Source organism: Taudactylus pleione, unplaced genomic scaffold (assembly GCF_031769625.1).
Source record: "Taudactylus pleione unplaced genomic scaffold, aTauple2 ptg000093l, whole genome shotgun sequence".
Lineage (NCBI taxonomy): Eukaryota > Metazoa > Chordata > Amphibia > Anura > Myobatrachidae > Taudactylus > Taudactylus pleione.
The window spans coordinates 3,668,327-3,729,274 of NW_028284495.1; the positions used below are offsets into that span (position 1 = coordinate 3,668,327).

The 60,948-nt window shown below is 44.4% G+C and overlaps 1 protein-coding gene across 1 annotated transcript; it reads right to left on the bottom strand.

Annotated features, from left to right (window-relative positions):
- Positions 1 to 38,887: 38,887 nt before the first annotated feature.
- MRPL15 (mitochondrial ribosomal protein L15) lies at positions 38,888 to 53,981 on the bottom strand. The gene is made up of 5 exons (XM_088469751.1): positions 53,815 to 53,981; positions 50,381 to 50,538; positions 49,405 to 49,570; positions 46,924 to 47,047; positions 38,888 to 39,422 (listed from the first exon to the last, which is right to left on the bottom strand). Exons 1-5 carry the CDS (start codon positions 53,917 to 53,919, stop codon positions 39,085 to 39,087), a joined length of 891 nt encoding a protein of 296 aa, XP_088325877.1. The 5' UTR covers positions 53,920 to 53,981; the 3' UTR covers positions 38,888 to 39,084.
- Between the last annotated feature and the right edge of the window lie 6,967 nt (positions 53,982 to 60,948).

Sequence of the window (60,948 nt, forward strand, 5' to 3'; positions counted from 1 at the left end):
AGAGCCATTGGAGCTGCTCGCAGCCCTTGAGTAGACCCAACCCCGCCGCAAGCACTGTAGGCTGAAATACAACCAGGTGACGTGTACTATGACGCTGCCATGTTAATTATGCACGCCCAAAGAACGGCGTTTTGACGCTCAGACATGCCTGCGTTCACACATCCACACCGCCATTTTCAAGGACCTTCCCTTAGTGCCGTTTGTGAGTGGTAACATCTGTCACTCAAAGTAGTGCTCCGTCTGCGGGCTATGAGCGATCACTTCTCAATCGCACAGACTGGCTCACACACGCACACTAGAACGCATATGCATGTGCAGACGGGCGACAATCGCCCATAGTGAGTGATCGCAGCTTAGCGAGCGGGTCTGAATCAGACCCTTAGTGTCATCAAATGTTGCACAGATAAAAGTTAAAAAAACATTCCTGACAACAATGGTGTAACTTGGTTTGCAGAGAGTCCAACTACCACCCACATCTTTACCCATCACCCAGCCCACAATCCCATAATTGGGATTTCTCAATCAGCCTCCTCCTATCACAACTACACGCACTTCCTACTGCCCCAAGATAGGGACTACATACCCAGACACCTTTCTAGCCTCCTGTGGGAAACACACATCCAGCCCTCATTTCTCCTCCCACCACACAAAACCATCCTGTCCCTCATAATGAGGACTGCCCACCCAGTCTGTATATCACCAAAACCACCACACACACCCAACCTTCAACCTCTTGCACCCCTTATGAACAAGACCACATACCCAGTCATACTTTCACCACATCCCCTATGATGATGATCACACATCCAGCCACCCTGATATGAGGGACCACAAACCAAGTTCAAAATCCACACCTTAAAATGGGGAACCTTACCTTTACGGAACCATCCACTATTCTAAAAAAGTCAAATATCCATGAAATGAGTTATGGGAGATGGGACTGAGACTGTAGGGCCATTTTATCTGCACACAAGATCACAATCACAGGCAGAGACATGCCCTGAGTACAGTTGCAACACGTCTGCTTTTTTGTTGCCACACCCAGTTGCCGTCCACAAATGGTCCCTTTCTGTCAAGCACTTTGTGAATAAGTCCAGACTGTGAGCTACGATGGTAATGGTAATGGAAATTGACGCATATTAATTGCAACTCAGATGCATGCGCAGACCTCCCATAATCACCCATAATCAGTGGCGTAACTAGGGCAGGGCGAGCAGGTTGCGTGCCCTGGGCGCCATGGGACCGGTGGCGCGGGGGGGGCGCCGCCGGCCACGGTACCGGCCCGCCCTAGTTAGCCAGTGTAGCGCCGACTGCAGTGAGTGCGGTCAGCGCTACACATTTACACAGGACCGGCGCTAGGCTTCCAGCACCGGTCCTGTGCTGCACAGCTGAGCCCGTTCCCTCCCCGAGCGCTTGCCCAATAGCACCAGGAGGCGGGCTCAGGCTGTGCATAACACACGCATCGCCGCCAGTACTGGCGGTGATGCGTGTGTTAAACAGCAGCCAATAAGAGTCAGATAGACTCTCATTGACTGCTGCAACACCCACTGCAAGAGCCGGGCTTCCGTCAGGCTCCTGCAGTGGGTAATGGGACAGACGTCATGACATCATGACGTCTCTCCCATAATGCTGAGCGCGCCAGCCCGGGAGGGCTGGCAGGCGGCGGCAGGAGCAGTGTCGCGGTCCGGAGCAGCAGCGTGGATTCAGGTAAGTATATTTGTATATATTTTTTTTTTAAACCTGTCTGCACTACTGGGGGCACAACAGGGGAGGGGGGTGGCTACTACTGGGGGGACCTCTACTGGGGGTGGCTACTACTGGGGGCACCAATACTGGGAGGACCTCTACTGGGGGGGCTACTATTGGGGGCACTTAATCGGGAGGGGGAACCTCTATTGGGGACTACTACTTGGGGGGGGAACTACCACTGGGGGCATTATAAAAGGGGCCTACTACTACGGGCACTGCACTGGGGGGACCACTACTGGGGGCAATAATAGGAAGGACCACTACAGGGGGCACTGGATAGGGAGATCATTACTGGGGGCCTGCATCAGGGGGACCACTACATGGGGGGTGGGAGACTACTGCTGGGGGAACTATGTAAGGGGCTTACTGCTAGGGGCACTGCACTGGGGGGACCACAACAGGGGGCACTAGATAGGGGGGGATCACTACTGGGTGCCTGCATAAGGGGACCACTACTGGGAAAACTGCATGGGGGGACTACTGCTGGGGGCACTATATAAAGGGCACTGCATAAGGGGATACCACTACTGGGCGCACTGCATTGTGGGGACTGCTACTGGGGGCACTGCATAAGGGGGAAAACTACATGGGGCACTGCATTTTGGGGGACCACTAGTGGGGGCACTGAATAAGGGGAACTAATTGGGGGCTGTATAAGGGGGACCACTACTGGGGATAATGTATAAGGGGCACCACTATAGGCCTGCATAAGAGGGACCACAACTGCATACTGGGGGTACTGTATAAGGGGCACTACTGGGGTTAAGGTGCATATGGATAGGAATGTTCAGCGTGAAAATAAAGGGGTGTGTCATGTTGACCACGCACATTTTTTCTCCGCGCACGCACATATCGGTGTGGGGGGGGCTCCCTTTTCAAATTTGGCCTGGGCTCCAAATGCCCATAATTAACTGCATTAACTTCGGCATTGCATGCATCTCTGAATCAGGCCCTATGTGCAGAAGCTTTTTTATTTTAAATAAAACTCGGTGGGTGGCGCACGCCATCCAAGTTAGGTCTGACACTGCATGGGTGAATTCCAATGTACATAGTATAATAATAAAGGGCCCGATTCAGACCTGGACGCTAAGCCGCAGACGCATGCTATGGGCGATTGTCGCCCGTCTGCGCATGCATATGCATCGCAGTGCACGTGCGCGAACCAGTCACTGCGATTGGGAATTGTGCGCTCATAGCCCAAAGATTGAGCGCTACTTTGAGTGACAGATAGTGCCGTTTGTGGGTGGTAACAGGGGAAGGTGCTTGTGAACGGGGGAGAGGTGCTGTGAACGCAGGCGTGTCTGGGCATCAAAACTGAGTTTTATGGGTGTGCATAATTAGCATGGAGGCGTCATTGTCAGCCTGCAGTGATCGCAGTGCTTGAAGTGGGGTAGGGTCGACCTCAAGGGTTGCGAGCAGCTCCGATGGCTCTCGATGGTTCTGATCAATCATACACTTCCTGGAGATGACATGTGCTAAGAAAGAAAAGTGAGCGTCTTTATACCGGTGTGCGCTCACTCTGCCGTCGCTCTATAAGACATAGAGGGCGTCCTTACACCAGACAGTGTGATTGCGGAATTTGCATACCCGGCCCGTTTTGGATGCGTGTGATTGCGGCTTAGCATCCGGGTCTCAATCAACCCCAAAGTCCCTGGTAGGCGTCTGTGTGTTCGGGCTAATCTCGAGAACCACTGGATGGATTTTGATGCAGTTTTCATTGTTTTATAAAGCAAAAAGGGAACCGTGCAGTGATGATTTTTGTGAAGAATGTCAATGAAAATATGCATGTCCGAGCGATTTCTTGGCTTAAGCTGCCTAAACTGTTAAAGATACAGTATATCACAATGAGAATGATACATATTATTCGGTTTCTGCAGTAAAACTGTGTAAAAAGTCGCTTGTGGTGACACGCCCACATTTGACCAGCCCCCTGTTACCTCACAGAAACGCCCACTGAAACTGCCTCTCTCTGCGTCTAAATTTGTTCTGGACTCCTGATGATGGTAATTCTGCCCACGGGCCACATGCTGATCTGAAGACTCGGGTGGAGGAAAGGTGAATGGAGTATTTTCTTGGTCTTACATCACCCACCTTAATACAGCAGGAAAGAAGGGGTGCCACAAGTATATGCATTTTATATATTTGTATATTCCAAACACTCAAACAACTTTTTGTGTGTGAATTTAATGTATTACATGTTTCATGGTAAAAACATGCTGGACAACAAGAGACAGACATTCATTTAATGACACTAAATTTCTAGACACAAAGTAATTTTTTACCTTTAAAAGTACATGCACACTTCTTGTTGAATTTGAGTGAAAAACACAAAGGATTTTTTTCTCTAAATTAAATTCTAAAGGTGCATACACAGGTAACGATTTTTTGAACGCTTTAACTATAACGACGTCGTTATCGTTCAATCGTTGAAAAATCGTTCAGTTTCAAAGCAATCGCAATGCATGCACAATAAATACACTGCGTATAATCACCTATATGCAAAATTGTATGAGTCTTAAAATGGGACCACCCTTATGTGTATGTCTGATTTCTATTAATCATTGTTCCCACTTTCCTAAGATTGCTAGCCCTGGGCTGACCAGTTTGGGGCTGGTTTACATTACGGCAAGGGGACCCTACGCTGGGTGGCGCCCTGCTGTAGTGTAAGTCTCGCGACTGGATCAGCTCGGCGCTGGTTAAAGGAAAATATGGGGTACCCCACGTCTGCTTTTCCCTCAATTTTCCTTTGCCAGACTCAGAGGTCCAGGGCTGGGTATGCTTTTGGGGGGGCACCCCATTCCGTTCTTTTTTAATTTAACTTATATTACATTATAACACACAGAAGCAGGCACAGATCACATTGATCTGTGCAGTGCTTCTGTAGAACACACTGCCAGGGAGCAGGGGGGGGGGTGTCTATTTCAAACTTCTATTTTGGCCCGAGTTTGCTCCATTTACGGTCGTGTTAGCATGGAAAGTACTTACGATTTTGGCCGATGGTGTATTGAGGTGTATTTGTGACTGCAGGTGTGTTTTGCAGATAGATTCATGATTTTATACCTTTGTTTGCCTCAGGGTAAACTCTCACAATAATACTAACTCGGGCAGACACGATTCTTATTAAATATACCCCTAGGTGTCGGAAGTTCTCACACTATGGCCCTCATTCAGAGCCGCTCGTTAGCGGCAGTACGCTCGTTCCGAGCGATGTTTGCACATCTGCGCATGCATACGGTTTTTAGTACGCATGCGCGAACCAGTCAGTGCGGCCAAAAATCGTTTGTACGCTATATAGCGAGTGCCTGCTATTTTGAGTGACAGAATGAGGCGTATGTGGGTGGTAACAGGGGAAGGGGCTTGAAAATGGGGAGTGGAGATCCGAACGCAGGCGTGCTTAAAGGTCAAAACGGGCGTATTATGGGTGTGCATAATTAATACAGCAGCGTCATTGACCACGTCACTGGGTTATTTTCTAGCCAGAACTGCTCGCAAATTTGTGGTAGCAAACACCAACCACAAGAATAGCGAGCAGTTCATACGCTGGTCGATGTACTCGATTAATCTAATAAATAGCGGACATGACGTATGGTGCGAGCGGCCAGGGGGCGTTTTTAACAAATAAACGAGCGTATGTTTTGCACGCTCGTTCAGACTTAGAGGCGTGAACAGACTGCAATTTGCGAACGGATCATTTGAATAGCCACCCCTTGTTTTTGAACGAACGACCGCAAATAGCGAACGGCTCTGAATCAGGCCCTATGTCTTTAATTTAAGGATCTCTGACTTTAGGTCTCTGTCTTGTTAAACCTTCTTTAGACCCTTGTTACATATGTAACACTCCTCCTTGCCTCTCACAGCTGATCTTAAAGATGTCTTCTCCATCTGCTTCTACTCATTAGTGCAGATCATTCTATCGCTACACTCACTCCCTATCTCCCCCTTTATGGGTAAATTCCCAGTTGTCTCATAACGGCCTCCTCTTGCTGCTGGTAACTGCCTGGTTTTTTACAGCTGCTGCTGGTACCTGACTGTTCTCACAACCGGTACAGGTCCTTCTGCCTTTGTTGCTCGGCTGCTGATCCTCACACTTGAGTAGGTAGACAGTGGGTCTCTCTGTTCCCAGTAGCGCTGCTCTCTCTGATAGCACTGCTGAAGTTGATGTCATACAAGAAGTGGCTACCATAGTCATACTACTAATTATTAGTCATTGAGCCAAGGGATGCATAAAATACATACATTTGTTTTGCTGAATTTTAGTTGAAAACAGAATGGATTTTTAATTATTCACTTTTATTCCTCCCCCTAAATCACTGTAGCAGGGCCTGTCATTCCGTCAGCTATGCAAAATGACAGCAGAGGGGGGTGAAGTAATAGGTACCAAGATGAAGGAACTACAATGATTTCGGTTAGTTTGAAGATAAATTTAACGTTGCATTCAGTTACTGTATATGGCAACACAACCCTACAGTATAACTGATTGCCTATTTGAAGTTAGTGACAAACTCGGCAAAATCATGCCGGTTCCTTCATCTTGGAAACTATTACATAACCCACTTAATCTCCCATGCCTCAGACTGATGAAAGGATAAATAACTAATGAAGGAAGCAAACCTTAAATAAATTAGTAAATATACATACAGAGGTGTCCATATGCATCTATCCTCTGTGCGCTACAAGTCGTGTTACACACAACACATGAGCACCGTGCAACTTGGAAGCACCAATTACCTTTTCGTGCGACTTTTCCCTTACAGTGCGTCTTATTTGCAAAGCGATGCGAATAGGGCGCGCAAGCAGCTTTTGCTGATTAAAATGATATGCCTATATTCTGTGTGCAAATGCGGTTATATCTGCATGCAAAATGCTACATTACAGGTCCAAACATTCAAAAGCCATGCTGGTTTCCTGTGGCTACCCGTTTTCCCTCAATAAGCTATAATAGTAAGGGTACTAAAAAAGTTGAAAAAGAAAAAACAAGAGTCATTCTGGTAGCCCCAGATTGGCCTCACAGGTTGTGGTACTCCAGTCTCCTGGATCTGCTGATCACTCCTCTCTGGCATCTACCACTGATACCAGATCTCTCCCAAGACCAATGTCATCATCTTGACCTGCCATGTTTGCCTTTAATCCAAACATAGCAGTCCTTTGGATAAAACCATTCTTTCATCCTAAAGTGGTTTCATGTTTTCCCTTAAATCAAGAAATTGTGGTTCCACTGTTACCTCAAGAATCTTGTGAGTCTGATGAAGATTACCTTCACACTCTGGATGTAGTTAGAGCACTATCTTCAGATAATTAGAGAGGTGAAATGTACAGGTGACCTCTTTGTACTATATGATTTAAAAATAAAAGGGGCTGGCCAACCTCTAAACTAGGTGTGAGCGGGTTCGGATTTCTGAAATCCGAACCCCCCCGAGCCCCCCCGATCCGAGGCCGATCCGAGTCAGGCTCGACTTTTCCCGCCTGACTCGGATCTGAAATCAAGGCAAAACGTCATCATCCCGCCTTCCGGGTCTCGCGGGTTTTGGATCCTATATAAGGTACCCGCGTCGGCGCCATTTTCTCACTCGGCTGTGGACAGTGAAGAGGGAGGGTGGGAGTTAGGGCTGGATGGGCTGTGTAGTGTAGTGTAGTGCAGTGTAGTGTTGTGCTGTGCTGAGCTGTGCTGCTGTTGTCCATAGGGGCTGTGTCCACTCCTCCAAAGTCCATAGGGGTTGGCTGTGTTGTGCTGTGCTGCTGTTGTCCATAAGGGCTGTGTCCACTCCTCCAAAGTCCATAGGGGCTGGCTGTGTTGTGCTGCTGTTGTCCATAGGAGCTGTGTCCACTCCTCCAAAGTCCATAGGGGCTAGCTGGACTGTGTTGTGCAGTCAGTTGTCCATAGGGGCTGTGTCCACACCAAAGTCCTGTGCAGAGTCCCAGTCCTAAAGGGGTGCTGTAGTGTTGTCCAGGGGGTGCTCTGTCCATCAGGGGTGCTCCCTCCAAGTGCAAAAAAAAAAAAATATATATTTTCTGTGTTTGTGAATTGTGTGCGCAGTAGCCGCACGTGCATCAACAAAGTAGTGCCAAGCGTGCGCCTGTGTCATAAGTAAAGGGCCGGCTGGCTTGACCGTTAAAGGGTGCTGTAACCCCCAAAGTACACTCCAAACAAAATAAAAAAATATTTTCTGTGTTTGTGAATTGTGTGCGCAGTAGCCGCACGTGCATCAACAAAGTAGTGCCAAGCGTGCGCCTGTGTCCCATAAATAAAGGGCCGGCTGGATTGACCGCTAAAGGATGCTGTAACCCCCAAAGGGCACTCCAAACAAAATAAAAAAATATATTTTTTTGTGTTTGTGAATTGTGTGCACAGTAGCCGCACGAGCATCAACAAAGTAGTGCCAAGCGTGCGCCTGTGTCCCATAAATAAAGGGCCGGCTGGATTGACCGCTAAAGGGTGCTGTAACCCCCAAAGGGCACTCCAAACAAAATAAAAAAATATATTTTTTTGTGTTTGTGAATTGTGTGCGCAGTAGCCGCACGTGCATCAACAAAGTAGTGCCAAGCGTGCGCCTGTGTCCCATAAATAAAGGGCCGGCTGGATTGACCACTAAAGGGTGCTGTAACCCCCAAAGGGCACTCCAAACAAAATAAAAAAAAATATTTTTTTGTGTTTGTGAATTGTGTGCACAGTAGCTGCACGTGCATCAACAAAGTAGTGCCAAGCGTGCGCCTGTGTCCCATAAATAAAGGGCCGGCTGGATTGACCGCTAAAGGGTGCTGTAACCCCCAAAGGACACTCCAAACAAAATAAAAAAATATTTTCTGCGTTTATGAATTGTGTGGGCTGTAGCTGCACGTGCATCAACAAAGGAGCTGCGCCAAGCGTGCGCCTGTATCCCATAAGTAAAGGGCCGGCTGGCTCATTTCTTAAAGGGTGGTGTAACCCACAAAGTGCACTACTCTCCAGCAAAAATAAAAAAATATTTTCTGTGTTTGTGTGCGCCTTAGCCGCACGTATATATCAATATAACATAAATGGAGGACCAAACTTTCTCCGATGAAAATAAAATAGGGAAAGATCAAGAACCACTTCCTCCTAGTGCTGTTGCTGCTGCTTGGAGTTATTCATCATCTCAGAGAGGAAGTAGGAACACCACTACTTTTACTAAACAATTGACCCTCCAACAGTCTCTAGCGAGGAGGATGAAGTACGACAGCAGTCATCCTAAAGCAAAACGTATAACTGAGGCCTTGACTGCTATGTTGGTGTTAGACGTGCGTCCGGTATCCGCCATTAGTGCAGTGGGATTTAGACAATTGATGGAGGTAGTGTGTCCCCGGTTCCAAATCCCGTCTAGATTCCACCTGCATCCTCAAAGCAGCAGCGACAAGCGTGCGTCTGTCTGTTAACGGGTGGTGTAACCCTCAAATTGCGCTCCACAAACAATAAAAAAATTCTTCTTCTTTCTGTCTTGGTGAATTGTGTGGGCTGTAGCCGCACCTGCATCCTCATAGCAGCAGCGACAAGCGTGCGTCTGTCTGTTAAAGGGTGGTGTAACCCTCAAAGTGTGCTCCACAAACAATAAAAAAATATTTTTTTTTTCTGCATTTGTGAAATGTGTGGGCTGTAGCCGCACCTGCATCCTCAAAGCAGCAGCGACAAGCGTGCGTCTGTCTGTTAAAGGGTGGTGTAACCCTCAAATTGCGCTCCACAAACAATAAAAAAATTCTTCTTTTTTTTCTGCATTTGTGAAATGTGTGGGCTGTAGCCATACCTGCATCCTCAAAGCAGCAGCGACAAGCATGCGTCTGTCTGTTCAAGGGTGGTGTAACCCTCAAAGTGCTCCAAAAAATAAAAAACTATTTTTTTCTGTCTTTGTGACTTGTGTGCGATGTAGCCGCACGTGCATCAACACAGCAGCAGCGCCAAGCGTGCGCCTGTGTCATAAGTCATGGGCCAGTTTGGACATCTGGTCCGGACTGAAGGACGTGCCAACAATTTCTGACAAGTCTACTGTCACTGCATATGATACTGTCCTCAAAGCAGCAGCGACAAGCGTGCGTCTGTCTGTTAAAGGGTGGTGTAACCCTCAAAGTGTGCTCCACAAACAATAAAAAAATATTTTTTTTTTCTGCATTTGTGAAATGTGTGGGCTGTAGCCGCACCTGCATCCTCAAAGCAGCAGCGACAAGCGTGCGTCTGTCTGTTAAAGGGTGGTGTAACCCTCAAATTGCGCTCCACAAACAATAAAAAAATTCTTCTTTTTTTTCTGCATTTGTGAAATGTGTGGGCTGTAGCCATACCTGCATCCTCAAAGCAGCAGCGACAAGCATGCGTCTGTCTGTTCAAGGGTGGTGTAACCCTCAAAGTGCTCCAAAAAATAAAAAACTATTTTTTTCTGTCTTTGTGACTTGTGTGCGATGTAGCCGCACGTGCATCAACACAGCAGCAGCGCCAAGCGTGCGCCTGTGTCATAAGTCATGGGCCAGTTTGGACATCTGGTCCGGACTGAAGGACGTGCCAACAATTTCTGACAAGTCTACTGTCACTGCATATGATACTGTCCTCAAAGCAGCAGCGACAAGCATGCGTCTGTCTGTTAAAGGGTGGTTTAACCCTCAAAGTGCGCTCCACAAACAATAAAAAAATTCTTCTTTTTTATTCTGTCTTTGTGAAATGTGTGGGCTGTAGCCGCACCTGCATCCTCAAAGCAGCAGCGACAAGCATGCATCTGTCTGTTAAAGGGTGGTGTTACCCCCAAAGTGCGCTCCAACAAAATAAAATAATCTTTTTTTTTTCTGTTTGTGTGTGAAATGTATGCGCAGTAGCCGCACCTGCATCCTCAAAGCAGCAGCGACAAGCGTGCGTCTGTCTGTTAAAGGGTGGTGTAACCCTCAAAGTGCGCTCCACAAAAAATAAAAAATTCTTCTTTTTGTTCTGTCTTTGTGAATTGTGTGGGCTGTAGCCGCACCTGCATCCTCAAAGCAGCAGCGACAAGCATGCGTCTGTCTGTTAAAGGATTACATCGGTGACAGCATCCAAGTAGGCATGTCAGACAGGCAGTACCTGTACTGGCAGGAAAAAGAGGCAATTTGGAGGTCCCTGTACAAACTGGCTCTATTTTACCTGAGTTGCCCCCCCTCCAGTGTGTACTCCGAAAGAGTGTTTAGTGCAGCTGGGAAGCTTGTCAGCAAAAGGCGTAGGAGGTTGCTTCCACAAAATGTGGAGAAGATGATGTTCATAAAATGAATTATCAACTCTTCCAGGGAGACCAGCCTCCAGAACGTACAGAGGGACCTGTGGTTGTGGATTCCAGCGGGGACGAATTAATACTCTGTGAGGATGAGGATGTACACAACACTGAAGAGGGTGAGGAATCGGTGGATGAGGATGAGGACGACATCTTGCCTCCGTAGAGCCAGTTTGTGCAGGGACAGATTAATTGCCAGCTTGTTTTGTGGGGGCCCAAACGAACCAATCATTTCAGCCACAGTCGTGTGGCAGACCCTGGCGCTGAAATGTTTGGTTTGTTAAAGTGTGCATGTCCTGTTTATACAACATAAGGGTGGGTGGGAGGGCCCAAGGACAATTCCATCTTGCACCTCTTTTTTTTCTTTGAATTATGTACTGTTTGGGGCCTAGTTTTTCAAACTGCCATCCTGTCTTCAACTGCAGTGTCACTCCTAGATGGGTCACGTGTTTGTGCCGCCCACTCGTATCTCTTAGCATAGTCATCCAGCTACCTCGGTGCAACCTTTTGGACATAAAAACATTATTGTGAGGTGTTCAGAATAGACTGGAAGTGAGTGGAAATTAAGGTTATTGAGGTTAATAATAGCATAGGAGCAGAAAAACACACAAATTCTGTGTTTAACTGTTTTTATGCTTTTTTAAAAAAAAATACAGATCCAAAACACAAAACCCAGAACCCAAAACACGGAAGGGTGGTTTTGGCAAAACCAATCCAGATCCAAAACACGAAGAAAGATCCAGATCCAAAACACAAAAAGTGGCCGGTGCACACCCCTACTCTAAACACACTGTGGCTAGATGTATTTCATCTGCTGTCCGACAGGCTTATGTGGATTATGGTACTCCCATTCTACTGGATATCAGCTAGGTCAGTGGGGTTTTGTGGGCTTAGGGACTTCCCCAATGTCTCCCCATGCTATGAAAAAAGTAAATGGGATTTTTACACTTATCGTTACATCCATTCCTCTGCATTTCATGGGGGACACTAGACGCTCTCCCTTGTGTTTTATGTTCTGAGTGTTTGTTGTGAACTCTCTTATTTGGTTGTTTGTGAGAGTGTAGTCCTGCTTTTCTTTCAAGTACACCACCTCTAGGATTGGTTAAATAAGCAACTGAGGTTCAGAGTGCCATTCAGAGTACAGAGTGGAAAAAGCCTCAACTGCCATTTTTCATTATTGTTCCTAAGTGCCAACCTCCTCGTGACACCTACTATACCCCAAGTCACCAGTGCCTCCCATGGAATTCAGGGAAACGGATTTAGTGGTATGAGTAAATATCTAATTTTTCATTCCTACTTTGTTTTCATTTGGAGCTGCCTTTCTTACACTTTATTCCCACATGATTACCTTTTTCACTTGCAGAAGTTGAAAAAGTAGTATTAATGCCATTACTACAGTAGTACTGGGATGCTCCTGGTCCATAAAGCAATCATAATTGACAGCACGCATACACCCTGGCCCAGTCCTCCCCTGCTTGAAGGTCCCTAGAATCGTGAGGCCCAGGGCAGCTTCCCAGTGTGCCCATATGTTAAGATGGCCCTTACTCTCTGGTACATCTCCCACATGAGGAGCAGCCTCATCAAGCCTAAAGGTGCATACACACTAGACGATATGCTCCCTGAGCGATATCGTCTAGTGTGTCCCCGGCAGGCTGTGCTCAATGTCGTTCATGACATTGAGCACAGCCGCTGAACGATATCATTAGCGATATCGTTCAGCGCCGGGCTCTCTCACCCATTCCCTGACATGCAGCAACCTGACGAGGTCGTCAGGTTGGCCTGCATGTCAGCGCGATGAACGATGATGACGAACGACCCGCGGGAACGCGCGTCGTCGTCATCGTTCATCTTTTTTGTGTTAAAAATGGACGATAAAGTGGACAACTGAACGATAATGATATCGTCGTCCACTTTAATCGCCCAGTGTGTACGCACCATTAGAGTTTTTACACACTCCCAATACCCAAGCTGACCCTCCAGTTCCTGATCCGAGTTCATAAAACCCTAGAGACCTGACAACCTCAAGGGAGCACAGAATTAACCTGCTCAAAATATTCACAAACTCGTTAAAAATGAATAACAAATCTTTTCAGTGTTGTACAATGAGCATACATGCAATGTAAATAAAGCTGCCTATGTCGTAAATGAATTTATTGATATAATAGTCTGACCAGTGACTGCAGTATATATATGCAAATCATCTGCTCTTCCTTGATCCTGGTGCATATCACAACAAATGCCTTTTATGGTCATAAAGCATCAAGACTATAGACTTTTACCACTCAGACTTAAGGTGCCCATACACTGGACGATTTTAGTCAGGATTTGCACAAAAATGATGCATCGGAATGATACATCGTTTAAAAACGTGCAAATCGTGCAGCTTCCAGGAATGATAATGATCCAATGTGCAGTCCCGCGGGTCATTTGTCATATCTTCAGATCTTACCTACTGCACGGAAGATCAGGCAATCTCCTTAACCATGCACTGGAAATCATTAAGGACGCATGATAGGTCATTAGTCACATTGCACAGATTACCCTTGAACTGTGCCTCACTACTTCAGTATCACTGTGTACTGGCTTATCTGTGCTTGAATTAACGTGGTACTGTGTTACTCTGCTGTGCGGCTCCACTATGTCCCGGCTTGTCAGTGCTTAGATCAACCTGCTGCAGTGTTATGGTGCATACACACGGTCAGATATGTCAGATGAACGATGATCGATGAACGATTTTACAAACAATTTGAAGCTTGTGCCTGTTTGATTTTCACTGCACTCCACAGAGCAGCTCTGCAGTCCTCAACAGTGCCACCTGCTGCTGGCCTAAGGAATCTACACCCATATCACATGAATAAAGGTACTTCACTTACTTGTGACTGATATGTGAAACCTTCCATATAATTATTTCATAATTCAATAACCATAAACAAAACTAAAATCACTAAAACATATCAGTATCATACAAAAACTCAAGTCAAACAGTCATATAATGTTTTACTTTTTAAATATTGTTCATTATTCATCTTATTTCCACTATTTGTAATCCAGTTCTCCTTCATTTTATGACACATCGAGTCTGTTATCAGGAAACAAAAACGTTTACAGACATACTTGTCATGACCTGCTCAATGGGGTAAAGATTAGTATTTGGTGATATGTGAATGTAATACAATTTGGAGACCTTTGAGTCTGTTATGATTTTACGGTTATTTAGCAGTAAATGACAAAATTATTGATATTTAAAAAAAAACAAGTAGCCTACCAGATAACACAGTGCAGATGCCATGCGTGTTGCTGATCGTGTACATACAAGGAGGTAAAGATAAATAAATATCCCTGATATAAAACCCTAGAATACCTGTTTGTACTGTGAAACTCCCAGTATTCTTCAGGTGTAAGATGGCGGCTATGTAAAAAGTCACTCTTCTAATATTTTGTGTCTTTGAGTTACATCACTAGTGCTTAAAGGTAAAGGAATCCTTTAGGTGTTTTGTGTTACGACAAGTGAGAAATGACACACTAGTTTTTCCCACTTGTGTACAAATTCAGCATTCTGCATATGTTTATCTTGTTTCTTTCTCATAATATATCAACTAGGAGATCCACATCTAGAAGATCTGCACACTGTATAATCTGGTAACGAGTGATTCTCACAGTAAGCACATCCTGTCTCCATTATGTACATTATGATCTATGGCACAATAATGATAATTGACCTTTGCTCCCTTTTCAATAGACTTCTGAGGGCTAATTCACTTCTTGTTAAAGCCCAGGTGTCCTCTCCTCCTTTTCACTGGGAGCTCCTGATCAGCCATGTCTGACGCTCTGCGATGCTCAGCAGCTGCACTTCCCAGCCCTGATTTTTTTTTTTCCTGGTCCATCAGGAATTTCCTGTGATACAATATCAGAAATCTGCTGTGCCTCACAAGGAGGTGACTTCACACAGCAAGTGTTCCCTTTCTAAACATTCCCAGTGTGTTGATGTACAGGATTGTGTACAGACACTGGGCACAGACTTCAGACAGACAAAAGCAATTTGACAACTTGTCATGTACAGGAAGTCACTACACCACATATTTCTAATGATGTTGACATTGTTTTGGTGTCAAAAATTCTTCAGTTCCATACACAAGTAGTGTTAGACGATATTGTATAAGGGGACTCTGTATTGCAGGGTAGCAGATTAGTTTCCAGCAGTTGAGGAATTGGCCTGATGCAGATTTGTACGCTAATGCGTTTGCAGCTGTGATCCCTTACACAGCTGCTTACCGAAAATATGCTAATGCTGTACCTGGCTCCAGCGGCGTCTTCACAGATCCAAGCAAGCGTGCACAAATCTGCGGCATCGGACGCAGACCATTCGATGTTAGCAGTCCTGAGTGAGTCTATGGTTGCGCAGAATGGCGGCATGATATCAGTCTCTGGAGCCATGTGTACTGCATACCCGATCACAGACGCAGGATGTGACCAGGGCCGGCCCTACCTATACGCCAGGTAGAGCGCCAGACTGAGGAGGGCGCCGCAGCAGTCACCCGGCCGGAGGCTCGAGTCCCGGCTGGTCTATAGAGGAATAAGGCGATCGGATTACCAAAGTGATGATCCGCGGCCAGCAGCTGCCGCGGATCATCACTTTGGTAATCCGATCAGAGCAGTGCTGGCTGCACTGAGACCTACGCGGGAGCGGATTGGGCCGGGTGATGCGTCATTTGCCTCTGGGTACACTTTGTCACTGTGACACAGCTGCCTGCGCAGGCGCACTGCAGCGCTAGGGAGGGTGCCCGCCGACATCACTGCCAGCAAGACCTGTTCCCCGCCTTCAATCCTCTGCTGCCACTGTTGGAGCCAGCAGGTAAGTCTGAGTAGGGGGCTGTGATGGAGGGGCTGTGACTGAGGGGCTGTGATGGAGGGGTGCTGTAATGGAGGGGCTGTGATGGAGGTGACTGTGATGAGAGGGAGTGAGAGGGGATATGAGGGGCTGTGATGGAGTGGCTGTGATGAGGGTGATATGAGGGGCTGTGAAGAGGGGATATGAGGGGCTGTGATGGAGTGGCTGTGATGAGGGTGATATTAGGGGCTGTGAAGAGGGGATATGAGGGGCTGTAATGGAAGTGATGTGATTGAGGTGACTGTGATGAGGGGGAGTGAGAGGGGCTATGTGGAGGGGCTGTGAATAGGGAATATGAGGGGCCTGTGATGGAGGGGCTGTGATGAGGGGATATGAGGGGAGTGAGAGGGGCTGTGATGAGAAGGGCTGTGATGAGAGGGGTTGTGATGATTGGGGCTGTGGTGAGGGGTACTGTGATGAGCTGTGATGAGGGGTACTGGGCTGTGAAGGGCTCCATGGGGGGGATGAATGAGCTAGGATGAAAGTCCACTGAGGGGCGCCAAAATCTATTCTGGCTCGGGCCAGCCCTGGGTGTGACATGCCCCCGAAACGGTCGAGACATGCCTGCGTTTTTAGCCGACACTCCCTGTTACCTCCCCCAAATGGTCCCTGACTGTCAATCACTTTGCAAAGAAATGCTCACTGCGAGCGGCAGATAGCCTGATGCGTGCACAGTGCAACCGTGCAACACGCTCAACTGCATAAATATTGGAATAGCGTACACAGAATCAGGCCCATAGGTAGTTGTTATGTAATTTGATGTAAAACACACAAAAAAATTATTACTGTGTTTTTGTATTGTACAGGTTGAGTCTCCCATATCCAAAATGCTTGGGACCAGGAGTATTTTGGATATCGGATTATTCCGTATTTTGGAATAATTGCATACCATATTGAAATGTCTTAGGAATAGGGCCCAAATCTAAACACAGAATGTATTTATAAATCATATACACCTTATACACACAGCCTGAAGGTAATTTTATACAATATTTTCACTAATTTTGCGGCTCAAAGTTTGTGTACATACATGAAATTCATTTATGTTTCATATACACCTTATGCACACATCCTATAGGTTATTTTATACTTTATTTTTAAGAACTTTGTGCCTTAAAAAGAGTTTGTGTGCATTGAACCATCAAAATCAAAGTTTTCACTATCTCAGTCAAGCTAAAAATATTCCGTATTTCGGAATATTTGGATATGGGAGACTCAACCTGTACAATATTTGCTTTCCTACATCACCTTACTGATGGCTGGCAGCCTGCGAGGCCAGGAATCTGCATCCACCGACTCAGACCCCGGCCTCTACACTTCGGGAAAATGGGGGTGACATGCCCGTTTTCAGGAATGCTGGTCAGGCACGCGCCCTGCTATGCCCGCCAAAACGCTGCAGCATGTCAGATCGAGAGCGAGATCACAGGACTAATTCTGCTTATGTGCAGATTTCCGACACATGTGCAGTGGCAAAAAATAGCTCCATTTGCGAAAACATCAGCATAGTGTATCCTGAAAATCTATGTAACTAGTGCTAACATCGGATCAGGAACATCGATTGTTGATAACCTTTGGCTTCCGATGTCCATACCTACCTTGGCACAGTGGGTATTAAGTGCAAAATAAGACTGAGCAGGTAGCGGGTAACAACGGACGTAACTTGCGTTTATGTTCAGCTCTGAATTAGGTGCTATGTTGTACAGAATATCTGTTTTGCAAACCTAATTATTTATCATAACTACTGTATTTTAGTTTACAAGTAAAAAAAAGTACAAACAGAAAGCGGCATTGGGTGAGTACACAGAAACTGCATTATTGCCAGAGGTATATTCACAATACATATAACAATAAATAACGAGTCAGCTATGACATCCATAAAGTTCTTGGATTTGTGAAGTGGTAAAATTGGCTGCGAGCTGCAAAGGCATAACAGGAAGATTATGGAGAAAGAAAAATGGAAAGGGAAAAAGGGGAGGGGAAAGGGGAAGCAAAGCCCATGGATGCAGCAAGGATCAGGGAGGATAACCACCGCAAAATGGGAAAAATATTGTCTTTCAATAGGTAAATGTGGTAGAAACCTTGTGGCAACTACCACACAAGGGAGCTGATGCAGAGGTGCACGCGGCGTAGTGCGCCAGCGGCCTAAGTTTTCAGCCTGTGCATGTGTCTGAGTCACACTGCCCATATGACCCGATGGTTACTACAGGGAGTAGCAAAATTAACTTGGCCGTATAGAAAGGCAATTTCGGTGGGCGTTACTGGGTGGTAACAGGGAGTGGCTAGCCAGAAGCGAGAGTGCAGTAACATTAAAATAGGGCCCTCCTGATCCTCCTGACTTTTGGGTAGGTGGTTTCAAAAAAGTGACACTATTGTTTCAGAAGCTAGCGACTTTAGGGCAGGTTCAATAGATGTCTAAGCAAGAGCCTAGTTCACACTACAGTTTCCAATACTGAGATACCAAGCACCACATATAATAGATTTTATAGACATTTCTTATGTGGTTCGAGTCCTCATCTGGAGGCATGCTCATATCCATCTCCCAACAATCTTGAGCTTACCAACTTCCCACCTCCAGTAATTCTCCTATACTTCTCCCCATCAATGGAACTCACTCACTAATAGACTCTCCTCCACTCTGAAAACCTATTTCTGTATCAAAGCCTACCATATCTCATCATAAGCCTCCCCATTCTGTTCTAGCTCACTGAATTGCCTCGCTGCATTACACTTGTCTGTCCTCCTTCTCCCACCACCACCATAGATTGCAAGCTTTCATGAGCAGGGCCTTCTTCCCTCATGTACTCTTCCTTTCCTTACTTTTGCCTTTATCTCCTCCCCCATGTTTACAGAGTCCCTGAGCATGCCTGCTGCACCCATCTATCGGGGTACTGGTTTCACCAAGCCCAAACTTAGTTGTTATCAGGGCCGATGCAGTAAGCGGGGGTTAGCATTGCAGGAGGGCGCCAGGCTGGAGAGGCACCATCCCGGCCTGAAACCAGCTGCCACCTCAATCACTATTTTAATAAGTTCCGGGCAAGCGGGCACAAACCATGAACCAATTGCAGCTCGCAGACCAGCAGCTAATAGGCAGCAAGGACTATTTAAACTTGTAAACAGGTGCAAGCCAATCACGGCTTGCGGACCGGCAGACAATTAGAGGCAGCCACATAGGCCAGAAGATGAGGACCAGAGAGTGTTGCAGGTGGTGCAAAGCAAAAAGCTAAACGAAGCTCCTCACTGCAGCCTCTCCAAACTTACCTGTAGGTGGCCTTGGTAACCGGTAATTTACTACTCCCCCCCCTCACTAGACCACCAGGCGTTGGGCATATGGCCTGTGGGTGCAATCATGCCACAGGCCTGTGAGGCATGATAGGTAGGCAGATTGCCCATGCCACAAGTAAAAGTGAATCTGGGCATTAGGCCCAGGTCACTTTATGTGCCCTAAGTTAGGCAGGCAATAGCCTGAGCCCCTGCTGAGTGGCTGGGCATTAGGTCCAGTACACTCTTTAGTAACAGATAGGTAGGTTGGGGATAATGGACCTTATTCAGAGTCGGCCACGAGCGCCGATGCGCTCGTAACCGACTCGATGGTTAGGCCTGCGCACGCGCAGTGGCCGCACTGCGCGTGCACAAGCCTCGGAGCGACAGAGAAACTCTGTCGCTCCGGAGCTCACTACCAAAGGGGCGGCTGTCGATGTTGATCGACAGCTGCCCCCGTTTGGTAAGCAGGCCGGGGGGGTGGTTTCCAAAATGGAGGCATTCCTTTACGAACACCTACCATTTTGTGGGCGGCCGCACTGACATCATCAGTGATGTCAGTGGGGAGCTTCCTGCTCCATCAGAATAGAAAGCTCCCTGGGGCTTACGAGTGCCCAGACCCAACCTTAGGGTCTGGTCGTAAGCCCCGATGGTCGCAATGGTGGTCACCATCCCGACCAATCAACCTGGTCGGTCGTTAAGCTGTGGGTAGTAACCCACAGCTTAACGATCGACAAGGAGGCGGCCATTCAGGATGCAAGCAGCCGCCCTGATTCAGGGCGACCGCTTGCAACTAACGGCCGCCTCTGAATGAAGCCCAATGTGTATAAGGGTACTACTGGCATAATGTGAATAAGGGGTACTACTGTGTGGCATAAGGTGAATAGGGAGCTCTGCTGTGTGGCACAGTGTATGCAAAGTGTACTACTGTGTGGTATAATGTGTATACAGTGGTACATATGGTGTATAATGGGTACTTCTGTGTGGCATAAGGTGAATAAGGGGTTCTACTGTGTGGCATGTCTATAAAGAGCACTACTGTGTGGCATAATGTGTGTAAAAAGTACTACTGTGTATAAGAGGTTCTACTGTGTGGTATAATGGGTATACTTTAATATGTCAAGATTACATATAACAGATTAGAGAGCATAATGATCTTGCTATAATACATTTCCAATACTTTATTTGAACGTTCACAGTTGGGTCACTGCCGCCGTTGTTGTTGTTTGACCTTCTGCTGGAATCTGCTAATGCTGAAATGTTTATATACAACCACGCTGAGTACTTGAAAGTTGGAATTTGACTCACAACAGCAGCTTTCCCTATACTACGGTCTTGGGCAGAATTTAAATTCCTTCCAGAGTTTATCACAGTAACAGACGTGGAAGCCTTGTTTCCTGATTGTTGTTATTTTTTTCTTTTTTTTTTTTTCGGTCGGAGATGGGGGCGGGGGATTCTGTTAACAGTGCACAATGCATTTCAAAAGCAGAATAATAACCATGCCATAACAGGAAAGTCATTTGTCAGGTATGAACAGGATAAACCCATTCAACTATATATTCAGCGGTTTAATAGCAGCTAAAAGTGAGACGTCTCCAAAAGCTGTGTAAGTTATAAAATTAATGGCTTCCGATCATTTAGACAAAGTGAAATAATACGTTTCATTGAACTGTAAAAAACAAGTTTGTGCTTAATAGAGAACAAAACAAAAATAAATAATACATTCATAATGCCTTGTACTTGAATGCAAATACATATGCCTTATTGACCTTGTCATCTATTTCATTTGTTCTAATCTACTGTAGAAAGCTTATAATAGTCATAGCTCTTGTAAAATTCAGAAGGAAATTCTGACATAAAGGAAAATATTTTGGTAATGCTGAGCTCTGTTGTGCCGCAGTATAGTTGTGGAAATAAATAAAAAATAAAACCACATCGGCTCTTCTAGATATGCTGCCCAAGAAGTTCCAGGGTGTACCCCTAGTGCAACAATATTACCAGAATAAAAAGAAAAGAGGAAATTCTCAGGGCGCTACTATGTTACTCCTTATATGCTCCCTTGTATCCTGATTTGAACATTGGGCCTGATTAGTTGTACACTAATGAAAACGCATTGCAAATTTTGCCGCTTAGCAATTGCTAAAATATGCTAATGCATCAGACGGCGGAATTTCTATTGAGACGCCACCGGAGCCCTCGTAGCTGCCCGCAACTGTGTACACAAACGCAGCATTGGACATAGATCTTGAAAACATCGGCTCCTCGAGTGAGTCTATGGTCACTCAGAATGGCTGGGGTAACTGAGACACTGGAGCTTTGTTCTCTGTGTGCGCAATCGCAAACGCTGGCAAGTACACGCCCAGGAAATGGCCCCACCATGCCCGCGTTATGGCCGAACTCCATATAACCACACACAAAACGGTCTCTTCCTGTCAATCAATTGCGAGTTAATCCTCATAGCAAGCTCGATCGCAATTTATTTGGCGCGCCTCTGCAATGCGGCTGTGGCGCACTCTAAGAACACCAATAATCGTTCAACTGTGTGAAAATCGGCGGAGCGTTCCACTCTGAATCAGGCCTATAGTTTGCTACAGTGTCAATTTCAATGTTATATACAGTATATCTTTAGGAAGTACAGGGTAAATGAAGAATCAGCCTTGATGACTTGTCAAAGTACTATAGACACGTTTTTGTTTGATATTAAATTCCTTAATTTTTTTTTTAGAATAAAATATTATTTTGATTGTACATTTTTCAAAAGCAATCTCAAAACAGTGACTCCACATCCATTAAAATATATATTTTTTTCCTTTAGATAATATAACATCAAACTTATTATTTTTTTTTTATATAAAGAAATAATTTTAGAAATAATTTTAGCAAACATAGGGGTCATTCAGACCCGCTCGCGAGCGGCAGTACGCTTGCAAGCGGGTCGATGTTCCCCAATGCGCATGCGCACGACGGAGGGAGCTCCGTCGTGCGCATGCGCGAGACCCGGGGAGCGATGGGCTTTCCATCGCTCCGGGTCTCGCACCAAAGGGGGCGTGCTGTCGATGTTGATTGACAGCACGCCCCCTTTGCTAGTGATGTCAGTGGGAGTGATTTTGGCTCTGATAGAGCCAAAATCACTCCAGGGCTTGTGGCAGGGTCTCCGTCGCAAGTCCGATGGTCGCGATGGTCAAGACCATCGCGACCATCTTTTTGGCCACTCGCATATGCTGTGGGTGGTCTCCCACAGCTATACGAGCGGCCAGGAGCGAGTGCTCTGGTCAGAGTGTTTAGCTCTGAATCAGGCCCTTAGTCACTGGCTACATAGAACATTCTGTGTACATGGGTGGGGATTATGCCAGTGAGTCTAGTGGGAAGTGCAGTGAATGAGGAGTGTATGGAGTGTATGTTTAGACTATAGAAACTGCTGATTGCAGTTTCAAGTATATTGCAATGCAGTAGAAACTATTAAAATGTATACAATTTTTAATGTATACAATACACCATACTGATATGATGAAATAATAAAAATATATTTTGTGAATTTTAAATGTATATTATTTATATCTGTGTGACATTTTATCTGTCACACTATATGGGGACCTTTAATTATAAGGGTGTAGTATGATTGGTCGACAGTCATTTTGACATTCATCATTTCTACATGGATAATATGTCAACATGATGAACTGTCAACAAACCGTACCTAGTGGTCTAGTAGCAGTTTCGGCGGCAACGTTTTTGCAGCGGCATTCCGGTGAGTATTATACCCTCTATCCCTAATCCCTACACCTAACCCTCCCAATAGTGCCTAACCTTAACTCCTTCCCCCCGCCTCCGTAGTGTAACCTTAACCTCCCCCCACAGCTTAACCCTAACAGCAGCGGCTAACTCTTTTGGCATCCTCAGAAAGTCAACATTTCACATGGTGACATGTCGGATGTAGACATTCTGAGGATGCCAACATGGTGCCTGTCGACAAGTTGAACCATGCCGACATTATGGTGTCGACATTATGAATGTTCACAAGGTTACTGTCGACCATCTCACCAAATACCTATTATGAGGCTCCCACAGTCCTTACTACCTTTTATTAAACTTAAATAATTTGTGTGATAACAGTTAAAAACAGTTAAGCTGGGTACACATGGGAACGATTGCCCTTGCCCTTGAACGAGTTAATGAATGACTGAACGAATCACTGTTCCGTCCTTCAATATTTTATCATAGGTCGCTAGCGATATTGCCAGGTTAGATGTGCAGCGCATCAAATCTAGCGACTGCGTGAGCGTGCAATCATACGTACACACTGAGCGATGTAGGCGATTTGTCGTTGAGAAATGGCAAATCGCCCTGATATCGCTGCTGTGTGTATCCAGTTTTACATTTAATTATTGTCTATCATAATCTTAGGTACCAAGTTGTAATATTGAGATCAATTGTTTTGTAATTGTGCATGTAACAAAGTCACATGCAACGCTTTATTTCAGTATAATTCGATAGACTTTAATGGGTGGATTTACTAAAAAAATTTGGAGGTGTTGCCCATGGCAACCAGTCAGATTACAGCTGTCATTTATCTAGGACAGTCTAGAAAATAATAGATAGAATCTGATTGGTTACAACTCGTGAAATCATGCTCAAACTGTTATGTGAACTCCTATAACAGCTATAGTGACCTTTATGGGGAATTTCAGAGTAAATTAACAATAACAACATGAAGACATGGGAACTTAGGGCCTGATTCAGAGCCACTTGTAAGCGGCAGCTCGTTCGCTCCGAGCGATGTTTGCCCAACTGCGCATGCGTACGGATCGTTATACGCATGCGCGAACCAGTCAGTACGGCCGAAATTCATGTGCTCGCAAAATAGCGAATGCCTGCTAATTTGAGTGACAGGATGAGGCGTATGTGGGTGGTAACAGGGGAAGTTGCTTGAAAACGGGGAGTGGAGATCCGATCGCAGGCGTGCTTAAAGGTCAAAACGGGTGTTTTATGGGTGTGCATATTTAAAACAGCAGCGTCATTGACCACGTCACTGGGTTTTTTTTAAGCCAGAACTGCTCGCAAAATTGTGGTAGCAAAAACCAACCACAAGAATAGCGAGCAGCCCATACCCTGTTCGATGTACTCGATTAATCTAATAAATAGCGGAAATGACGTAGGATGCGAGCGGCCAGGGGGCGTAGTTTCCCAAAAAACGACCGCAGGTTTTGTTCGCTCGTTCAGACATAGAGGCGTGAACAGACCGCAAAGAGCGAACGGTTCATTTGAATAGCCACCCCTATTTTCAGGACGAGCGAGCGCTAATTGCGTCCGGCTCTGAATCAGGCCCTTAGACACAGCAGTAGTTTTTCAGTGTAGCGTACCTCATATACCAATAGGATTTCCTTATATTTTAAATTGCAATAAAATTTCAGTCATAACACTGCCTACGTCATACAGATAAGGGAAAGGAGATATGGTACATCAAGAACTACACTTTAAGTTCATTTATTTTAAAGTTAACAAACACAAAATCACCTTTAAGTGTTTTCTTGAGCGAGAATAACCGGATCTTGGGGAACGTGGCTGCTTTGGCTCAGAACATATCTACAGCATTAGAATATCAAGGACAGGATACAGCTGCCCTTTAACTAAATACATGTTCGGTGAGCGAATCATACCCAATCACTACACGTCACCAGACATCTGTTTCCTGTTTTCATTCCTACTCCGTTGTACTACCATCGTGTTTCCCTCTCACCTGTAGGGACCTTTGCAGCCTGAGTATAAATACTGGAGCTCCCCATGGAGTGTGCTATTGCAAAAAACTGCTATAAGTATTTACATTATGTAAAAATGAACCAATAGGGTTGGCGCATATTTATCAACTTAAGCAGAACATACTCTATGGGCTTAAGGTTGCTGTCCTTTTGATACAGGTTAATTAGAGTTATCCTCAACAAGCGACCTATTGAGGGCTGTGTGGAAAGTTGAAATACTGACACTGAAAGCTCTATAGCAACATAAAATATTGCTCTTTACACACATTGAGGGATGTTTATGGAAACAGATGTGTATAAGAGTGGTGTTGTCCAGAGGTACCAATCAGATTGTAAATTGAATGTCTCTAGTACAGTTTAGAAAATGATGTACATCATTTCTAATAAATTCTCTCATTGGGTCAAATTCAGAGCCTGATTCAGCAAGGAACGCAGCTGCTAATACGCACGCAGTCGATTAATTCGGACTGCACACGTGTGTACATCGCAGTGCGCGTGCACAAACTAGCAATTGCGCTGGGAACTGCATCTGTAGAGGCTGCGCAGACCCAGAGCAGAGTGATTGAAAGGAAGTGCCGTTTGTGGGTGGTGACGGGGGGGGGGGTGGTCGGGCGAACGTGGGCGTGCCAGTGCGTCTCAATGCCGTTGCAGGGGTGTGCATACATTAGCCACTGCGATACCAGACGCAGCCTGAGGCCTCATAGCGTGCACTGGTTAGCAATTCCAGAGTGAGGTCCAGAGTGACCTGCCTTAACTGTGCGTATATAGGTTCGATGTTAACAATTGCTATGTTGCCCAAGTATGCGGATGTGTGTAAGGGGAAGTGGGCATCCTTATCTTAGTCTGTGATTGCAATGCAAAAGCAAACATTTGCATTTCACCACTGATATTAGCAACTGCGTATTCTGCGTATTAGCATGATAGTGATCCTTGCTGAATTAGGTCCTCATGTCAGTGCGATGATGAATAGCTGCAGGAGGGAGCGCCCACAGCCATTCAATACACAGCGGTGTTAGGGCAGGCTATAGGATTTCTTCTCGCACCGCGCGGCAGGCACTTTAGTCGGAGAATGCCAGTTACCGTACCTTAGGTGATGAAAAGCTCGCCTTTTTTTGGTGAAGAAAACAGAATTCTCTGACTTAACCAATTCCCGACAAGGCAAGCGCGGTGTATTGAATAGCTGCAGGAGCTCCCTTCCGCGGCTATTCATCATCACACTGAATAGAATTCTGCCCATTATGTCAGTGTCTGACTGCACTGACCCTGCAATTTGTGTTCCATGCCTCCTGCAAGACACATGCAGGTGACATGGGGAAGCGACGGTGCTGCCCTCAGGGCCTTGTGCAATGGCTATCGCTCATACACCATTAGTTACAGCCCTGGTGAATGTTGTCATAATACTCCTGCCCTCCACTGCTCAGTGGATGAGCTCCCCAAAATGTGGGGGTTTCCGGACCTTCCAGGAGAGTAGGCAAATATGGTCCAAATGAGATGCAATATTGTGCCTTTTCTGCAAATCAATCCAAAAATGAGACTTTGTTTTCTCGAGCAAGATTACTTGAAATGAGATCAAGAATTTCAGAGAAGACACATTTTCAAGAGTATTTCTTTACCTGTAGAAGGGCACTTTGCCTTTACCAGCAATAGGGACACGCACACTGCCACAGGCCCGTAGGGAGGGTGATACCTCAGGTGGCATAGCCCAGGGCGATTATATGGGGTCCCCTACTCGTTTTGTCCCCAGTAGTTCTACAACCAGGAGTGGCTCACAGAGCCTGGTGCTGGTTGATGAAAATACGGGGGACCCCTGTCTTTTTCCCCCCATATTTTCACAAGGACTGACTCACACAGCCCAAAGCTGGTTATGCTTTTGGGGGGATCCCCACATAATATTTTTCCTTTATTTTTAACACTTTCATTGCTTTTTTAGACATAGAAGCCTACACAGATCTCACTGATCTGTGTAGGCTTCTGCAAAACTCCACCTTGAAACAAAGCTCGCATTACAAGTTGCAAGTTTTACCTCAGGAAAGCTCTCATAGACTCGCATTTCTAATACACTCGCACTCTCCAACTCGCAAGCTGTTACACAATGTGAGTTCCAGAACAAATTTGCATCATACTCGCTACAAAATTTAGATGAGTCCATATAGTCACACATAAACTTGGACTCTACTACATTTTTCCCATTGTGTCTGTTTGCCTAAACAAACTGGGAAACTTCACAATCTAGTTAGTATGTAGAAGACCATACTAGGTTCCCTGTGCTCCTCCCCTTCTGAATCATCTAACCTTTAGTTTACCACCTCAGTACATAGATACCCCAAGCGCGGTCATTCAGCTAGAAGCATTTCTGGATCCCAGAGCCACTGCACAAGTATGATTTGTCTTCCAATTACTTCCCTGTGCATTTCTTTCTCTTTGTAATTAACAGAATCCAATTTTTTGTTGCAAAACCAAACCCATCAATATGTAGGTGGGGGCTTGCCGTCAGAAGAAATTTCTTTCTATATTGTTCCCAGGACCATAAGTCCTCTCATTCTGTGCTTCCTTTGTCTTCAGGTACATGCACCTATTTTAAGCTAGCAGACTGATGCTACTTGTTATAGCTTGAACTTTTGTTTGAAGTCTGGTGACAAGTGAAGTGTGTACATCTACTACCATTGAGAGAATTCCAGATAAGCATATGTTGATTTATCAGATGTAATGCTGAGAAACTTCTGCCTCATAGGAAGTGGGACTGCACAATAGGTAAAACACACCATAAGGCCATATCCAATTACATTCAAGAAAACCTTAGACAAGGGTTAATTCAAGCCATCCTCTGACACGGCAGGGGCAAGATTATTTTTTGAGGAAAAAAAATGCGGGAACCTTCGACACAGGATAGATTACAAAGCCCCAAACAACATTACAATTCTAGAAGTGTAGGGGTAGCAACTGCCTTCTTCAACTCCCACTACCCCTCCTGGGAACACCTGTGTTCTTTCTGCCGGAAGCAGCCCGACTCCAGCAATTTAGCCCAGGTTGGTTTTTCCCTTTAAATTATTGCAGCTTTAATTCTATGAGCTAAATTGCAGAATTCGCACTGGTTCCTGCAACTCGCAGCTATTACATATGCTATTATATTTTTTTGGACATAATGTAACATATTAGGAATGCCACTACAATATTTGTAAATGTATATTCATATTATTATTATTTTTTTTAATAGAATCTATTATTAAATGTACAGATGTGTCCTCATATACCTAGCGTCAATATGCCATACGTTGCAAGACTCCTGGCACTACTGAGCCGCTCCAAGAGATGTAGTCACCGGTGATGTCAGTAGTGAGCTTCTGGCTCTATTAGAGCCGGAAGCTCACTGGGGCTTGCGGAAGACGAGGCCCTACCACAAGGGTCTCGTCGCAAGCCCGATGGTCGCGACCATCGCGACCATCACCTGGCCGCTCGCAAAAGCTATGGGCGGTCTTTTTCGGTAAATTTTCCATATTATCCACATCGCAGATGCATCAACACACCGCTAAAGATGTAGGAGAGACGCTGAGCTGCGACTTTAACCACACCTCAATTAGATTTAAACATGTACAAAGTTGCAAATGGAACTTGGCGTTAAAAAAAGCCACGTCCCCTGCATCGCAGCACTTCATACACAAATTCAGACTCAGTCACACACAGATGGAAAATCTCACACATCAAATCGATCAGCGTAATCTAGCAAAGTAGTTTTGTCGCTTCCAGTTGCTTTATTTAGGTGAATAAGATGCATATTTTGAGCGAGAGCTGCCCTGGACCTGGCGCACTGAGAGGGGTGGTTTGGTGCAACTGAAGCCACAGTGTATGACAGTGTTTTTCAACCACTGTGCCGTGGCACACTAGTGTGCCACGAGCGATTGTCAAGTGTGCCGCAAGGTCAGTGCAGTCAGAGCTGACTTGTACTGCTGGCCCAGGCAGTGCTGGGCTATTCAGGGATGCTCAGGCGCGGCAGGGCCGTGACCTACAGTATGGAGACGTGGCGAGACTTGTCAGGCACACTGCTCCCAGCTCCGCTCTATGTGCTCAGTCACTAAGTGTGACTGAGTAACCCCAGCCGATGAGGGACAGGACAGGGATGCCAGTGAGCCTTCCAAGCTTGTTATTTTTGGGGGCCAATGTGATTTATTTAATTTTTTTTTTCTGTGGGGAGCAATGTGATTGTTTGTTTGTTATCTTGTGGGGACCATTTTGTTTTATATTTCTTCTGAGGGGCCATTGTGTTTGTTTTTGTTCATTATATTTTATTTTTTTCTGTGGGGGCAATGCGTTTGTTTGATTTTCTGTGAGAGCCAATGTTTGTTCTTTTTCCTGTAGGGGGCAATTTGTGAGTGTTTTTTTGCTGTGAGAGCCAATATGTGTGTTATTTTCCCGTGAGGGACTGATGGTGTGGCTTACAAATTTTTAAATCTTGTCTGGTGTGCCACAAGTTGAAAAAGGTTGAATATCACTGGTGTACAAGGGCAAATCTTTATTGTAAAACATTGTCTGAAATAAGTTGTGTTTTGCACCAATGTGTAAGTTCATGAACTTACATTCTTGATGATGATGAAGAGTTGACTATTGATCAGGTTCCCACAGGGTAATTATCTCACAAATGACAGGAGATTTTAATCAATTTTCCAAAAACATTATTATACCCCTTTCAGACCGACGACCTGGGAAAAATATCAACCGTAACTGTGTGGACTTTGTATATTCTTCCTGTGCTTGCGCGGGTTTCCTCAGGGTATTACGGTTTCCTCCCACACTCAAAAAATATACTAGTAGGTAACTTGGCCCCCACCAAAAATGAGCCCTAGTGTGTGTGTATGTGCGCATGTGGTAGGGAACATAGATTGTAAGCTCCACTGGGACAGGGACTGATGTGAATGGCCAAATATTCTCTGTAAAGCCTTGCGGAATATGTGTGCTATATATATATATATATATTATATATATATATATATATAACTGGTAATAAATAAATACATTTCCTGGGTCTCAGTCCCTGACCCTGCTACAGAGCAGGGCCGTGGACCCAGGACTCCAACCGGGCTCGGCCCATTTCACAAGTATGGCTAAATGTAGTAGAGTGCGAGTCGGAGCTGCTACAGGAATACATCAGAGTATGCCCATATTTTAAAGCAGCATGCATGTTAAAGGCAAAACTAAAACCAAGCGAGCTTGCCTTTAACATGCTTGCTGCTGTAAATATACAGGAATACTCTCATGTATTCCCGCAGCGGTGCCGAAACACACTCTATTACATTTAGCCCATAGTGTAGACCCAGGATTGGTGCGCGTGCACCAGCAAAAACCCGGGTATTTAGGAGTTTAGACGTTGTGTGAAAGGGATATTACTAAAGTTTGCAATATATAGTTTTAAATGAATTTTTATCTAAATCCTGAGACACAAATAACACTTTTGTATGCTATTGGAGAGCAGACTTCCTTCAGAGCTAGAATTACTGTTACTTTTTCCTGTCCAATCACTTGCAAATGCTGCACACACCGAGGACAATAGTGAATTAGTTCATAAAATCCATTTTTCACAAATGGGGGAAGGCAGCACATCGTCATAACATGATTTCTGTGGTATTGTGATAGTGATGAGAGAGCAGCTTGTGGGGGTGTATTTCCTGATCAGCCGGGGTGTACGAGACAGTGTGTGCTGAAACTGAGGGCCTGATTCAGAGCCGGACGCTCTGGAAGAGCGCCCGCTCTGAGCCAGGGCGTGTTTTTTTTAATTGCGAAGCGGCCTTTTGGACGCTCGCATAGCTGTGGGTTACCACCCACAGCTTATGCGAGCGTCCATGATGGTCGCGATGGTCAAGACCATCGCGACCATCGGGCTTGCGAGGAGACCCTTGCGGTAGGGTCTCGTTGCCGCAAGCCCTGGAGTGATTTTGGCTCTATCACTAGTGATGTCAGTGGGGCCGGACCCATACGGTAGGTGTTCCCATGGGAACGCCTCCGTCTGGGCAGCCACGCCCCCGGCACGCCCACCAAAGGGGGCGTGCTGTCACTCACCATCGACAGCACGGCCCCTTTGGTGCGAGACCTGGAGCAACGGCTTCCCCGTCGCTCGCCGGGTCTCGCGCATGCGCACGACGGAGCTCCCTCCGTCGTGCGCATGCGTACTTGGGCACCATCGACCCGCTTGCGAGCATACAGCGCTCGCGAGCGGGTCTGAATGAGACCCTGAGAACGGTATTTATTCTGCCCAGGCATAAAAGAGGGACTGACCATTACTTTTAGTGCATGTCAAACAACTGGAATCTAAAGAAAAAAAAATAATGCCACTAAACCTCTAAAATGTACAGTCATCCCTTTACTGTAGTGCTGGCAAGTCTAGCCACATCCCACATCTTTAGGAGGCTGCTCTAAATGTAATTTTAATGATCCAAAAGATGGAAATTTAGTAAGTTACAATGGGCCTGAGCATAAGGGAATGATTATGCTTTGAGAGCAATGCAAAAAATAAGGAGTAACTTTGTAACATTGCAAAACCATGTTTGGCGGGGCAGATATTTAGATTTAGGAGAGGGGTGTCCTAGATAAAATCTAGATTGCAGTGTTAAAAAAAAAGCTGTCCAGCATATGTGGGCTACATGCAAAAGCAGCCAATATTTACCCAACATGCAATAAATAAATAAATGTATTTGCATCCCTTGCATCGCAATATGAATTGTCCAGGTGCAAAATTACTTGTTTTTGCTTTTCTCACAACTCACAAATCATCCCCTAAGCATGAATCCACCAAATAGATATGTTTAATATAAACATTTTGGGACAAGGTCTGGTGGACCATAGACTATAACGTATGTTGCCTGCTCGCATACCTAACATTAAAGGGCAGACTAGCTGAGCCAAGTGGTTCTTATCTGCCATCAAATTCTATGTTTCTATTCTGTGTATATTAGTTTTTACCAACTAATTTGGACACATCTTCACCGATGCTGTGTTGCAGAAATCTGTGCCAGATATCTGAGTATGCAGGGTGGTCTACAATCCCTGTCATCGGCCTATGGATACCGGAAAAGACCACAAACTGTGGCCTGGAAAATCACCTGGGAATTGGATTGGGGAGAAAAAGTTCCAACTGGTAGTGGGTTTGCAGCCTGGATGTGTACCCGAGGAAGCAGTAATGCCGCATAGACACTAGACGATATGAATGATATCGTTATTGTTCATCGCGTTCAATATTGTGCAGTGTGTATGCAAGACATTGTTAACGATGCGCGCTCCCAAGGGGCATTAACGAGGTCTTTCATCATCCGTACTTGCAGGACAACGTGACGATATTGTCAGGTTCAGCAAGTACGGGGATGAGGGAGGTTGCCAGCATTGAACAATATCATTAACGACATTGAGCCCAGCAGTGCAGGGGCAACACTTAATGATATTCTCCATGAGCGATATTGTTAAGTGTGTATGCGGCTTAATTCATTAACCGTTTTACATTCTAGGTTGCCTTCCTTCAGATTTGAAAGTCCTCTGAGGGCATGTAAACAGCATTCTACTTGGTCACCACTCCCACACTGGCTTGCAGTCAGACAATTCCAGAATTTCTACTCTCCCGTCTACCACAGTATATCCTTCTGGTGTCCCAAGGGCTACAATAGCAGTGTCGGCCCCGGAAGCCACCACACTAAAGTTGGTCTTCAGTTGGTGAAACAACAGTGTTTTTTTAGGTGGCGACTATACAAAACACCATATCATGCCAGTTATTAGGTTTCCTCTGATAATTATATTTTGTGCCATTGGAGGATGGGCCCAAATCATTGCAGGGGATCACAATTTTACATACAAGTCTACAAGTAGCTATTTTTATCCTTGATCCAATGGGACACATTACAAAGACACAATATTTCACAAGATCTCACGATAGCTATATACTGCATTGCAAGGGAATTTTGGCATCTGTATGAGGAGTGGTGGCATCCACAATCTAGGACCTAATTCAGAGGTGGATACTATGCCGATATTTGTGCAGTTGGCCAATGTCATTTGTACTACGCACGCGATTGGCTACAGATGGTGGTCGTAGTGATTATTTGGACGCAGAGTGATTGGCAGTCAGTGTGCGTTCATGGCGACTGAGTCTTTGTAGGCAGCTTCACTGGCCCTGGTAACTTACTTCAAGGACATTCTGAAAAGTCATAGGGATGTGCAGAAGATCAATGGTGCGACCAATAATGCGTCTTTGTATGCGAGCGGCGGATTAGAGAAGCAGCCGGTGGCTGTCTCTATACAAATTACAGCAGTTGCGGCATTTGCATAACTTCTCAATACCGCTACATACAAAGACGCAACCATATCCACCTCTGAATCAGGCCCATGGCGCTTATCTTAATTCTACCAGCCTCTGCTGAAGTCTTACCAAGTGCCCAAAAACCACAGGTGAGTGGTGGTCAAAGGATACTTCTCCTAGCCATGATGAGCAATTTATTTGTAGCCAATTTTATCGAAAGGACAACAGAAAGCAGAGTCCTGGACTCTTGCTAAAGCCTGTCCTGGTGCTCAAAACATAGTGGCAGGTTGAAGGTGGAGGATGCCAAGGTCTCTTGGGCTGCTTGTACCTTTATAGGGCCAAGCCCTGTACTTTGCTTAAAATATATGAGTCATCTTTACAAGAGGTCTGCGCGCACACAAAACTACACCAGGTAATACAGCCCTACACTGACCATGAGAAAAAACAGTAAAAGCACAGCTGCTGTCAGCTGGAAAGATTTGCTCGACAATCTGCAAATATTGCTGAGGAATCGCAACAATCTCTCTCTCAACACCCCAGTACTCTGAACTGACAAGTGGAAGTGAACCATTTCTACAACAAATCCTTCCGACAAACTCCTAATTGGAGAAAAGTGTTATGGATAAAAATGAGACCTAAATGAACTTGTTGCTATTATGCAATGATTTTCAAACACAAAGCAAAAATAGAAGGGTGGGTTGGGGGGGTTCGCTGGAGGGGCAGGGTGAGTCCACACCCCAATACATGCCCTCCTAGCTGGTAGGTGAAAAGGAAATGCCATACCAATTATCCAAGCTATTCCTATTTGGCAAGTGACAGATACACTAATGGAAAGTAGGGAAATGGTACCAGATGCCCAACTCTGGAAATAGGGGAATTATATAAAATGTGGAGGATAGGTTTTGGTCTAGATATGATATTACAGAGGTGGGACATTACATGGTATTACCTGTAAGACGAAACTAACATCTTTTGATCAAAAGCAATTTGAATTTGCAACCAGAGAGTTTTATTCTTTAAGTATCTATAACTAAAGTTCTAGGCTCATGAATTTTGAGTGGAATGACACACGCATGAGTCTCCCAAGCAGAAAACACTTCAATCTGTGGGTGCAATGCAAATATCCGGATTGTTTGCATCTCTAATGAGGCAGATTTATGCTAACAAATATGTCACAACTTTGGCCAAAATGAGAAGGTGACATAGGTTCTTTCTGATGCACAGTGGTCCAATGTCTGAGGGCAATCCCACAAAATGCGCAAAATTCCAACATGTATCAAGATGAAGAGTACATCTGCATCTTGTCCAATAGACCAGATCGCCATCACAAGTATATAAGGAGGACAGGTGTCCCCGTTCCATTGAATACTTCTGGAGAAACTATATTTGCATTAATTTTAAAGAGGATGATGCACAGGCTCACCAGGCAATATATGGTAAACCTACCTTATTTAGGTCTGTATAGCAAAACCATGGATGCATTCAGACGGCCCCAGCTCTTATACATGGGTGGATCCAATTAAACTGGTGGCCATGATCACAGTGTACTGTATATCTCAGCTAGTAAACAGGTCTTAGCTATGCAATTATAACTTGGATGGCAATTCTTCTAAAGTGCATCATACTTGAGAGACTAAAGCAAATTTCAGTTTATAGGACAAATACATGTACCTAAAATAAAATTAAAATGTCACCAATTGACAAGTGAACCATTAGTCTAACACAGGGGTTCTCAACTCCAGTCCTCAAGAACCACCAACAGGTCATATTTTGTGGATTTCGTGTTCATATACAGGTGAGTTAAACTATTTTGCTGGGTCACTAATTATTCCACCTGCTTTCACAGACAGAACATGGCCTGTTGGGAAAACGTGAGGGTTGGTGTTTTCCGAATCATTGGTTTAATACAATGGAACCTACTGTTGGCCTATAGACTCTTTTTGTCCTTCATAGTCCATGGAAACCAAGTACAATGGATAGGAGCCCATTCTAGATAAGTAGCTATAGGTAGTTTAAGATAAGCTCTCTGGTTGTGACCATGGGTGGTGGATTTAGAGTCAAATCATAGCCTGATTATCCTCCCTTATGTAGGAAGTTTGGAGAAAAGTTGTATTCTATAATACAGAAATCTACTCATGAAAAAGCTATTGCCTGCAGGCACTCATCACTGTACTGCTCAGATATGGCCCCCACAGAGCCCTGATTTCAAAATCATCAAGTCTCTCTGGGATTACATGGAGAGACAGGAGAATTTGAGCAAGCCTACATCCACAGAAGATCTATGGTTAGTTCTCGAATATGTTTGGAACAACCACCCTGCCCAGTTCCTTCAAAAACTGTGTGCAAGTGTGCCTAGAAGAATTGATGCGGTTTTTGAAGGCAAGGGGTGGTCACACAAATAGATTTGATTTAGATTTCTCTTCTGTTCATTCACTTTGCATTTTGTGAATTGATAAAAATAAACTAATAACATTTCTATTTTTTGAAGGCATTCTTACTTTGCAGCATTTTTTCCACACCTGCCTAAAACTTTTGCACAACACTAATTATATATATATATATATATATATATATTCTACATACACAGTCGAGTTAGATTATGACCACCTCCTATATTTGACATCGGCAGCGCGTAGCCCATGTAGTACGTCACATGCTGTGCGCTGGCTTCTTGGGTATATAAGGTGTGCAATAGGCCGTCTGCATACATATCACTTGTTGCTGTCATGGGTAAAAGGGCCGATTTGTCCGAGATGCAAAAAGGGATGATTATTGGCTTTTGGGCCAAGGGTGGAATTATTTCTGAAACAGCGCAGTTTGTGAACTGTTCGTGTACTGCTGTGAAGGTGTATCATGACTGGACAAACTGCACCATTGTGCATAACCAACGCGGAAACTGCGGAGCACCACGTGCCACTGATGTGAAAGGTGAACGTCGGCTACGAAGGTGTGTGAGGGCCGACCGGCACGCTACAGTGAAGCAGCTCACCATCAAAATGAACCTGGGGGCCACCAGACGTGTGTCTAAAATCACAGTTCAGAAAACCCTGCCATGTATGGGGCTCTGAAGCAAACGGATGGTCACTGCACCTATGCTAACGAAGGTGCATCAGCGGAAAAGGCTTAAATTTTCACGCCTTTATCGGAATTGGACCTCAGCTGAATGCCAAAGGGTTGCTTTCTCAGATGAGTCACGTTTACAGCTTCATCGAATGGATGCACTTTTGGTGAGTCAGGCGAGAAACATCTGAGAACAAACACCCTGCAATCATTGTTCTGTTCGCTCTATGGATACTCCACCACGCACCCTTCAGCAGCTGTGGGATGCACTGCAGTCAGCATGGCTCCAGATACCTGTGTGCCCACCTACCAGCACTTTACTGCGTCACTCCCAGCCCATCTAGTTGCTGTCTGTGCTGCACACAGCGTTTACTCTGGCTATTAGCTGGTTGTCATAATGTGACTTGACTGTGTATGTACATTTAGATTACATGTGTGCCTAAGAACAAATGTACACAGTAATTTGCATTGGATCACTCGTCAATTGTGTTTGCTTGTATATGTATTTTCATCAGCAAAATAAGGGCCCCATATCATCCCTATACACTGCATATAAAGGTTACTGTTTAAAATGCCTTGTAGGGAATTTTACTGTATTGATTACTGTTGCAAAAATTCAGAGTCTATATATACACAGTCAGGTGCATAAATATTGGGACATTGACAGAATTTTCATATTTTGTCCTCTATTCACCACCACAATGGCTTTGGAATGAAACAAACAAGATGTGCTTTAACTGCAGACTTTCAGATTTAATGAGGGTAATTACATCCAAATCAGGTGAACGGTGTAGGAATTACAACGGTTTCTATATGTGCCTCCCACTTTTTAAGGGGCCAAATGTAATGGGACTATCAACTCAAAAGCCATTTCATGGACAGGTGTGGGCTATTCCCTCATTATTTCATTATCAATTAAGCAGGTAAAAGGTCTGGAGTTGATTCTAGGTGTGACATTTGCATTTGGAATCAGTTGCTGTCGACTCTCAATATGAGATCCAAAGAGCTGTCACCATCAGTGAAGCAAGCCATCATTCGGCTTAAAAATCAAAACAAACCCATCAGAGAGATAGCAAAAACATTAGGTGTGGCCAAATCAACTGTTTGGAACATTCTTAAAAAGAAAGAATGCACCGGAGAGCTCAGCAACACCAAAAGACCCGGAAGACCACAGAAAACAACTGTGGTGGATGACAAAATAATTATTTCCCTGGTGAAGAAAAACCCCTTCACAACAGTTGGCCAAATCAAGAACACTCTCCAGGAGGTAGATGTATATGTGTCAAAGTCAACAATCAAGAGAAGACTTCACAAGAGTGAATATAGAGGTTTCACCACAAGATGTAAGATGGTGAGCCTCAAAAACAGGAAGACCAGATTAGAGTTTGCCAAACAACATCTAAGAAAGCCATTACAGTTCTGGAACAACATCCTATGGACAGATGAGACAAAGATCAATTTGTACCAGAGTGATGGGGAAGAGAAGAGAACGGAGAAGGAAAGGAACTGCTCATGATCCAAAACATACCACCTCGTCAGTGAAGCATGGTGGTGATAGTGTCATGGTGTGGGCATGTATGGCTGCCAATGGAACTGGTTCCCTTGTATTTATTGATGATGTGACTGCTGACAAAAGCAGCAGAATGAATTCTGAAGTGTTTCGGGCAATATTATATGCTCATATTCAGTCAAATGCTTCAGAACTCATTGGACGGCGCTTCACAGTGCAGATGGACAATGACCCGAAGCATACTGCAAAAGCAACCAAAGAGTTTTTTAAGGCTAAAAAGTGGAATGTTATGCAATGGCCAAGTCAATCCCCTGCCCTGAATCCGATTGAGCATGCATTTCACTTGATGAAGACAAAACTGAAGGGAAAATGCCCCAAGAACAAGCAGGAACTGAAGACATTTGCAATAGAGGCCTGGCAGAGCATCACCAGGGATAAATCGCAGCGTCTGGTGAGGTCTATGCGTTACAGACTTCAGGCTGTAATTGCCTGCAAAGGATTTGCAACAAAGTATTAAAAAGTGAAAGTTATATTTAGGATTGTTTAGTTTGGCCCATTATTTTTGGCCCCTTAAAAAGTGGGAGGCACATATAGAAACTAGGGATGTGCAGGCTCGGTTCTACTCGGTTCCGTTCGTTTTTTTTTCCCGAATCTTATTGGGTTTCAGCTGTCACGAGTTTTGGATAGCCAATAAGATTCGGTAAAAAAAAACGAACGGAACCGAGTAGAACCGAGCCTGCACATCCCTAATAGAAACCATTGTAATTCCTACATTGTTCACCTGTTTTGGATGGAATTACCCTCAAAATAAATCTGAAAGTCTGCAGTTTAAGCACATCTTGTTTGTTTCATTCCAAAGCCATTGTGGTGGTGAATAGAGGCCAAAATATGAAAATTCTGTTAATGTCCCAATATTTATGCACCTGACTGTACATTTCAGGCAATATAGCAGATATCACAATAATAAATAAATGTAGAAATGCTTACTCACATGCCCATTTAAATTATGAAAATAAGAAAAATATTTATCAATTCTGTTAGAATCTCTCTACTCCACCGAATTTGCAGAAATTGTGTTATTGAGTTGGGACAATTCCATATTAAACCAATTTGTATTGTAAATACATGAAAATGTAGTTGGATGTGAAGGCAACCATAATGTGATCAAATTAATTTTTTTATTCAAAATATTGCAAGAACTAAACCAAAAAAGAAAAATGTGTAAAGTGTGACAATTTGCACAGCAATGAGGCTGGACACATCACTGGAAGTACTGTGCCGATTGCTCAGGCCCCTCCAACTGCAACAGGTTCATTCCAGATTTGACGCAATGGCAAATAATTAGCAGTCATTCCCGTTACTTAGGAGCTGTAGTATGCAAGCAAATGCTCATCTGTGGGCTTTAGTATTTTCTTTTCTGACATGTTGACAACCCAGCCTGGAGCTAAGCCAAAGAATATCTGCCGGGGGTCCTTGCGCCTGCACAGCATTTCATACAGTTCATCTTTGGTGATGTCGGGAAGGATATAACCATATTTCTGAGCAAGGAGCTTCCTAGCATCAGCAACTTTTATTGGGTCTGCCAAGTACCCACGGCTCTCAGCTTCGGTATAATACTTTACCAAGTCTTCTGGTGGAAGCATTCGTTTGGGAATTGGTTTTCCCCGCATAAAAAATGGGACTGGTTTACACAGAACCTCTGCAAAAAGAAAAATGGTATCAAAGACTGAAAACAGAAAATATTTAAATAGTGACAAAACCACTAAAGATGGTGGGAGGGATAAAAAGGGGGCAACACCCTTTATGTCAGATCTGTTATTCTGTCAGCTGTGCTAGTCAAGGACAAAAATTATAATTTTATAAAATGGGAAAAACAAGTAAATGATTCCACTGAGAAAGTAATTAATCTTCCTACCTGAAGGCTTTATCAATTGCAAATAAAAGGAGAATGGTATTTATCAATAGTACATCATAAAAACATAAGCATTCATATAGGCATATACATTTTTTTGCACATAACCTAAAAATACATAAAAGAAAAAAAAAAAAAAAACTTCAACACAAATAAAGGAGTTCGAAATCACCAGATACTTTATACTTCCAACTGAATGTTATTTAATTGAAATACACATCAGTGCATGGAGAAAAGTATTGGTTGAAAAAACTTATGTATGTTAAGAAAAACAAAAACCAAATCTTTAATTTAAATACAGCTAGATAAAATATCTAACAATACCATAGGAGAACTAATGAAAACTGAGTCTCATTAATTATGTACTCTGGGCCTAATTCAGAATTGCACGCTATTCCAAATGTGGTTGGATGTCGTGCTTTTTGGCAAACTGCATAAGCAACTTAGAGCATTTACAAGCAATTCAGATTTGTACTCATCTCGGTTCTCATTTGTGGCTGAATGTGCATTACTGGGTGACATTCAGTGGTGAGCGTATGCAGGGGTGCGTCAGATTTCAGCAGCATCTCCTGCATCAAGGATGGGGCAGGTGCAAATGCAGATAACAGTGATAACAGAAGCTCTCACAAGTGGAGAGTTGAGTGCGGTGCAGTCTCAGACTCCACTGTATTACATGAGAATGTGTGCAAGGACTTCTGATCGTTGGAAGTAGAAAGAATTGCTACAGCCCTATGTGCTTTATGCTGAAATGATATTTAAAATATGGCCTACTGAGGCCTAAAATCAGTCAACAGCCGTAGGCATGTGCTACTAGCATTATATGGTTTAAAGTAGGGGTGAGCGGGTTCGGATTTCTGAAATCCGAACCCCCCCGATCCGAGTCAGGCTCGACTTTTCCCGATCTGAAATCGAGGCAAAACGTCATCATCCCGCCTTCCGGGTCTCACGGGTTTTGGATTCTATATAAGGTACCCGCGTCAGCGCCATTTTCTCACTCGGCTGTGGACAGTGAAGAGGGAGGGTGGGAGTTAGGGCTGGCTGGGCTGTGTAGTGTAGTGCTGTGCTGCTGTTGTCCATAGGGGCTGTGTCCACTCCTCCAAAGTCCATAGGAGCTGGCTGTGTTGTGCTGTGCTGCTGTTGTCCATAGGGGCAGTGTCCACTCATCCAAAGTCCATAGGGGCTGGCTGGACTGTGTTGTACAGTCAGTTGTCCATAGGGGCTGTGTCCACTCCAAAGTCCTGTGCAGTGTCCCAGTCCTAAAGGGGTGCAGTAGTGTTGTCCAGGGGGTGCTCTGTCCATCAGGGGTGCTCCCCCCAAGTGCAAAAAAAAATAAAATATTTTTTCTGTGTTTGTGAATTGTGTGCGCAGTAGCCACACGTGCATCAACAAAGTAGTGCCAAGCGTGCGCCTGTGTCATAAGTAAAGGGCCGGCTGGCTTGACAGTTAAAGGGTGCTGTAACCCCCAAAGTGCACTCCAAACAAAATAAATAAATATTTTCTGTGTTTGTGAATTGTGTGCACGTGCATCAACAAAGGAGCAGCGCCAAGCGTGCGCCTGTGTCCCATAAGTAAAGGGCCAGCTGGCTTGTCCGTTAAAGGGTGCTGTAACCCCCAAAGTGCACTCCACAAAGAATAAAAAATTCTTTTTTTTTCTGTCTTTGTGAGTTGTGTGGGCTATAGCTGCACCTGCATCCTCAAAGCAGCAGCGACTGCCTGTCTGTTAAAGGGTGGTGTAACCCCCAAAGTGGGCTCCAACAAAAATAAAATAATCTTCTATTTTTCTGGGTTTGTGTGTGAAATGAATGCGCAGTAGCCGCACCTGCATCCTCAAAGCAGCAGCGCCAAGCGTCTGTCTGTTAAAGGGTGGTGTAACCCTCAAAGTGCGCTGCACAAAAAATAATTCTTTTTTTCTGTCTTTGTGAATTGTGTGCACTGTAGCTGCATGTGCATCAACAAAGGAGCAGCGCCAAGCGTGCGCCTGTGTCCCATAAGTAAAGAGCCGGCTGGCTCATTTCTTAAAGGGTGGTGTAACCCACAAAGTGCACTAGTCTCCAACAAAAATAAAAAAATTTCTGTGTTTGTGTGCGCCTTAGCCGCACGTATATATCAATATAACATAAATGGAGGACCAAACTTTCTCCGATAAAAATAAAATAGGGAAAGATCAAGAACCACTTCCTCCTAGTGCTGAAGCTGCTGCCACTAGTCATGACATAGACGATAACATGCCATCAACGTAGTCTGCCAAGGCCGATGCCCAATGTCATAGTAGAGGGCATATACAATCCCAAATGACAAAGTTCAGGAAAATGACCTTAAAAAAAACATTTAAATCATCTGAGGAGAAACGTAAACTTGCCAATATGCCATTTACTACACGGAGTGTCGTAAATGGCAAACGAGTTAAGCTGGCAAAAGCACAGCGAAGAACTGTGCGTTCTAAGAAGATATTACAAATCCCCAAGAAGAGTCCAAGTGTGGTGGCGGTTGCGATGCATGACCTTCCCAGCACTGGATGGGAAGAGGTGGCTCTTTCCACCATTTGCACGCCCCCTGCAAGTGTTGAAAGGAGCACCCACAGTCCACTTGCTGATATGTAAATTGAAGATGTCACAGGATGAGGATACTGGTGTAGCTGGCGCTGAAGAAGTTGGCGAGGAGGATTCTGATGGTGATGTGGTTTGGTTAAATCAGGCTCCGGGGGAGACAGTTGTTGTCCGTGGGATGAAAAAGCCCATCACGGTCATGCCTGGGCAGAAGACCAAACATTCCACCTCTTTGGTCTGGCAATATTTCTATCCAAATCCGGACAACAACTGTCTTGCCATATGTACCATATGTAAAGGTGAAATAAGTAGGGGTAGAGACGTTAACCACCTAGGAACAACCTCCCTTATACGGCACCTGCAGCGCGTTCATAAAAAGTTACTGTCAAGTTCAGAAACTTTGGCTAAGACCGTAAGCAGTCCAGGACAACCTAAATCCCGTTGTCCTGTTGTATCGAAGCGCCTGCAAACCACACCGTCAACTCCCTCCTCGTCAATTTCCTCCTTAGTCAGGATCGGAAGTAGTCCTGCAGGACATGTCACTGGCATGACTGACTCTCCTATCCGGGATTCCTCCAGAGGATCCTGCATTACTACGCCTACTGCTGATGCTGGGAGTCGTTCATCATCCCAGAGAGGAAGTAGGAACACCACTACTTTTACTAAACAATTGACCCTCCAACAGTCGTTAGCGAAGAGGATGAAGTACGACAGCAGTCATCCTGAAGCAAAACGTATAACTGAGGCCTTGACTGCTATGTTGGTGTTAGACGTGCGTCCGGTATCCGCCATTAGTGCAGTGGGATTTAGACAATTGATGGAGGTAGTGTGTCCCCGCTTCCAAATCCCGTCTAGATTCCACTTCACTAGGCAGGCGATACCGAGACTGTACAGAAACGTCAGAAAAAGTGTCCTCAGTGTCCTGAAAAATGCCGTTGTACACAATGTCCACTTAACCACGGACATGTGGACAAGTGGAATAGGGCAAACTAAGGACTATATGACTGTGACAGCCCACTGGGTAGATGTATCACCTTACGCAGCAACAACAGTAGCGTCACCAGTAGCAGCATCTCAGAAACGCCAGCTCGTTCCAAGGCAGGCTACGCTGTGTATCACCGGTTTAAGTAAGAGGCACACTGCCGACAACCTCTTAGAGAAACTGAGGGAAATCATCGCCCAGTGGCTTACCCCAGACTCTCCTGGGGATTTGTGATATCTGACAACGCCACCAATATTGTGCGGGCATTACATCTGGGCAAATTCCAGCACGTCCCATGTTTTGCTCACACAATAAACTTGGTGGTGCAGAATTTTCTGAAAAGCGACAGGGGCGTGCAGGAGACGCTTTGAGTGGCCCGAAAAATTTCTGTCCGCTTTCGCCATTCAGCGACTGCGTGCCGAAGACTGGAGCACCAGCAAACACTCTTGAACATGCCCCGCCATCACCTGAAGCAAGAGGTTGTGACGCGGTGGAACTCAACCCTCTATATGCTTCAGAGGATGGAGGAGCAGCAAAAGGCCATTCAAGCCTATACATCCACCTATGACATAGACAAAGGAGGGAGTATGCATGTGTGTTGTGCAAGGTTTTCCAACCCTTCGAACTTGCCACACGTGAAGTCAGTTCAGACACTGCCAGCTTGAGTCAGGTCATTCCCCTCATCAGGCTTTTGCAGAAGCAGCTGGAGAAAGTGAAGGAGGCGCTAAGACGGAGCGATTCCGCTCGGCATGTGGGACTTGTGGATGAAGCCCTTCATTCGCTTTGCCAGGATTCCAGGGTTTTCAATCTGTTGAAATCAGACCACTACATTTTGGCCACCGTGCTCGATCCTAGGTTTAAAGCCTATGTGGAGTCTCTCTTTCCGGCCGACACAAGCCTGCAGAGGTGCAAAGACCTGCTGGTGAAAACACTGTCAGCTGAAGCGGAACGTGACACGTCAACAGCTCCTTCTTCATTTTCTCCCGCAACTGGGGCTGCCAGGAAAAAACTTAGGTATCCTAAGCAACCCGCTGGTGGTGACGCAGGGCAGGCAGTACCAAGTTTTTACATCTGGTCCGGACTGAAGGACCTGGCAACAATTTCTGACATGTCTACTGTCACTGCATATGATACTGTCACCATTGACAGAATGGTGGAGGATTACATCGATGACAGCATCCAATATGTCAGACAGTCCGTGCCTGTACTGGCAGGAAAAAGAGGCAATTTGGAGGCCCCTGTACAAACTGGCTCTATTTTACCTGAGTTGCCCCCCCTCCAGTGTGTACTCCGAAAGAATGTTTAGTGCAGCCGGGAACCTTGTCAGCGAAAGGCGTAGGAGGTTGCTTCCACAAAATGTGGTGAAGATGATGTTCATAAAAATGAATTATCAACTCTGGAGACCAGCCTCCAGAACGTACAGAGGGACCTGTGGTGGTGGATTCCAGCGGGGACGAATTAATACTCTGTGAGGAGGAGGAGGATGTACACAACACTGAAGAGGGTGAGCAATCGGTGGATGAGGACGACATCTTGCCTCCGTAGAGCCAGTTTGTGCAGGGACAGATTAATTGCCAGCTTGTTTTGTGGAGGCCCAAATGAACCAATCATTTCAGCCACAGTCGTGTGGCAAACCCTGGCGCTGAAATTATTGGTTTGCTAAAGTGTGCATGTCCTGTTTATACAACATAAGGGTGGGTGGGAGGGCCCAAGGACAATTCCATCTTGCACCTTTTTTTTTTTCTTTGCATTATGTACTGTTTGGGGCCTAGTTTTTCAAACTGCCATCCTGTCTGCCACTCCTAGATGGGCCACGTGTTTGTGCCGCCCACTCGTGTCGCTTAGCATAGTCATCCAGCTACCTCGGTGCAACCTTTTGGACATAAAAACACTATTGTGAGGTGTTCAGAATAGACTGGAAATGAGTGGAAATTAAGGTTATTGAGGTTAATAGCATAGGAGCAGAAAAAAACTCAAATTCTGTGATTTTAGCTGTTTTTATGCTTTTTTTAAAAAGAAATACAGATCCAAAACACAAAACCCAAAACACGGAAGGGTGGTTTTGGCAAAACCAATCCAGATCCAAAACACAAAACAAGGTGCACACCCCTAGTTTAAAGACAAAAGAATATTTGAATGACCAATTAAGCTGCAGCTAGTTTGGTGGTTAAGAATCCTATAACTCTTTGGTAGCCTAGTTTACATTGCAGCACCTGTGACATTAGTGTGGTGGGTACTGTCTTGGATGTACCTGGTGTCTTCTGGGCTTTCTATACTCACAACAGAGAGGCAGATGGTCCCCCAAATCCCAACACAATGAATGACACAGAAAACACTGCGCAGTAGTTAAGATTGTTCAGAGGAATATAGCTACAGTCACTGCTAGTCTTATAAAACTGCTCTGCTTTTTATATATTTTCCAGCCCACAACTCTGATACTGCTAATCAATTATCCTAGGAGTCAGCATTCTGGGGTTAGGTAGAACAGAGGAATCTTTTTTACTATTTTAGGAGGTGAACATAGCGATGGCTAGTCTTGAGTGGTATATCTGACCTGTCTCTATAGGATTACAGTGCCTAAACTGAACAGTTTAAATTTAAAGTGTGAGAACTTACAGTGCTATTTCGTGTCATCAGTTGGGGGAATATTGTGCAATTCATTAACACGCAGTACACATAATGCAATGTCTATGTACGGGCACTATGACTGACTGACTGACTACTTCTGGATTTGTGTCAATTCAATGAAGGGATGCCGGGACAATATTGTAGTATTTTATGAGCTGTCAAGCTATAGTGTATATAGTAGGGACGATACCATGATGCTGGAGGAGCTCAAGACCTGATCTCCCCTGCTTCTCTTTCAGCTGCCTGATCCCTTGCTTTGAATACATCTGGTCTCCATTTCCACTGCCTCAGCGTTACAGGTCCAGAACGGTTAGAGGCACCCATCCTTCTTCCTTTAAGCAGCCGTTTTCTGAAACGGAGGGCCACTCTCCCGGACTTCAGCGTCGCCTTCAGGGCTGTTCACTGTCTTTTCTCCTTGCCAGTCGGCTTACTGGTGTCAGATCCTGTGCTGAGTTGCAACCCCCAGGTTCCGCCTCCAATGCAGTGCCAGCACCTGGGTAGGAGGGCTGGAGTCAGTCTCTCTCTCCTACATAGCCGTGTCTCCGGGTCCGCTTTCCCGGGTGCCTCCTCCCGACGGGTTGCTCTGGCTCTTAACTTCAGCCACACCTCCCCTGTAAGCGCTACCTCCGGCTCCACTGAACGCTTCCCCAGCCGGGTCCTGGCACTCTGTAGTGGCTCTTGTCGTCAGCGGTATCCTGGCCGCACAGCCTGTTTCTTCAGGGGCACCTCAGCAACCACTAACCAATGGCCAGTGAGTTACCCCTTATATTCTCTGCTGTTGGGTGCCCTGGCTGATCCATGCAATTGCCGCAAGCCCAGCTGACTAGCGTGCACCAGCTCCTATAGCCGGCTACAGTCCTCCCCACTGTCACCAATGTCTTGACATTATTAAAACACAAACACGGGCTGTCTGAGGAGGGGGCACCTTTATATGGCATAACACATCATTATCCTGCTTCTGGAACAAACAACGGATTGAGAGTACTTACTTGAACAGAGATACAGAGCACACTTGATGGCAAAGAAAACGAATTGAAAGCAAATCTCCTTTTTAGACAAAAAACGGTCTCTGATGGTTTGCCTTACAGCTATTCACAACTATGATTAATGCAAAGCACAAACACTAACTTACCAAGGCTCCGTGGATCGTAGAAACCAGTTGTAATAACACCACCATTTTTTTCGATGGCGGCAACTGCCAACTCAGATGCCCACTGGACTTCAATATTAACTTTAGCACAAAACACATCAGCCCCCTAAAACAGATCGAGGATGTCAAAAATACAGGCAAAATAACACATCACAATAATATAGATCCATTTGGACACAAAAACAGAAAACTTAACTCAGTCTGAAATGTCTTTTTAAAGTGCGGATATATATACACTATTAAATTCAACAATGATTAATAAGGCATACACAAAAACAGGTGACTGTATTTGGTGTGATCTAGCTCATCTGCAACAGTTTGTGAAAATAATTAAACTGTTGCTAGAACCTATATTCAAGAAAAAGGTTTTCTGCAGATATGTGTATCTGTATGTATAATGTATGAGCAATCATACAGAGAAAAATAGAATGAGCAGAGTGGTCTAGTGACAGATAAAAGGTTGCTTTTTATTTACACAAAATATAAAGAAATACTCTTAATTATTATTTTCCTGAATGGAGTCACTGGGGATCCGTAGCCCCATACGTAATGAATGGCATACAGATGTGTCCTCATACATCTAGCCTCAATACGCCACACAGCGCAACTTGCCTGGCGTGAGTGAGCAGCCAAGGTCCGGTGGAACTGTGCTAGGGTCGGGCGACTTTGTTTGCCGAGAATGCGTCTAAGTAATGCGATGTCACTAGGACGCACGAGCAGACTGTGCTGATGAATTTGATATGTGACGCTTGTATATCTGGGTGCACCAGAGTCTCTATATGAATCACAATGGAACTTGGAAAGAAAAAAGCTGCGACCACTATATTGTAGCACTTCGTATACAGAATCAGAGACTCAGTCACACACAGGTATACAAGCGTCACATATCAAATTATAACAATCATTTGGTTTAAACCAGCCAACCCTGGCAAAGATGCAAAACAGATGCATATCACTAGCTCAGTCTCACAGGACCTGACGCGCCGAGAGGTTTTTTTGGCGCAACTACAGCAAAGATGTATAAGGACACTTCTGTATACAGCAAATTACAGAGTATATGGTTGATTACATAATTATGTTGAGGGAGAGCGAGTCACTTTAATTCACTAAATGATTCATTTGGTGTTAATTTTTTATGTAGGTGTGTATATTATGCATACGCTTATTTATACTGTGCCACTGGTTAGTATCCTCATTATTTCTATTTAGCTTTACATATGGTTGTTTAGTCATTCAGTAATACATAAGAGAACATATTATAATAAAGTAGCCAACTACTTCAATATTAAAACATCGCAATGTCTCCACCTAGTGGCGCGTTAGCGTCTGTCCCTCCAATCTCCCCATTCAAATGTATGTATTCCAAAATACAGTGCAAATTAGGTTGTCGCAGGCAGGAGCATACTAAAATAACAAGACACTAACTATATCTATCCACTACTTATTCCAATTTACTCCCCTCCATATGGCTTCTCCAAACATGCAAAATAAATAAAGGTATCAAAAGCATTACTGCAGCTAGTGGACACAACCTTCACACAAATTAACAATTTACATTATACATGTTTCCCTGAATACTCATATAAGCTATCTATAATAAATATATTGATGTGTATTATAATACAAGCCTGTGTGATTTTAGTGATGTCACATTATCTGGCCAACATGATTGAAGACTAATTTCCCAATATAAGAATACATGTTTTTTTTTACTGCACCTATGCATGTACTAAAAGACAATACTATAATACAATTATATATGTAATGGGTTGGGTATGATATCCCGGCTGTCGTGATGCCGCTGTTCAGAATACCGACAGCGGCATCCCGACAGCCAGGATCCCGACACCCATAGAACCCAACGGTGAGTACTTTTCTATCCCTTACCCTAACCTCTACCCTAACCCACCCTCCTCGGCGCCTAAACCTAACCCCCCTCCTCCCTTCCTAGTGCCTAAACCTAACCTCCTCCTCCCCGCACCCTAATCCTAACCGTCCCTCCCCAGTGCCTAACGCTAACCCTCCCCCTAGTGCCTAACCCTAACCACGCTAGCTAACGCTACCCTCCCCTTGCACCCCCATACTTACCTTCGGGATGCCGAAGGTCGGGATACTGGAGCCTGGTTCCCGACCTGTTGGGATTTTGACGCCGGTATTAAGACCGTCGGCATCCCACACGCCGGGATGCCGACTACATCCCTATCCAATATATAATAATATATGTATTAATTCCAGTAAAGAATACTAGGATTCTGTGTTTAGCGATGACATCACCATAGTATTCTTTGAACCATTTTTCAAGACATAATATTACCTTCTTTAGATGTCCCTTGTCTCCTGCATATTATTTATTGAATGAAGCACCTAAAAGCTTTGCTTGTGCCAATAAGTGAGACGCACAATTATTTAAACTTTTAAATCAGGTAGATGAAAACTCAGAAAGGAAAATAGCTGTTCTAGTACCTCTTCCAAAAGCTGGACACCGTAGTCTCTCTTTAGGGGCTGTATGGTTACTCCCCTGGCATTAACCAGCTGTGTTAAGTCGATCGGCTGCGAGGGATCTACCCTTCCAAGATCAATTAGGTACTGCAACTTTTTCAGACTCAGAGGGTGATACTGGCGTCGACAGCTGGAGAACAAGTCAGAATACAGTACTCAACACAGAAACTCATATATAGTTTTGCATTCAGTATACATTTCTTAGAATACTTTTTATAAATTGAAACATTCCATAAAGAACTAAACTTATACTGCAATACCCCCTCCCACAACTAGAAGCAGCCAAAGGGCCTTGCATGGGACCACACTACGTGAGTGACACTCATCCAGATTCATTATTGTGTCAGGAGGGCCGAGTAAAGCAGAATTCAACACTGGAAGTCAAAATTCTCCTGTTGTGAATTTTTCATTGATCAAGAGCCAAAGCCGAGTACATCACAAACTGAGAAGCGAGGTCCTATATTCCCAACACTGCTATCTGAGTAAGTGGAGTTCTTTAATGTATATCTGTTCAGAGCTCCATTTTAGTTGCAAAGTAGTATAAATAACCACAACAGATTTATGTGTTTGTATAATGTATGGTGGGGGAAGGAACAGCTAATCACCACCTCCAACCTCCATGTCGTTCTTACATGGCCGAATCCAGTGGTTCTCAAACTCGGTCCTCAGGACCCCACACAGGTCACATTTTGCAGGTCACCCAGCATGTGCACAGGTGTAGTCATTAATCACTGACATTTTAAAAGATCCACAGGTGGAGCTAATTATTTCACTTGCGATTCTGTGAGGAGATATGGAAAACATGCACTGTTTGGAGTATTGAGGAATGAGTTTGAGAACCTGTGGCCTAATCTAATGTGTGTATTTCTTTATTTATTAATTGTAGCAGTGATAAGAGATACTTTTATAAGTTGCAAAATAGTCATTAGATGGTACTTGCCTGTGTCCCGCATTGAATCCATACTTGGGGATAACCAAGTAAAAAGGGGTCTGGCCTCCCTCAAATCCTAAACGAGGCTTGTTTCCCCTCTGGGTTTCTCCTTTGTGGCCCCGACCACTTTTCCTACCACCATGTCTACCACGGCCTCTTTGTCTTTCCTGAAAATTAAAAAGAAAACTTAGTAAAAAGAAAATAAGGTTCCATGTTGTGAATCGTTGAATGCAATATACAGTCACCACAACAAGACAACAGAATATAATGCACACAAACATTAGATGAAGGAAATGTACAACCACATCATTGCTGGCCAAGTACCAGAAACCTGGCGGTGACAGCACCTAAACACTTACTGCTACTATAGGGCTACTTTCTATAGTTTTCAATGACTGCAGGTTTTATCTGGCTACTTAAAAGATCATGCTGGCTCCTAAATTTGAAGGACTGAAATGACAATATGTTTTCCACCACTAGAATACACTTACATAGTAGTATGGGGGTGAGGAGTAGGCTGTGTGCTCGGTCACAAAGCAGTGACCTAAGCTGGAAATGAGCTTTATACATAATAAAGTCACATCAAATGAAATCTCACTTTCAGTGCAAAAGTTATTGTGCCAGAGCACTTGAACTGCTCCCATCAAGCACAAACCTAAATCCACCCAAATCCTTGCAATGTGAGGTATAAACCTGTGGCTTTGCAGAATGGCCCATGAAAGTGTATTTGCTCTATAGTTTCACGCTTTAGTGATTTTTAAATTACATTTAATGTTAGAATCTACTTTCCATGAATAAGTCTTCAAAACATGGAGTTGTCCCCAAATAAAGCTCTTGCACTTAGTAACTGTATATTTATACTTTTAACATATTTGGAAATAACAATGGCACAGCAGTTTTAGGTACTGATTTATTACCCCAATCCATCCCCCACAATTTTATCCCAATAATTACAATTTGTTAGAACTGCAAATTTCCGGGGAATAAATGCAGATTCTCTTGCCAAGGCAGTGCTCTGATAGGGGACCATCCCCAGTGCAGAGCTTATGCTATCACTTTACTGCACAGTGTCCTAATGCCTGTGGGCTGCAATGGTTAATGCCATACATGACATTATCAGGGCCAAGCTCCAAACAACTAAGCTGTTTGTGCATTGGTAAGTTAATAATTTTTGCCGTCCTCCTCCTAGAAAGTTAAGGAAACTGCTTTTGTGGTTGAACTCAGACAAAACCCGTTATGTTGTCATAAAACTGTTTAAATTAAGTCCGTATTTTTTTAAGACACTAAAATATGTAAATATAGGGCAAGGATACACATACACAACGGGATGAGGTCATCCCGACCGTGGGGATTTCGGCGGTCAGAATGCCGGCGCCGGAATCCCGACAACTGTCAGAATCCCGACCGGCGGAATCCAGAAAGTAACTAGCGGAGTCAGGCATTAGGGGGAGGGTTAGGGTTAGGCACTAAGGGGGGAGTTAGGTTTAGGGTGCAGGAAGGGGGAGATAGGTTTAGGCACTAGGGAAGGGGGGGGGGGTTAGGCTCAGGAACCGAGAAGTGAGGGTTAGGGTAGGGTTTGGATACCTACCAACAGGTGTATGTTTCCTAACCCTGTCAGGATGCCGGCATTGGGTTTCTGACCGCTGGCAACCTGTACCCATCTCAACACTTACAAACTTAGTTGGAACTGCCAGGACATTATAGGTACAAATTAGACCAGACTATAGTAATGGATAGGAAGCAATGAGATCAGGAAGTGACTAATGGCCTGATTCAGAGGTGTGGGCTATTGCAGCTGCGACTGCGTCTTTATGCTAAATCCACAGACGATGGTCTTCGTACAAAAACGACCGCTGGCTGTGGCGATAATCGACCACTGTGCGTATTGAGATGCACCATCAGACATTGCAGCAGCCCTATGGAGGCGCATAATCTCCGTCTGAACATTGCCTCCGGTGTCGGTGCAAAAGCCGCAGTTGCTAACTTTGACACGCCCATGTCTGGCTAGCCACCCCTCTGTCACCACTCAGAAATGCCCACTGAAATTGCCTCTCTCTGGGTGAGATTAAATTGTTTTGAGCACCTGTAATTCCAGTCTAAAGTGATGGGAGTTATTCAAATATCAGCGCAATCAGCCGCCGACGGCCACATTGTCAAGCGAAAATGCACAGGATTATCCACATAATGCAGCGTCTCCCATGTTAAGTGTCGGAAGAGCTGCGCGCCCAGCACTTATGCTCAAGACCTACTTTAGGTGGATTTATGCTCACACCTCAGGAGGGTGCAAGCAAAGCAACTGAATATCTCCCCGCCAACTTAGATGGGAGATACGAGTGCCCAAATGTAACTATCGTACCCTCTGCAATCAAATTAGTTCTGCGGCAACCATCAATCACTTGTGTTCATCATCCACACAGTGTGCACCTCTGAATCACGCCTCAAATATATCATCAATTTATACAGAACCCTCAAGGTCAAAATAAGCAGGTTTCACCCTGTCCTTGATCATTATACATGGTACATCTGTACAGGTTCCAAAGATCAGTCTCTTTTCTACGAACACTTATAAACAACTAGTTGCACTTATTGCAAAATATGTATATAGTCAAAGGATAGATATTTGCATGCATTGATATTCAGGGTCTGGAACATGATTATTTTAAGAACACCCCATCTTTTTCTTCTCAATCTGCTTAAAACGTTTCCATTTATATTCCAAATAAAACAACCTGCGCTAATTTAGTTGGGGGTTAAACATATATTTACCTATTAAAGCCCAGATTAATGCAACTGGAAGTGCTCTGTCAAAAGAAATCAGGTTGGCAGGTATGAGCTATGAAATGTATGAGCTATGCAATGTAACCTTGTGTTCTGAATAAACAATATTTTAAAGGACACTTGGGAGGGGGGTCAATGTGCCATATATGGCACCCATGGCATTGTGGAAAAAAATTGCAATTTTTGGTGTGAACCTCTATATGAGAGAGCAATAATACCCAATGTAGGATGCGGAATCGCGTTTGCACCTCATTGAATCTGCTTGTTTGTATCCAATGTGAAAGTGTGGACTGTACAGTATTGTAATCAGTACAGCATTTCAATCATGTAATGTTTACTAAATTGTATTCTAATAGTTATTTTTACATTGTAAGAAGGCTTTTTAATTAAACAGTGCATTAAAAACCCCAGAGACCAGGAGGTAAGTAAGTGTGTGTGTGTGTGTGTGTGTGTGTGTGTGTGTGTGTGTGTGTGTGTGTGTGTGTGTGTGTGTGTGTGTGTGTGTGTGTGTGTGTGTGTGTGTGTGTGTGTGTGTGTGTGATAACTTTAAAACCTGGGACTGTCAATATAATGTAGGGACAGCTGGCACATGAGATAAACGTGACACCACTAAACGGACATGATACATTCTGTATAGCCATATACGTCCAAGGAAAAGATCTTACTCTCTGCCTGGCACCAGGGTTAGGTCTCAGGTTGGCCAATGACACCCGGGGCAGAGTTACTAGCAGCCCCCCTGCCTTCTTTCCGCTGCTACCGGAGGCCGCCATTTCTGCATTCTAATCTGAAGGACAGACACAACCACGTGATTTCACAACGACACAACACCCCGCCTTCGCAATTACACTTTACGGCATTACGCCACAGTGATGAGTCATACTTTCGCCATTTTTGTTTCTGGCAGTACCCAATGTGAGTGCTGAAGCTGCTGAAATCTGACATTGTTTTAGGATCGTAGAGTAATGTTTACATTATATTGCTGTTGTCAACATTATGGAAGATATTGAATATAATGACTAGTTAGACATTCTGTGGCTCTGTATTTGTTTGGGCAGTTCTAATCTGAGATGCTGGCGATAGTATCTAGTTTGTAATTGAGGAATTTTGTTACAGTTATATAATATTTATTAGAATACAATATTTTCAATATAGTTTAAACCAAAATTTCAAAGAGGAATGGATGCATGGGATGGATGCAGTTTTTAGTGCATTCACAGAAGCTTACTCCCAAGACTTTTACGCGGCTTAATTATTAAAAAAATCAATATTAGCCCAAAGCTGTACATTCCTTATTGCCACATAGGGGCAATAAGGAATACTTTTCCAAGGGTTTTTACCACTGTGAAGTCGCCCGGACACAGGCTCTGATAATGGAATCGGTATGTAATGTCGGCTGTCAGGATGCCTCCTGTCAAAATACAGACAGCAGCATCCCGATGGTAGGTATCCCAACAGGTGCCGGGAAAGTATACTTACCCTTCTCCCCCTAACCCTCGCTGTCTAAACCTAACACTCCCCCCCGCGGGTAACAGCTAAGGGCGCCCCGGACTTAACTCTTCGGGCTGGCGTGATTCTGGATTCCAGCATCAGGATTAAGATACAGTAGATGTCGGTATTTCAACGCCTATCTTAAGTCCTATGTCAGATTTTCAGCGTCGTTATTTAGACCGCTGGTCTGATAACTACATACCCTGATAAGAGCCCATCTCGTTGATCAGTAATGGTGCGTACACACTGGGCGATATTACTGAGCAATTACACAATTACGACATTGTAATCGTACAATCGCTCAGTAATCATGCTCTGTAATGTAGGAAACGACCAGTGATGCGCGCGCCGCCTGGTCGCTTCCGACATTGTCCATCGCCTGAAAATGTAGGCAAATCTGCTGATAACAGCAGATTGGCCATGTTCAGGAATGATGCAGTGTGCCTACACTGAATGACTGATCGTTCAGTGTAGGCACTACAAAGGATCAGGAACGACGGTACGATTACGATGTCATAATTGTACTGTCTTTCCAGATCGCCCAGTGTGTACGCACCATAAGAAGTAGAGTAACAGCTTAAGCTGGTTACACACTATACGATGTCTACCGAGCAGACGAAACAACGCGATGGAAAAATATATAACGTAGGCCGTACACACTGCACAATCCGGTGCTCTTTCCTGGCAGGCAGCCAGTCAATATATTGTCCTTTGTTTCTACAGGATTAGGCTTAACCACTTAACTGACATTTTTTTTTCTCAAAACCGGTCAGAAATTGTTTTTTTTTCAAATGTATTTAATACATTTTGGAATGTCATTTTAAAAATATAGTTAACTTTTATTTAAAAAATATATAAACATCTAAGGGACAGTGATTTTCAACCCCCCCCTGCATGTCCATAGGCCCCCATTGTAAGATCACCTCCCACCCTCTATCAGAAATTCCCCCCCCTAGACATCCCCAGCATTATTACCCTTCACCCTCCAAGTGGTAATAAATCCCAGTGGCAGAGCCCCCACCCTCACCTTCAATGGACCCTCACTGTATTAGTGCCCCCCTTCCCATGTGTCACTCTATATATCATTATTTATATATTCCCCTACTCAACCAAAACCTATTACCCTGCTCTGTTGCATAGGTAGCCCCACCCCTTTGAAACAGAGCAGTAACACTAGGCAACTGGTGGCCACTGTGGTGGTGCGGTGGGGATGAATTGACCCTGTCACTCTATTGCTCAATACCAAGAAGAGAGGTAGGGCCATGATGATGCCATTTATTAAGAATTATGTTATCACCCACTGTTGGGGGGTAGCAGGGCCGGTGCTACCATTAGGCAGCTGCCTAGGGCGCCGCTGAGCCACCTAACAAAAAAAAGAAGGATGTCTCTGAGACACATCCTTTTACACTGCGCTAGCAGCAGCCGCCCCCCCCCCCGGCACTTATCAGCCATCGATGTCCTTTTCTCACTGCATACACTATAGTTAAATTACTAGCCCAGGTCTTAGTGCTGGTCTCAGCGTGGCTACAACATCTGCACTGACAATCACATGACTAACGTGCTCTGTGATGTCGGCAGCCAGCGCGGCACCAGCCCTCGGCTCTCTCCTCACTAGCTCTAGTCCCTTCTCTTCCTGGTCATCACCGGTTCCCCCTGATCCCTTTCATTCTGAGGGCATGTTTTTTTGTTTTACAAACTGCTGCTGGCAGACACACTCTATTTGAATGTGTCCTGGATCAGCATGGTGTTCTCGGCTTCTTTCCCCACTGCATGGCTCCCATTTCCTCCCCTGATGACAGGCAGCATGATACACATGCACACCGTATGCAGCATGTCACAACATTTGGCCACCGCAGCTGTAGATCCTGCGAGTTGTGTGACTACTGTATTAATCCATGTAACTGACAAGACCACGCCCAGCCAACGGGGGGGGGGGGGGGGGCGGAGCATAAGTATCCAGCAGCAGTGGCACACCTTGTCAGCTGGATGTGCTGGAACTTGTAGTGACACTGCAGTTTAAAAGCTTTTTACATGTCAAGAATTGTTGAGATAGATTTTATATATATATATATATATATATATATACATATGCATACATACATACATACATAGTGAACTGTGAGTGCCATCAGTGAGCTATAACAGAAACAGCAATGCAAGCGATCAAGTGGAAGGTGTGGCACCCTGGTCATGGCCAGTAAGGGGAGAAGCTACATAGCAGTCTGTGTACAGGGCACACAGTGACATTGGTTTGAGTGGTGGGTGAAGGCACTGCTGCCACAGTATGTATGATGCTCAAAATTAAAAAAAATGTTGGCAGAAGTGATTTCATTGTGGGCGAAGCCGTGGGCAACATCTGTGTGATATGGCAGTCACTGATACTGTTTGCTGGCTGTGTAATACGGCGGGCTATAAGATGCTCTCTGTGCGGTATGGCAGTTACTGGGATACTGCCTTTGCAGCATAGCGAATGTGCTGTATGGTGGTCACTGCAATGATGTCTATTGTATTGTGGCCACTGCGTTAATGTCTATATTGTATGGTGGGCACTGCGATACTGTCTATATTTTATGGTGGTCACTCAGTGGGCCTGATTCTGCAAGGATCTTAATTGCAAAGCTGCACGCAGGCAGCTTTGCATTTGCGACCCTTGCAGATATGGGAATGCAGCAGTCATCAAGCCTCCTGTGCATTACTTATCCGAGCTACTTTGTCCAACGCAGCATCGGATAATCTGCGTAAAATTGGCCGTATGCGGTGACCCATGGGGTCCTGTAGCAGGCTGCCGCAGTTTAGAGGAAGAGGCCAGGAAATCTCCATCAGCCTATGGAGATCCTGGCTTCTTCTCTCCTCCGCAACAGCGGCTAAATGCCTCCGTTTCGGGAAATGGAGGGCATCGCTGCCTACAAACGGCAGCAGACTGTCAATCACTGACAGTGTAACTACGCAAAAGAAAAGACTATCCGCACAGACCTTCAATCCATTCATATGTTGAACAGTCATCCATTCCAATCCATATATTATTGAATTCTAAGAGACTCATTAAACCCGATTGTATGTCAGGTGGAGGTGCTCCCAGAATATAGTCAATCATTACACAAAAAAAGAAAAGAAAAAAGTATTCCCATGAGGGGCACTCACTGGATGAATTGTATTATGAGTAACTCAATTTTAATAAAGGTCCAGATACATAAAGAAAATAAAACTTTTATTGAGGTTAAATAAAATTACTAACAATTTATTATTTATAGTAGTATATTATAGTTAATTAAAAAGCAAACAGAATTTGTGATTAATGTGTTAATTGTGTCTAATGCTGGGCATACACGGCAAGATAAAATGCCTGTCAGACCGACAGACATTTTATCAGGCCGGCTGCCAGCCGCAGATGTCAGCGGCATACATTGTGAGATTTCTCTAACAGTGTATCAGCCCGACATCCGCGCTCCACCCCCGGGGGAGGAGACATTTCCCTGTTCCTTCCGTAGGAAGGAACACAGGAAATGTCTGTCTGTCGGCCGCGGCTGGGCATACACTGCCCGATGCAGCCGACAGTTTACCGGGAAATATCGCATCGGACGGGCATGCTGGACAATCCGGTATGCCCGACCAAGCAATATTTAACCCTCAGTCATCCCCCCACATGCTACAATTATCAGGGCGATCCACCGATATCAGGCGGATCGCCCCGATAATTGTAGCGTGTATGGCCAGCATTACTGTGAAATAAAGTGATTTAAAAGACACTTTTCACTTGTGGATGTATTTTTATTATTATTATTCCATAATTGAAATTATTTTTTAATGTGAGCTCCAATGTATACTGCTCTATTAAAATAGATATACAGACCTATGTATTAAAATTATCATATAATGTGAAAATTGTACCACTAGTCAATGATAACCACTCAGAATTAGCATATATCTCTGTGTTAATGGAACCCTTGATCTATTAAAGGGCAATGAAAATGTTTACTATAAAGGTCTTGTTCCAGACACTTTTATATAGTCCCAAACATAAAGTTGTAATATAGGGGAAGGGGAGTATGGTTAGGCACCCCCTGGGGAGGTTAGAGTTAGGCACCCCCCCGGGAGACTTAGGTTTAGGCTGCAGGGATGGGGGGTTAGGTTTAGGCACTTAGAGGGGGGTTAGGGTTAGGTACTTGGGGGGAGGTTAGGGTTAGGCACCCCCTGGGGGAGGATAGGGTTAGGCACCCCCCCGGGAGACTTAGGTTTAGGCTGCAGGGAAGGGGGGGTTAGGTTTAGGCACTTAGAGAAGGAATAGGGTTAGGAACCCCTAAGGGAGGGTTAGGGGGGAAAATAGGGTTAGTTATATTTACCTTATTAGCCCCTGCCGGGCTTCCGCTGTCGGGATTTGAACCATGCGGCCAGCGGTATTACTTACTACACCCGCACAACGGACTGCTAAGATTGATCTTACTGCATACATCTTTTCACCAACTAGAGGCCATACTCCACTGTTTTAAGATTCTGAGTTAATCTGTTACACTGTGAATGATTTGTTGCGGAGCCACACTAATATGTAACACATATTACAACTTTATGTTTGGGAATATATAAGAGTGTCTGGTACAAGACCTTTATAGTAACCATTTTCATTGCCCTTTAATAGATCAAGGGTTCCATTAACACAGAGATATGTGATAAGAGTATTAATTAAGATATAGGAGTTACTATTTAAATATGCAGTTGAGGAATGTAATGTACTTTTGTTGGATTTACTAATCATATACAGCCCCATAGAGTTTAACATTAGATATATATATATATATATATATATATATATATAGAACATAGTCATTATAAATATTGTATATGATCTCTGAGTACAATAGGTAACTTTCCATATAGATCCTATTTTTGGGATAATTTTATGGAGCTATCACAGATTAGCCAATTTAGATAAGCTCCATATGAATATGATTGTAATTCTGAGTGGTTATCATTGACTCTAGTGGTACAATTTTCACATTATATGATCATTTTAATACATAGGTCTGTATATCTATATTAATAGAGCAGTATACATTGGAGCTCACATTAAAAGATAATTTAAATTATGGAGTAATAATAAAAATACATCCACAAGTGAATAGTGTCTTTTAAATCATTTTATTTCACAGTAAGACCCAATTAACACATTAATTACAATACTTTGCTTGCTTTTTAATTAACTATAATATACTACTATAAAAAATAAATTGTTAGTAATTTTATTTAACATTAATAAAAGTTATATTTTATTTACTTTATGTATCTGGACCTTTATTAAAATTGAGTTACTCATAATACAATTCTTCCAGTGAGTGCCCCTCGTGGGAATACTTTTTTCTTTTCTTTTTTGTGTAATCACTGACAGTCTGCTTCCAGTCTGCGAGTGAGTTAGCAGGACCCATGGGGCCCCCACAGACCTTAATCCGGCCCTGGGTGGGAGTCCCTATCTAAAGAAGGCAGCATTAGGTGTATGCACAAAGACAGCATGCTTAGGTATTCTGTAACAGATTATCACAACTTTCTTCCATCAAGGTATGATGGGATAGAGTAAGAGACATTGGACTACAGGGTAAGCTATAATGGGATAGGGTAAGGTATGATGGGATACAGGGTAAGGTTTGATGGAATACAGGATAAGCTATGATGGGATACAGGGTAAGCATGAAGGAATACAGGGTAAGGTTTGATGGAATACAAGGTAAGGTATAATGGGATACAGGGTAAGGTATAATGGGATACAGGGTAAGGTATGATGGGATAGATTAAGGTATGATGGGATACAGGGTAAGGTTTGATGGAATACAGGGTAAGGTTTGATGGAATACAGGGTAAGGTTTGATGGAATAGAAGGTAAGGTATAATGGGATACAGGGTAAGGTATAATGGGATACAGGGTAAGGTATAATGGGATAGATTAAGGTATGATGGTATACAGGGTAAGGTATGATGGAATACAGGATAAGCTATGATTGGATACAGGGTAAGGTATGATGGAATGCAGGGTAAGGTATGATGGGGTACAGGGTAAGCTATGATGGAATGCAGGGTAAGGTATGATGGAATGCAGGGTAAGGTATGATGAGATAGATTAAGGTATGATGGGATACAGGGTAAGGTTTGATGGAATACAAGGTAAGGTATAATGGGATACAGGGTAAGGTATAATGGGATACAGGGTAAGGTATGATGGGATAGATTAAGGTATGATGGGTTACAGGGTAAGGTATGATGGAATACAGGATAAGCTATGATGGGATACAGGGTAAGGTATGATGGACGCAGGGTAAGGTATGATG

What these genes read in the sequence shown, in the direction of transcription:
- MRPL15 (XM_088469751.1), bottom strand. Translation starts at nt 53,919, where the DNA reads ATGGCGGCCTCCGGTAGCAGCGGAAAGAAGGCAGGGGGGCTGCTAGTA. An exon ending in GGATTCAATGCGGGACACAG is followed by an intron (nt 49,571 to 50,380) that starts GCAAGTACCATC and finishes CTTGTTCTCCAG; the next exon opens with CTGTCGACGCCAGTATCACC. An exon ending in CTACGATCCACGGAGCCTTG is followed by an intron (nt 39,423 to 46,923) that starts GTAAGTTAGTGT and finishes TTCTTTTTGCAG; the next exon opens with AGGTTCTGTGTAAACCAGTC.